The sequence below is a fragment of the Nerophis lumbriciformis genome, linkage group LG19 (assembly GCF_033978685.3).
Source record: "Nerophis lumbriciformis linkage group LG19, RoL_Nlum_v2.1, whole genome shotgun sequence".
Taxonomy (NCBI): domain Eukaryota; kingdom Metazoa; phylum Chordata; class Actinopteri; order Syngnathiformes; family Syngnathidae; genus Nerophis; species Nerophis lumbriciformis.
In genome coordinates this window covers 3,734,518-3,806,606 of record NC_084566.2, presented here as the reverse complement: position 1 = coordinate 3,806,606, position 72,089 = coordinate 3,734,518, and the positions used below count along the sequence as shown (strand labels likewise).

At 41.0% G+C, this 72,089-nt stretch overlaps 1 protein-coding gene across 1 annotated transcript; it reads left to right on the top strand.

Annotated features, from left to right (window-relative positions):
- The first annotated feature begins 20,884 nt into the window (after positions 1 to 20,884).
- LOC133618378 (uncharacterized) lies at positions 20,885 to 46,013 on the top strand. Its single transcript, XM_072915252.1, has 21 exons — positions 20,885 to 21,066; positions 21,154 to 21,206; positions 21,365 to 21,502; positions 21,583 to 21,839; positions 23,226 to 23,310; positions 23,386 to 23,445; positions 23,544 to 23,678; positions 23,778 to 24,034; positions 24,141 to 24,225; positions 25,836 to 26,051; positions 26,156 to 26,293; positions 31,309 to 31,565; positions 32,393 to 32,477; positions 36,025 to 36,584; positions 36,819 to 37,131; positions 37,619 to 37,978; positions 38,242 to 38,450; positions 42,618 to 42,774; positions 42,862 to 43,175; positions 43,259 to 43,388; positions 45,249 to 46,013. Exons 1-21 carry the CDS (start codon positions 20,990 to 20,992, stop codon positions 45,389 to 45,391), a joined length of 4,029 nt encoding a protein of 1,342 aa, XP_072771353.1. The 5' UTR covers positions 20,885 to 20,989; the 3' UTR covers positions 45,392 to 46,013.
- Positions 46,014 to 72,089: the final 26,076 nt, after the last annotated feature.

The window sequence follows — 72,089 nt, the reverse complement described above, 5'->3', positions numbered from 1 at the left end:
ACTCATTAATACCAATGTACTTTATTAATACCATTGTTAACTCATTAGTACCAAAGTACTTTATTAGTACCGTTTTTAACTCATTAGTACCAAAGTACTTTATTAGTACTGTTGGTAACTCATTAGTACCGAGGTACTTTATTGGTACCGTTGTTAACTCATTAGTACCAAAGTACTTTATTAGTACCAATGTTAACTCCTTCGTACCAAAGTACTTTATTATTACCGTTGTTAAATCCTTAGTACCAAAGTACTTTATTAGTACCGTTGTTAACTCCTTAGTACCAAAGTACTTTATTAGAACCATTGTTAACTCTAGAGTACCAAAGTACTTTATTAGGAACGTTGTTAACTCATTAGTACCAAAGTACTTTATTAGTACCGTTGTTAACTCATTATTACCAAAATACTTTATTAGTACCATTGTTAACGCATTAGTACCAAAGTAATTTATTAGCACTGTTGTTAAAGTACCAAAGTACTTTTTTGTACCGTTGTTAACTCCTTAGTACCAAAGTACTTTATTAGGACCGTTGTTAACTCATTAGTACCAAGATACTTTATTAGCACTGTTGTTAAAGTACCAAAGTACTTTATTTGTACCGTTGTTAACTCCTTAGTTACCAAAGTACTTTATTAGGACCATTGTTAACTCATTAGTACCGTTGTTAACTCATTAATACCAAAGTACTTTATTAGTACCGTTGTTAACTCATTAGTACCAAATTACTTTATTAGTACCGTTGTTAACTCATTAGTACCAAGGTACTTTATTAGTACCGTTAACTCATTAGTACCAAAGTACTTTATTAGGACCGTTGTTAACTCCTTAGTACCAAAGTGCTTTATTAGTACCGTTGCTACCTCCTTAGTACCAAAGTACTTTATTAGTACCGTTGTTAACTCATTAGTACCAAAGTACTTTATTAGTACCCTTGTTAACTCCTTTGTACCAAAGTACTTTATTAGTACCGTTGTTAACTCTAGAGTACCAAAGTACTTTATTAGGACCGTTGTTAACTCCTTAGTACCAAAGTACTTTATTAGAACCATTGTTAACTCTAGAGTACCAAAGTACTTTATTAGGAACGTTGTTAACTCATTAGTACCAAAGTACTTTATTAGTACCGTTGTTAACTCATTATTACCAAAATACTTTATTAGTACCATTGTTAACGCATTAGTACCAAAGTAATTTATTAGCACTGTTGTTAAAGTACCAAAGTACTTTTTTGTACCGTTGTTAACTCCTTAGTACCAAAGTACTTTATTAGGACCGTTGTTAACTCAATAGTACCAAGATACTTTATTAGCACTGTTGTTAAAGTACCAAAGTACTTTATTCGTACCGTTGTTAGCTCATTAGTACCAAAGTACTTTATTAGTACCGTTGGTAACTAATTAGTACCAAAGTACTTTATTAGTAACCGTTGTTAACTCCTTAGTAACAAAGTACTTTATTAGTACCGTTGTTAACTCTAGAGTACCAAAGTACTTTATTAGGACCGTTGTTAACTCCTTAGTACCAAAGTACTTTATTAGGATCATTGTAAACTCATTAGTACCAAAGTACGTTATTATTACGTTGTTAACTCATTAGTACTGTTGTTAACTCATTAATACCAATGTACTTTATTAATACCATTGTTAACTCATTAGTACCAAAGTACTTTATTAGTACCGTTTTTAACTCATTAGTACCAAAGTACTTTATTAGTACTGTTGGTAACTCATTAGTACCGAGGTACTTTATTGGTACCGTTGTTAACTCATTAGTACCAAAGTACTTTATTAGTACCAATGTTAACTCCTTCGTACCAAAGTACTTTATTATTACCGTTGTTAAATCCTTAGTACCAAAGTACTTTATTAGTACCGTTGTTAACTCCTTAGTACCAAAGTACTTTATTAGAACCATTGTTAACTCTAGAGTACCAAAGTACTTTATTAAGAACGTTGTTAACTCATTAGTACCTAAGTACTTTATTAGTACCGTTGTTAACTCATTATTACCAAAATACTTTATTAGTACCATTGTTAACGCATTAGTACCAAAGTAATTTATTAGCACTGTTGTTAAAGTACCAAAGTACTTTTTTGTACCGTTGTTAACTCCTTAGTACCAAAGTACTTTATTAGGACCGTTGTTAACTCAATAGTACCAAGATACTTTATTAGCACTGTTGTTAAAGTACCAAAGTACTTTATTCGTACTGTTGTTAGCTCATTAGTACCAAAGTACTTTATTAGTACCGTTGGTAACTAATTAGTACCAAAGTACTTTATTAGTAACCGTTGTTAACTCCTTAGTAACAAAGTACTTTATTAGTACCGTTGTTAACTCTAGAGTACCAAAGTACTTTATTAGGACCGTTGTTAACTCCTTAGTACCAAAGTACTTTATTAGGATCATTGTAAACTCATTAGTACCAAAGTACGTTATTATTACGTTGTTAACTCATTAGTACTGTTGTTAACTCATTAATACCAATGTACTTTATTAATACCATTGTTAACTCATTAGTACCAAAGTACTTTATTAGTACCGTTTTTAACTCATTAGTACCAAAGTACTTTATTAGTACTGTTGGTAACTCATTAGTACCGAGGTACTTTATTGGTACCGTTGTTAACTCATTAGTACCAAAGTACTTTATTAGTACCAATGTTAACTCCTTCGTACCAAAGTACTTTATTATTATCGTTGTTAAATCCTTAGTACCAAAGTACTTTATTAGTACCGTTGTTAACTCCTTAGTACCAAAGTACTTTATTAGAACCATTGTTAACTCTAGAGTACCAAAGTACTTTATTAAGAACGTTGTTAACTCATTAGTACCAAAGTACTTTATTAGTACCGTTGTTAACTCATTATTACCAAAATACTTTATTAGTACCATTGTTAACGCATTAGTACCAAAGTAATTTATTAGCACTGTTGTTAAAGTACCAAAGTACTTTTTTGTACCGTTGTTAACTCCTTAGTACCAAAGTACTTTATTAGGACCGTTGTTAACTCAATAGTACCAAGATACTTTATTAGCACTGTTGTTAAAGTACCAAAGTACTTTATTCGTACCGTTGTTAGCTCATTAGTACCAAAGTACTTTATTAGTACCGTTGGTAACTAATTAGTACCAAAGTACTTTATTAGTAACCGTTGTTAACTCCTTAGTAACAAAGTACTTTATTAGTACCGTTGTTAACTCTAGAGTACCAAAGTACTTTATTAGGACCGTTGTTAACTCCTTAGTACCAAAGTACTTTATTAGGATCATTGTAAATTCATTAGTACCAAAGTACGTTATTATTACGTTGTTAACTCATTAGTACTGTTGTTAACTCATTAATACCAATGTACTTTATTAATACCATTGTTAACTCATTAGTACCAAAGTACTTTATTAGTACCGTTTTTAACTCATTAGTACCAAAGTACTTTATTAGTACTGTTGGTAACTCATTAGTACCGAGGTACTTTATTGGTACCGTTGTTAACTCATTAGTACCAAAGTACTTTATTAGTACCAATGTTAACACCTTCGTACCAAAGTACTTTATTATTATCGTTGTTAAATCCTTAGTACCAAAGTACTTTATTAGTACCGTTGTTAACTCCTTAGTACCAAAGTACTTTATTAGAACCATTGTTAACTCTAGAGTACCAAAGTACTTTATTAAGAACGTTGTTAACTCATTAGTACCAAAGTACTTTATTAGTACCGTTGTTAACTCATTATTACCAAAATACTTTATTAGTACCATTGTTAACGCATTAGTACCAAAGTAATTTATTAGCACTGTTGTTAAAGTACCAAAGTACTTTTTTGTACCGTTGTTAACTCCTTAGTACCAAAGTACTTTATTAGGACCGTTGTTAACTCATTAGTACCAAGATACTTTATTAGCACTGTTGTTAAAGTACCAAAGTACTTTATTTGTACCGTTGTTAACTCCTTAGTACCAAAGTACTTTATTAGGACCATTGTTAACTCATTAGTACCGTTGTTAACTCATTAATACCAAAGTACTTTATTAGTACCGTTGTTAACTCATTAGTACCAAATTACTTTATTAGTACCGTTGTTAACTCATTAGTACCAAGGTACTTTATTAGTACCGTTAACTCATTAGTACCAAAGTACTTTATTAGGACCGTTGTTAACTCCTTAGTACCAAAGTACTTTATTAGTACCGTTGCTACCTCCTTAGTACCAAAGTACTTTATTAGTACCGTTGTTAACTCATTAGTACCAAGATACTTTATTAGCACTGTTGTTAAAGTACCAAAGTACTTGACTTCCGGTTCCGGTTCACCGTGCGTGACTGCTCGCTGACTGCTCGCTGTTTCGAAAAAGCTAAGTATCGTTCTATTTGTGTGCTTTTAAATTGTTTTGCAGCTTTCTTTATTACTTTCTCAACATATTTAGTAGTACTATTTAACTTGCAAATCACCCGATCTCTGTCTCTCCACCCCTCCCGCAGCTAGCTAGCAGCTAGCTGCTAAGCTAACGAAGCTAGCGCGGAGAAAGGCGTCGCCGGGCGCCGGTCAGAAGGAGTCTACTCCTGCACACCGTGACCAGGACTTCTCGGAAGACAGCAGGAACTTCACTCGGTGACAGAAAACACCGTGAGTATGGCTTCCTGCGCGTCTTGCACCTTACTCACGGAGAGGCTGGCTCTGCTAGAGGGCCGTGTCCGCCAGTTAGAGCAGAGTAATCTCGTAACTTTAGATGTTGCGGACACATCTGCTAGCGTTAGCTGTAGCGAGCTAACTAGCCCAGCCTGTAGCAGTCCTAAGCGGCCTACAAGCTACGGTGTACCGGTTGAGACGCATAATAGATTTAGCTCTTTAGCTAGTCCTACACCCCAGTCTACCGGGCACCACACCTTAGTCATAGGGGACTCCATCACCCGAAACATAAAGCTTAGCAAACCAGCCACAATTAAGTGCATCCCGGGGGCCCGAGCACCTGACATTGAGGCTAATCTTAGGGAGCTAACTCGCAACAGGCCTAGTAAACACGTACGACAGGCTAATCGCACCACTAGTTATGCGAATATAGTTGTACACGTTGGCTCCAATGACACTAGAATGAGACAGTCAGAGATTACAAAGAGAAACATAGCCAGGACTTGTGATCTCGCTAGAAAGATGTCCAGGCATCGAGTAATTGTCTCCGGCCCCCTGCCTGCGAGAGGCAATGATGAGAGATATAGCAGATTAGTCTCGCTTAACAAGTGGCTGGCTAGCTTCTGTAGACAACAGGGACTAACGTTTATTGATAATTGGCCCTCTTTCTGGGGCAAACCAGGCTTGCTGATGAGGGACGGCCTTCACCCTAACCAGGAAGGCGCCATCATCCTGTCTAAGAATATAGACTACTGTTTAAGTCACATTTGACTAACTACACTAGAGCAAGCCCGGTCACAGGCAATTACAGAGCCTGCTAGTCCGGGTGAGGAGTCAGTTAAGCTAGAACTAGCCAGCGCCAGGCTGGATAATTCCTGTACGCATAGCAATTCTTTTAGAATAAGACACAACTCACATAATGTGTTTTCTGTTGTGAATGTGTTAGAGGTCGATATGCATTCTACTGAGGTGGCAAATCATGATGCGTTCAGTCTATCGCAGCATCAAGCAAACAATCTGAAAATTCCCGTCGTATCAATTCCTAGATATGGTCGAAACTATTTAAAGTGCACTACGTATAATAAACGCAACATTATTAATATTTCTACTACGGATAATTTAAACAAAAACTCGTCAAAACAGCCCAATACTTATAATATGGGCTTTTTAAACATAAGATCATTGTCTCCCAAAACGTTATTAGTTAATGAGGTCATTAGAGACAACAATCTTAACGTCATTGGTCTTAGCGAAACCTGGCTCAAACCAGACGATTTTTTTGCGCTAAATGAGGCATCTCCTCCTAACTATACGAATGCGCATATTGCCCGTCCCCTTAAAAGGGGTGGGGGGGTCGCACTAATATACAATGAAAACTTTAACCTTACCCCTAACCTAAATAATAAATACAAATCGTTTGAGGTGCTTACTATGAGGTCTGTCGCACAGCTGCCTCTCGATATGGCTGTTATCTACCGCCCCCCAGGGCCCTACTCGGACTTTATTAATGAATTCTCAGAGTCCGTTGCTGATCTAGTGACGTACGCAGACAATATAATCATAATGGGGGACTTTAATATCCATATGAATACCCCATCGGACCCTCAGTGCGTGGCGCTCCAGACTATAATTGATAGCTGTGGTCTTACACAAATAATAAATGAACCTACGCATCGCAACGGCAATACGATTGATCTAGTGCTGGTCAGGGGTGTCACCACCTCCAAAGTTATGGTACTCCCGTATACTAAAGTAATGTCCGATCATTACCTTATAAAATTCGAAGTTCTGACTCATTGTCAACAAACTAATAATAATAATAACTGCTATAGCAGCCGCAACATTAATGCCGCCACAACGATGACTCTCGCTGACCTACTGCCTTCGGTAATGGCACCATTCCCAAATTATGTCGGCTCTATTGATAACCTCACTAACAACTTTGACAATGCCCTGCGCAAAACCATTGATAGTATAGCACCGCTAAAACAAAAAAGGGCCCCTAAAAGGCGCACCCCATGGTTTACAGAGGAAACCAGAGCTCATAAATTATCATGTAGAAAGTTGGAACGCAAATGGCGCGCGACCAAGCTTGAGGTTTTCCATCAAGCATGGAGTGATAGTTTAATATCGTATAAACGCATGCTTACCTTAGCTAAAGCTAAATATTACTCAAATCTCATCCGCCTCAACAAAAACGACCCTAAATTTTTGTTTAGTACAGTAGCATCGCTAACCCAACAAGGGACTCCTCCCAATAGCTCCACCCACTCGGAAGATGACTTTATGAATTTCTTTAATAAGAAAATTGAACTCATTAGAAAGGAGATTAAAGACAACGCATCCCAGCTACAACTGGGTTCTATGAACACAGCTACAACTGTATCTACGACGGACACTGCAATACAAAATAGTCTCTCTCTTTTTGATGAAATAACATTAGAGGAACTATAACAGCGTGTAAGTGGGATAAAACAAAAAACATGTTTACTTGACTCACTTCCTGGGAAACTTATCAAGGAGCTTTTTGTATTATTAGGTCCATCAGTGCTAAATATTATAAACTTATCACTTTCCTCTGGCACTGTTCCCCTAGCATTCAAGAAAGCGGTTATTCATCCTCTGCTCAAAAGACCTAACCTTGATCCTGACCTCATGGTAAACTACCGACCGGTGTCCCACCTTCCCTTTATTTCGAAAATCCTCGAAAAAATTGTCGCACAGCAGCTAAATGAACACTTAGTGTCTAACAATCTCTGTGAACCTTTTCAATCCGGTTTCAGGGCAAATCACTCTACGGAGACAGCCCTCGCAAAAATGACTAATGATCTACTGCTAACGATGGATTCTGATGCGTCATCTATGTTGCTGCTTCTTGATCTTAGCGCTGCTTTCGATACCGTCGATCATAATATTTTATTAGAGCGTATCAAAACACGTATTGGTATGTCAGACTTAGCTTTGTCGTGGTTTAACTCTTATCTTACTGACAGGATGCAATGCGTCTCCCATAATAATGTGACCTCGGACTATGTTAAGGTAACGTGCAGAGTTCCTCAGGGTTCGGTTCTTGGCCCTGCACTCTTTAGTATTTACATGCTGCCGCTAGGCGACATCATACGCAAATACGGTGTTAGCTTTCATTGTTATGCTGATGACACCCAACTCTACATGCCCCTAAAGCTGACCAACACGCCGGATTGTAGTCAGCTGGAGGCGTGTCTTAATGAAATTAAACAATGGATGTCCGCTAACTTCTTGCAACTCAACGCCAAGAAAACGGAAATGCTGATTATCGGTCCTGCTAAACACCGACATTTATTTAATAATACCACCTTAACATTTGACAACCAAACAATTACACAAGGCGAATCAGTAAAGAATCTGGGTATTATCTTCGACCCAACTCTCTCCTTTGAGTCACACATTAAGAGTGTTACTAAAACGGCCTTCTTTCATCTCCGTAATATCGCTAAAATTCGTTCTATTTTATCCACTAGCGACGCTGAGATCATTATTCATGCGTTCGTTACGTCTCGTCTCGATTACTGTAACGTATTATTTTCGGGTCTCCCTATGTCTAGCATTAAAAGATTACAGTTGGTACAAAATGCGGCTGCTAGACTTTTGACAAGAACAAGAAAGTTTGATCATATTACGCCTATACTGGCTCACCTGCACTGGCTTCCTGTGCACTTAAGATGTGACTTTAAGGTTTTACTACTTACGTATAAAATACTACACGGTCTAGCTCCGTCCTATCTTGTCGATTGCATTGTACCATATGTCCCGGCAAGAAATCTGCGTTCAAAGAACTCCGGCTTATTAGTGATTCCCAGAGCCCAAAAAAAGTCTGCGGGCTATAGAGCGTTTTCTATTCGGGCTCCAGTACTATGGAATGCCCTCCCGGTAACAATTAGAGATGCTACCTCAGTAGAAGCATTTAAGTCCCATCTTAAAACTCATTTGTATACTCTAGCCTTTAAATAGCCCCCCTGTTAGACCAGTTGATCTGCCGTTTCTTTTCTTTTCTCCTCTGCTCCCCTTTTCCTTGAGGGGGGGGGCACAGGTCCGGTGGCCATGGATGAAGTGCTGGCTGTCCAGAGTCGGGACCCGGGGTGGACCGCTCGCCTGTGCATCGGCAGGGAACATCTCTGCGCTGCTGACCCGTCTCCGCTCGGGATGGTGTCCTGCTGGCCCCACTATGGACTGGACTCTTACTATTATGTTGGATCCACTATGGACTGGACTCTCACAATATTATGTCAGACCCACTCGACATCCATTGCTTTCGGTCTCCCCTAGAGGGGGGGGGTTACCCACATATGCGGTCCTCTCCAAGGTTTCTCATAGTCATTCACATCGACGTCCCACTGGGGTGAGTTTTTCCTTGCCCGTATGTGGGCTTTGTACCGAGGATGTCGTTGTGGCTTGTGCAGCCCTTTGAGACACTTGTGATTTAGGGCTATATAAATAAAGATTGATTGATTGATTGATTGATTAGTACCAAAGTACTTTATTAGTACCCTTGTTAACTCCTTAGTACCAAAGTACTTTATTAGTACCGTTGTTAACTCTAGAGTACCAAAGTACTTTATTAGGACCGTTGTTAACTCCTTAGTACCAAAGTACTTTATTAAAGTTAAAGTTAAAGTTAAAGTACCAATGATTGTCACACACACTAGGTGTGGCGCAATTATTAGTACCGTTGTTAACTCCTTAGTACCAAAGTACTTTATTAGGACCGTTGTTAACTCCTTAATACCAATGTACTTTATTAATACCGTTGTTAACTCATTAGTACCAAAGTACTTTATTAGTACCGTTGTTAACTCATTAGTACCAAGGTACTTTATTAGTACCGTTAACTCATTAGTACCAAAGTACTTTATTAGGACCGTTGTTAACTCCTTAGTACCAAAGTACTTTATTAGTACCGTTGCTACCTCCTTAGTACCAAAGTACTTTATTAGTACCGTTGTTAACTCATTAGTACCAAATTACTTTATTAGTACCGTTGTTAACTCATTAGTACCAAGGTACTTTATTAGTACCGTTAACTCATTAGTACCAAAGTACTTTATTAGGACCGTTGTTAACTCCTTAGTACCAAAGTACTTTATTAGTACCGTTGCTACCTCCTTAGTACCAAAGTACTTTATTAGTACCGTTGTTAACTCATTAGTACCAAAGTACTTTATTAGTACCCTTGTTAACTCCTTAGTACCAAAGTACTTTATTAGTACCGTTGTTAACTCTAGAGTACCAAAGTACTTTATTAGGACCGTTGTTAACTCCTTAGTACCAAAGTACTTTATTAGTACCGTTGTTAACTTCTTAGTAACAAAGTACTTTATTAGTACCGTTGTTAACTCTAGAGTACCAAAGTACTTTATTAGGACCGTTGTTAACTCCTTAGTACCAAAGTACTTTATTAGTACCGTTGTTAACTTCTTAGTAACAAAGTACTTTATTAGTACCGTTGTTAACTCTAGAGTACCAAAGTACTTTATTAGGACCGTTGTTAACTCCTTAGTACCAAAGTACTTTATTAGTACCGTTGTTAATTCATTAGTGCCAAAGTACTTTATTAGTGCCGTTGTTAACTCATTAGTACCAAGATACTTTGATAGTACCAGTATATTGTACAACCGTATTGCATTGATATTTTACCCTTGTGAGCAAACAATAGAACACGGGGGGCCAAACTTGTGATTTACATGACTGAGGCGTTCCTCAAAGCACCCATTTAAGTTCTCCCCTTCATGGCAGTTACACATTTTTTTGGTAATTTCATTTTTTTCATAGTTTTCTCCCGATGCAGTCAGTAGTCATGTGTTCCATTTATTTAGTTATACCACTAGTCTTCCTCAAGGTTCCCATGTAGGTCCAGTTTCGTAACAGTTGAAAGTTTTCCCGAAGGTCCCTAAAATACTCCCGTAACTCAAATCAAATAGCCGTATTTTCCGCACTATAAGGCGCACCTAAAAACCACACATTTTCTCAAAAGCTGACAGTGCGCCTTATAACCCGGTGCGCTTTATTACGATTCATTTTCATAAAGTTTCGATCTCGCAACTTCGGTAAACAGCCGCCATCTTTTTTCCCGGTAGAACAGGAAGCGCTTCTTCTTCTACGCAAGCAACCGCCAAGGAAAGCACCCGCCCCCATAGAACAGGAAGCGCTTCTTCTTCTACTGTAAGCAACCACCCGCCCCCGGAAGAAGAAGAAAAAACGCGCGGATATCACCGTACGTTTCATTTCCTGTTTACATCTGTAAAGACCACAAAATGGCTCCTACTAAGCGACAAGGATCCGGTTCATAAAAAGACGCAATCTCTCCATCCGCACACGGATTACTACCGTATTTCACAGCAACTGATATTCCTGTGAACCGCACTGTGGAACGGGAGCACGTACGGTGAATATTCGCACCACAGGGAATGAGAAGTCATCCTTCACTGTGGTTCTAGCTTGCCATGCTAATGAAACTTCCACCCATGGTGATATTCAAAAGGAAGACCTTGCCAAAAGAGACCTTTCCAGCCGGCGTCATCATAAAAGCTAACTCGAAGGGATGGATGGATGAAGAAAAGATGAGCGAGTGGTTAAGGGAAGTTTACGCGAAGAGGCCGGGTGGCTTTTTTCACACAGCTCCGAAGGCGAACACACCTTCACTAAGACGGGCAGACAGCGCCGGACGACATACGCCAACATTTGCCAGTGGATCGTAAATGCCTGGGCAGATATTTCGGTCACAACTGTGGTCCGAGCTTTCCGGAAGGCAGGATTCACAGAACTGCTGGATAACAGTGACACTGACTCCGATGACTTCGACGAGACGGAACCGGCCATTTTGGATCTCACATTTGCCCAACTTTTCACTTCGGACACCGAAGACGAAGAATTCGAAGGATTTACGAATGAAGAATAACTTCAGAAGGTGAGCGCTATGTTTATTTTGTGTGTTGTGACATTAACGTTCGAGCAACATTATGTTACTATTGCTCTACACCATTTTGAATTTTACTATGTTTGTGATTGCACATTTGCGTACATTTTGGGAGTGAACAGAGTTGTTAGAACGCTGGTTTTCAATATATTATTAAAGTTTGACTGAACTATCTGACTGTTTTTTTGACATTCCCTTTAGCGCAGCGTAGGCGCGGCTTATAATCCGGGGCGGCTTATTGGTGGACAAAGTTATGAAATATGTAATTCATTGAAGGTGCGGCTAATAATCCGGTGCGCCTTATAGTGCGGAAAATACGGTAAACCAAAATCCAACGTCTACTGTAGAGAACGTTGGTTCTCCGGACATACAAAATAAATTGAATAGTGACAGGAGACGTCCACAGCTTTCTGGAAATGTTTGAGTGAATATCCCTGATACATTGTAGGTTGTGTTGGAAGTTACATTAAAATCTCAATTTTCTGTCTTTATACATAAAACGATTAAAACAGCTGAGAGAGATAAAACCTGCGTTATCTCTTGAGAAACTAGCCTGGGGTCTCTTGGTTATCTGAGGAGTTAAAAGAGTTGCGTCACTGCAATCTTGATATGTTTCTTATCATAACGTACACAATGAAATAATGGATACTTTACAGCTCCTGAACAAAGAGTCCCTTTGTTTGGAAAAGACTCATGTTTGTCATGTGGGACTCTCCTTGTATTGACACACACCGGCTGGGCTTGATGAATGTAAAAGTCTCTCTTATCTCTTTTACTGCCTGCTTGTATGCGGCGTCGTGCTCTCTCCTCGACGTACAGTCTACTAACTAGCACTTGAGTTGGCTTTTGTTACATTATCAGGTCAAACACATGACTCGTCAGGTACTTACACAAAACAAAGCGCTTTGAGTACCTTGAAGGTAGAAAAGCGCTATACAAGTATAACCCATTTATCATTTATAACATGGGTTGCATAATACACTATATTGCCAAAAGTATTTGGCCACCCATCCAAATGATCAGAATCAGGTGTCCTAATCACTTGGCCCGGCCACAGGTGTATAAAATCAAGCACTTAGGCATGGAGACTGTTTCTACAAACATTTGTTGAAATAATGGGCCGCTCTCAGTGATTTCCAGCGTGGAACTGTCATGCAACAAATCCAGTCGTGAAATTTCCTCGCTCCTAAATATTCCAAAGTCAACTGTCGGCTTTATTACAAGAAAATGGAAGAGTTTGGGAACAACAGCAACTCAGCCACCAAGTGGTAGGCCACGTGGACTGACAGAGAGGGGCCAAGCGCATAGTGCAAAGACTTTCCGCACAGTCAGTTGCTACAGAGCTCCAAACTTCATGTCGCCTTCCAATTAGCCCACGTACAGTACGCAGAGAGCGTCATGAAATGGGTTTCCATGGCCGGGCAGCTGCATCTAAGCCATACATCACCAAGTCCAATGCAAAGCGTGGGATGCAGTGGTGTAAAGCACGTCGCCACTGGACTCTAGAGCAGTGTTTTTCAACCTTTTTTGAGCCAAGGCACATTTTTTTCATAAAAAAAATATGGAGGCACACCACCAGTAGAAAAGGTTAAAAAATTAAACTCCACCAGGTTGTCGTGCCTTATTTTGAGTTTGTTGTTGTTTCATGTGTGTATTGCTTTAGTTCCTGTCTTGCGCTGTTATTTTGGTGACCCTTCCTGTTTTGTTGGTGTTCTCCTGTAGCAGCTTCACGCCTTCCTTTGAGCGCTATTGCCCGCCCCTGCTTTGTTTTCGCAATCAAGACTATTTAAGTTGTGCGTACGCTATCATTCTTTGAGGGGACATTGTTGATTGTCATGTCATGTACGGATGTGCTTTGTGGACGCCGTCTTTGCTCCACACGCTGTAAGTTTTTGCTGTCGTCCAGCATTCTGTTTTTGTTCACTTTGTAGCCAGTTCAGTTTTACTTTTGTTTTACATAGCCATCCCTATGCTTCAGTGCCTTTTCCTAGCGGGACTTGCCTTTTGTTGATTTTTGGTTTAAGCGTTACATACCTTTTTACCTGCGCGCTGTCTCCCGCTGTGCTCTGCCTATTGGGATCACGACAAACCATCCTCGACGCGTTCCGACTTCTACAAAGCAATGAACTACCTGCTGCCACCTACTGATATGGAGTATTACATGGTTACCCTGCCAAGCTCTACACAGCACAGGCACTAGACAACGGCGGTGGAGACGCCTTCTCTGGAGTGATGAATACCGCTTTTCTATCTGGCAATCTAATGGACGAGTCTGGGATTGCAGGTTGCCAGGAGAACTGTACATTTCGGACTTCATTGTGCCGAGTGTGAAATTTGGTGGAGGAGGAATTATGGTGTGGGGTTGTTTTTCAAAAGTTGGGCTTGACCCCTTAGTTTCAGTGAAAGGAACTTTGAATGTTCCAGGATACCAAAACATTTTGGACAATTCCATGCTCCCAACCTTGTGGGAACAGTTTGGAGCGGGCCCCTTCCTCTTCCAACATGACTGTGCACCAGTGCACAAAGCAAGGTCCAAAAGGGCATGGTTGACAGCGTCTGGTGTGGATTAACTTGACTGGCCTGCACAGAGTCCTGACCTGGACCCGATATAACACCTTTGGGATGAATTAGAACGGAGACTGAGAGCCAGGCCTTCTCGACCAACATCAGTGTGTGACCTCACCAATGCGCTTTTGGAAGAATGGTGGAAAATTCCTATAAACACATCTGAAAGCTACCATCAGTCCTGCAGCGTGTTTACTTGTGACAGCCAGTTAGCATCTAAATGTCCTCCAAAAAGCACACGATTGTCTTGTGTTTTAGTCAAGTCATTTACAAATGCAACATTGGTCAGGTAGAGGATCAAATGTCATATTACTTACAGACTCAAAGTCATAAAGGCGGAATCGTATTAGAAAGTATCCAGTAACAAACGTGTCTGCATCATTATATTTAAGGTGTTGTGATTGTGACTTAATGATTGTGGCAATTAAGGTGTCGCCAAAAACCATTACCATTCAAGTTTAACCTACAGACAGTACATGTCAATTCTCGAAAGTTCATGATAAATAAGTTTGTGTTTTTCATACACACCATTGTTTTATCACTCATATCCCTTGATCAAACCTTTTCTAACATAGCACATTACAAAATGATAAAAGCATGTTCTGTGATTCCTACTGATATTGCATCAGATCAATATTGGTATTGGCCAATACTCAAACAAAAATCACTGAAGTGAAAGCTTCAGGACACGTCTAATAAAAGGCACATTGCAAGATAAGAATAGATATTGATGAAAGGCAGAAAAAATACTTTACAATCGTAACGTTGGAAAAATAAGAGAAAGTGGAAATCTTCCAATAAAAAAAATTGCAGTTTTGGGGTGGAAATTGCAAAGTTACAAGAATACAATTCCAACAGTTACAAAGTTACAAGAATAAATAAATAAAGTTGAATTATTACAAAAATACATCCCTAATGTTCTGGAATAACGTTACAATCAATCAATCAATCAATCAATGTTTATTTATATAACCCTAAATCACAAGTGTCTCAAAGGGCTGCACAAGCCACAACGACATCCTCGGTACAGAGCCCACATAAGGGCAAGGAAAAACTCACCCCAGTGGGACGTCAATGTGAATGACTATGAGAAACCTTGGAGAGGACCGCATATGTGGGTAACCCCCCCTCTAGGGAGACCGAATGCAATGGATGTCGAGTGGGTCTAACATAATATTGTGAGAGTCTAGTCCATAGTGGATCCAGCATAACAGTAAGAGTCCAGTCCACACTGGGGTCAGCAGGAAACCATCCCGAGCGGAGACGGGTCAGCAGCGCAGAGATGTTCCCAACCGATACACAGGCGAGCGGTCCACCCCAGGTCCCGACCCCGGACAGCCAGCACCCCATCCATGGCCACCGGACCTGTGTGTCTCCCCCTCCACAAGGGATAGGGGGGAGCAGAGAAGAAAAGAAAAGAAACGGCAGATCAACTGGTCTAAAAAAAAAGGGGGCTATTCAAAGGCTAGAGTATACAAATGAGTTTTAAGATGGGACTTAAATGCTTCTACTGAGGTAGCATCTCTAACTGTTACCGGGAGGGCATTCCATAGTACTGGAGCCCGAATAGAAAACGCTCTATAGCCCGCAGACTTTTTTTGGGCTCTGGGAATCACTAATAAGCCGGAGTTCTTTGAACGCAGATTTCTTGCCGGGACATATGGCACAATACAATTGACAAGATAGGATGGAGCTAGACCGTGTAGTATTTTATACGTAAGTAGTAAAACCTTAAAGTCGCATCTTAAGTGCACAGGAAGCCAGTGCAGGTGAGCCAGTATAGGCGTAATATGATCAAACTTTCTTGTTCTTGTCAAAAGTCTAGCAGCCGCATTTTGTACCAACTGTAATCTTTTAATGCTAGACATAGGGAGACCCGAAAATAATACGTTACAGTAATCGAGACGAGACGTAACGAACGCATGAATAATGATCTCAGCGTCGCTAGTGGACAAAATGGAACGAATTTTAGCAATATTACGGAGATTAAAGAAGGCCGTTTTAGTAACACTCTTAATGTGTCACTCAAATGAGAGAGTTGTGTCGAAGATAATACCCAGAATCTTTACTGAGTCGCTTTGTGTAATTGTTTGGTTGTCAAATGTTAAGGTGGTATTATTAAATAAATGTCGGTGTTTAGCAGGACCGATAATCAGCATTTCCGTTTTCTTGGCGTTGAGTTGCAAGAAGTTAGCGGACATCCATTGTTTAATTTCATTAAGACACGCCTCCAGCTGACTACAATCCGGCGTGTTGGTCAGCTTTAGGGGCATGTAGAGTTGGGTGTCATCAGCATAGCAATGAAAGCTAACACCGTATTTGCGTATGATGTCGCCTAGCGGCAGCATGTAAATACTAAAGAGTGCAGGACCAAGAACCGAACCCTGGGGGACTCCGCACGTTACCTTAACATAGTCCGAGGTCACATTGTTATGGGAGACGCACTGCATCCTGTCAGTAAGATAAGAGTTAAACCACGACAAGGCTAAGTCTGACATACCAATACGTGTTTTGATACGCTCTAATAAAATTTTATGATCGACGGTATCGAAAGCAGCGCTAAGATCAAGAAGCAGCAACATAGATGACGCATCAGAATCCATCGTTAGCAGTAGATCATTAGTCATTTTTGCGAGGGCTGTCTCCGTAGAGTGATTTGCCCTGAAACCAGATTGAAAAGGTTCACAGAGATTGTTAGACACTAAGTGTTCATTTAGCTGCTGTGCAACAATTTTTTCGAGGATTTTCGAGATAAACGGAAGGTGGAACACCGGCCGGTAGTTTACCATGAGGTCAGGATCGAGGTTAGGTCTTTTGAGCAGAGGATGAATAACCGCTTTTTTGAATGCTAGTGGAACAGTGCCGGAGGAAAGTGATAAGTTTATAATATTTAGCACTGATGTGAGTGTGAATGTTGTCTGTCTATCTGTGTTGGCCCTGCGATGAGGTGGCGACTTGTCCAGGGTGTACCCCGCCTACCGCCCGATTGTAGCTGAGATAGGCTCCAGCGCCCCCCGCGACCCCAAAGGGAATAAGCGGTAGAAAATGGATGGGATGGATGGGACCTAATAATACAAAAAGCTCCTTGATAAGTTTCCCAGGAAATGGGTCAAGTAAACATGTTGTTTGTTTGTCCCATTAACACATCTTAACAATTCCTCTAATGTTATTTCATCAAAGAGAGAGAAACTATTTTGGAGGGCGGTATCCGTCGTAGATACAGTCGTATCTGTGTTAATAGAACCCAGTTGTAGCTGGGATGCATTGTCTTTATTCTCCTTTCTAATGAGTTCAATTTTCTTATTAAAGAAACTCATAAAATCATCTGCCGAGTGGGTGGAGCTACTGGGAGGAGTCCCTTGTTGGGTTAGCGATGCTACTGTACTAAACAACAATTTAGGATGGACTCATGCAAAGTGGAAAAGTGTTCTGTGGTCTGACGAGTCCACATTTCAAATTGTTTTTGGAAATATTGACATCGTGTCATCCGGACCAAAGGGGAAGCGAACCATCCAGACTGTTATTGACGCAAAGTTGAAAAGCGAGCATCTGTGATGGTATGGGGGTGCATTAGTGCCAAAGGCATGGGTAACTTACACATCTGGGAAGGCACCATTAATGCTGAAAGGTACATACAGGTTTTGGAACAACATATGCTGCCATCTAAGCGCCGTCTTTTTCATGGACACCCCTGCTTATTTCAGCAAAACAATGCCAAGCCACATTCAGCACGTGATACAACAGCGTGGCTTCGTAAAAAAAGAGTGCGGGTACTTTCATGGGCCGCCTGCAGTCCAGACCTGTCTCCCATCGAAAATGTGTGGCGCATTATGAAGCCTAAAATACGACAGCGGAGACCCCGGACTGTTGAACGACTGAAGCTCTACATAAAACAAGAATGGGAAATAATTCCACCTTCAAAGCTTCAACAATTAGTTTCCTCAGTTCCCAATCGTTTATTGAGTATTGTTAAAAGAAAAGGTGATGTAACACAGTGGTGGACATGCCCTTTCCCAACTATTTTGGCACGTGTTGCAGCCATGAAATTCTAAGTTAATTATTATTTGCAAAAAAAAAATTAAGTTCATGAGTTTGAACATCAAATAGCTTGTCTTTTTAGTGCGTTCAATTGAATATGGGTTGAAAAGGATTTGCAAATCATTGTATTCCGTTTATATTTACATCTAACACATTTTCCCAACTCATATGGAAACAGGGTTTGTACAAATATAAACTTGACATAATTCTTATCCATACTTACTTATTTCATACTCAAAATCAAATTGTTAAGACTTACTGATATTTTCATAATTATTTGACTTTAATGTATGTAGTACCATTTTGGCTTTTTTAATATAACAAGGAAAGCCCGAATATCATTTTATTGTTTTGCTGTTATAAGACTGACATTTTCATGGTTTTCAGTTCGGGCAAAATAAAGAAAAACGCATTGTTCAAATATTTTTTTCAAAGCAACATGAATAGACTTTCAGTTTATTCAGTGAGAAAACGCCACAAGAAAATCAGTTTTTCCTAAGAAGGAAAAACACATACATACATTGTGCCATACAAGAGTAGACAGTTGATTTGGCAATACAGAGTAGGGGTTCACATCATTTTTTAAAAAGTGCTGAAAAAAATAAATTCACACATCAGCAGTCAAGAAGAGCGTTTGTAACTTGCAACCTGTTTTGAAAAGGTGTTATTATTTCATACCAAATAACATAGTGGAGAATTGCTTTGCATTGAGAATGATGTCGAAACAAAAATTGATTCTGAATCGAATAGTCACCACGAGAATCAGGATTGAATCAAGAGGAATTGTAAGATTGCCATCCCTAGTAGAGAGTAGGGTTGTACGGTATACCAGTACTAGTATAGTACCACGATACTAATGAATCATAGTCAGTACTATACCGCCGCTAAAAAGTACTGGTCCCCCCGCCCCGCCCCCGCTATCGGCTAACATCCAGCCGCAGTGTTTTAGCTACTTCTAAATCACTAATCCTCGCCTCCATGGCGATAAATAAAGTATGTTTCTTACAAGTAACATTATCACTGCAGGACGAGGAATAGCTAAACATGCTTCATGTCAAGACGTGGACTATGGTGTGTTTGTTTTCCCGAGATGCAAGTAAAGCTGGACTGGTCATGGCGTGAAGGTAAATACATATTTATTTATAACACTCAAAGAAACGAAAAGCGCGCACAGTGGCGGAGAAACAACTTGGCTATGAAAACAAATACTTGCACAAAGGCAGAAACTATGAACAACAAAAAAACACTAACTGTGGCATTAATAAACAAAACTTACTTGGCATGGACAAAAGGAGCAGCGTGAACGATGGACATGAAAAAAGTGTCAGAAATGTGCAGAGCATAAATGTGGGATGTCACCAGAAAGACAAACTGAAAACAATGAACTTAAATACTACCGACATAATTAACGAAAACAGGTGCGTGACTCAAAACGTGAAACAGGTGCGTGACGTGACAGGTGAAAACTAATGGGTTGCTATGGTGACAAACAAGAGTGCACAATGAGTCCAAACGTGGAACAGGTGAAACTAATGGGTAATCATGGAAACAAGACAAGGGAGTGAAAAGCCAGAAACTAAAGAGTCCAATAACTAAACAAAACATGACTAAAACAAAACATGATTACACAGACATGACACTTCACTACACACCGTAGGAGGATACTATAGTTCACCGGCGTCACCGCTAAAAAAAGTTAGCGTGCCTGAATGTAAACAAACGCCGTGGGTGGGTCTATACCTGACATCCACTGTAATGAGTGTATCTAGTCGATACTACTATGATTACATTGATATTTTTTAGCATCACAACATTTATTTATTTATTTTTTTTTCATATTATGTTTATAAACTCAGTAAATACGTCCCTGGACACATGAGGACTTTGAATATGACCAATGTATGATCCTGTAACTACCGGTACTTGTTATCGGATCGATACCCAAATTTGTGGTATCATCCAAAACTAATGTAAAGTATCAAAGAAGAGAAGAATAAGTGATTATCACATGTTAACAGAAGTGTAGATAGAACATGTTAAAACAGAAAATAAGCAGATATTAACAGTAAATAAACAAGTAGATTAATAATAATTGTTTACAGCTCGTCCCTCATGATTTTGACAACATAATAGAATGATAAATGACACAATATGTTACTGCATACGTCAGCAGACTAATTATGACTCTTTGTTTGTTTACTTACTACTAAAAGACAAGTTGTCTAGTATGTTCACTATTTTATTTAAGGACTAAATTACAATAAAAAACATATGTTTAATCTACCCTAAGATTTTTTGTTCAAATAAAGACAATAATGCCATTTTTTTGTGGTCCACTTTATTTAGAAAAGTATCGGTACCAAAATATTGGCGCCAGGACAACCCTAGAAGAGAGCATTCAACAAGTAAAAAAAAAATGTTTCTGCCAAAGATTATCCATCAGGTAAAATATCTGCTGTGCTTAAAAAGAAACCTCCAGTGTATGTTTCTGATAATTGCACTGTATCTCCTAAGCATGTTTGTTTTATGACCTAACAACACTAAAACGTTGACCTTATCTACGACTGCTTCCTGTAAGTGTCGTCAGAGAAAAAGCTTCCTTTCACCTGGAGGCTCCGCCCCCTGCTGTGCTTACCTGGGTCAGCACTGGGCTATAAATGCCCCGCGCTTTGTTCCCAGAGTGACAAGGTCTTGCGCTGGCAGTTAAAAGGTCACATTTATGAAAGTGTGCTGTAAAAGTGGCTCATCAATAGTCATTGTGAAGCATTAGTAAGAGAATATCGGGCGTTGAGGGACCAGCCATGCTTGGACACTTCCACCGGGGATTGTTGGCCACGGCGACTCTACTCTTCCTAACTCAGACTGGCACTCGGTGCAGGTAAGAACTCACACTTGTCATTTTTATCTAAGATGACATGTTTTCTTGCAGGGGAGTACACTAATTCAATATTATTTCCCATTTCAGGGCAGAAGATGACATGTCACCTGTTGCATTACCAGCGTGGGAAAGAGATCCAGGTACAGTCGTGATCAAAAGTCCTCTTGTGTCCTGGGACTTGGTCTTGTTCTCCAGTTATGATACTTGAGATCACATCCCAAGTTGATAGCCACTCATACATTTTGTAATTGATCATTCGATGGTTGATTCATTACACAACACTTTTTCAAAACCATAGTGTGTCCCATAAACTGCGACTTTGAGAAGAATCTGTGTGGGTGGCAGCAGATCATACAGGACTCCTTTGATTGGACAAGATATTCAGGCGCCACTCCAACAAACGGAAGCGGGCCAAACCATGACCACACCACTGGGGGTAAAATCCAAATATCAACACCGTGGACCATGTGATTTGAAACTTACATTCTGAACACTCCTCTACAACTGTCCTTCTAGCGGGCTTCTATATGTACATTGAGGGTGACAGTGTGACCCATGGAGACTCAGCCCGTCTGTTGAGCTCTGAGTGCTATTACAACGGTCCAGTCTGCCTCAACTTCTGGTACCATATGCACGGTTCTGCCACAGCCATGGCCCTCAATATGTATGTGCTCCGAGGAAATTATGCTGCAAAGATTTGGTCTATGAGGAACAACCAGGGACAGGAATGGCAGCCAGGAAACATTGATATCAATGTCTCCAGCCCTTTTCAGGTAAGGCTTGAACAATGTTTTGGCATACAGGTTGCCAGGCAGTTACAGTCGCGATCAAAAGTTTACATACACTTGTAAAGAACATAATGTCATGGCTGTCTTGAGTTTCCAATAATTTCTACAACTCTTATTTTTTTGTGGTAGTGTGATTGGAGCACATACTTGTTGGTCACAAAAAACATTCATGAAGTTTGGTACTTTTATAAATTTATTATGGGTCTACTGAAAATGTGAGCAAATCTGCTGGGTCAAAAGTATACATACAGCAATGCTAATATTTGGTTACATGTCCCTTGGCAAGTTTCACTGCAATAAGGCGCTTCTGGTAGCCATCCACAAGCTTCTGGCAAGCTTCTGCTTGAATTTTTTACCACTCCTCTTGACAAAATTGGTGCAGTTCAGCTAAATGTGTTGGTTTTCTGACATGGACTTGTTTTTTCAGCATTGTCCACGCGTCCACAGTCAGGACATTAGGAAGGCCATTCTAAAACCTTATAATTATAACTTATAATTTTTGTTTCATCTGACATCACATGGACAAAGATAAGACCTTCTGGAGGAAAGTTCTGTGGTCAGATTAAACAAAAATTGAGCTGTTTGGCCACAATACCCAGCAATATGTTTGGAGGAGAAAAGGTGAGGCCTTTAATCCCAGGAACACCAAGCCTACAGTCAAGCATGGTGGTGGTAGTATTATGCTCTGGGCCTGTTTTTCTGCCAATGGAACTGGTGCTTTACAGAGAGTAAATGGGACAATGAAAAAGGAGGATTACCTCCAAATTATTCAGGACAACCTAAAATCATCAGCCCGGAGGTTGGGTCCTGGGCGCAGTTGGGTGTTCCAACAGGACAATGATGCCAAACACACGTCAAAAGTGGTAGGCTAAATCAGGCTAGAATTAAGGTTTCAGAATGGCCTTCCCAAAGTCCTGACTTAAACGTGTGGACAATACTGAAGAAACAAGTACATGTCAGAAAACCAACAAATTTAGCTGAACTGCACCAATTTTGTCAAGAGGAGTGTTCAAAAATTCAACCATAAGCTTGCCAGAAGCTTGTGGATGGCTACCAAAAGCGCTTTATTGCAGTGAAACTTGCCAAGGGACATGTAACAAAATATTAACATTGCTGTATGTATACTTTTGACCCAGCAGATTTGCTCACATTTCCAGTAGACCCATAATAAATTCATAAAAGAACCAAACTTCATGAATGTTTTTTGTGACTAACAAGTATGTGCTCCAATCACTCTATCACAAAAAATAAGAGATGGAGAAATTATTGGAAACTTAAGACAGCCATGACATTATGTTCTTTACAAGTGTATGTAAACTTTTGACCGCAACTGTAATTTCCTTTTGCTTATGTTCCTATTGACCGTGTCAGATCATTGTGGAGGGAATTCGAGGCTCTGATGCTCTGTCAGATGTGGCCATTGATGACATTTCTATCCACGTTGGTGCTTGCTCAAGTAATGTCCAGAACATTTCACATTAAATCGATGTTATGATGTTTGTGTGTAAAACAATGTCAATAAACTGTTTAGGTAGCCTGGGAAGAGAAAATGAACCTTCCTCGACTGCAGAAGTACTTCCCTCAGCTTCAGGTCCGCAGAAAGAAAGCTACTTTATCCGTCAGTTGGTTCCGCGTTTTAAAAAGTGGATGTTTCAATGTCAAATTGCATATGTTTTGTTTCTCTTGTAGCTTGCAGTTTGAACTGTAGCTTCGACAGCAATCTTTGCAGCTGGAACCAGATGAGGACGGATGCATTTGACTGGGCATGGCAAAGCGGCTCCACCCCTACCTTGATGACTGGGCCCTCCGCTGACCACACTGGTGGTATAACAAAACATTACATGAACGATAAAAAAAACATTTTAATTGCAGATAATGGCATAGAGAACCCAGGTTACAAGTGTGATTATTTCTCCCATCTAGATGGTCACTACATCTACATTGAGGCCAGCCGTGTATCACATGGAGACACGGCTCGTCTGATCAGTTCTGAATGTTTTGCCACCGGTCCTCAGTGTCTGCAGTTCTGGTACCATATGTACGGCTCTGCCGACACAATGGGCCTCCATGTGTATTTGCTGCAAGGGAACAAAGCTGATGCTATCTGGAGGAAGAGGAATGATCAAGGAAATATGTGGCACTTGGCTCAGGTGGACCTGACCGTCACAAGATCTTTCCAGGTAGTCATTTTCATCAAACATACGACATTCCCAGTCAGTAGGGTTACACATAAAGAAGTAAAACTCTTGCAGCTAAGAAGCAACCTGTCGTTTTGCCTTTCTTAAGATCATCTTTGAGGGGCGTAGGGGCTCCAATGACGAATCGGATGTCGCCATAGACGACGTAGCACTATACCCTGGCCAATGTTCAGGTGTGGCAGATGCATACATACTGAAATATACATACAGTTGTGATCAAAAGTTTATATACACTTGTAAAGAACAAAATGTCATGGCTGTCTTGAGTTTCCAATAATTATTTTTGTGATAGAGTGATTGGAGCACATACTTGTTGGTCACAAAAAACATTCATGAAGTTTTGTTCTTTTATGAATTTATTATGGGTCTACTAAAAATGTGACTAAATCTGCTGTGTCAAAAGTATACATACAGCAATGTTAATATTTGATTACATTTCCCTTGGCAAGTTTCACTGCAATAGTGCACTTTTGGTAGCCATCCATAAGCTTCTGGCAAGCTACACAGAACTTTCATCCAGAAGGTCTTATCTTTGTCCATGTGATGTCAGATGAAACAAAAATTGAGCTGTTTGGTCACAATACTCAGCAATACATTTGGAGGAGAAAAGGTGAGGCCTTTAATCCCAGAAACAACAAACCTACCATCAAGCATGGTGGTGGTAGTATTATGCTCTGGGCCTGTTTTGCTGCCAATGGAACTGGTGCCTTACAGAGAGTAAATTGGACAATAAAAAAGAGGATTACCTCCAAATTATTCAGGACAACCTAAAATCATCAGCCCGGAGGTTGGGTCTTGGGCGCAGTTGGGCGTTTCAACAGGACAATGACCCCAAACACACGTCAAAAGTGGTAAAGGAATGGCTAAATCAGGCTAGAATTAAGGTTTTAGAATGGCCTACCCAATATCCTGACGTAAACGTGTAGACAATGCTGAAGAAACAAGTCTATGTCAGAAAACAACACATTTAGCTGAACTGCACCAATTTTGTCAAGAGGAGTGGTCAAAAATTCAACCAGAAGCTTGCCAAAAGCTTGTGGATGGCTACCACAAGCACCTTATTGCAGTGAAACTTGCCAAGGGACATGTAACCAAATATTAACATTGCTGTATGTATACTTTTGACCCAGCAGATTTGCTCACATTTCCAGTAAACCCATAATAAATTCATAAAAGAACCCCATCCATTCATTTTCTACCGCTTATTCCCTTCGGGGTCGCGGGGGGCGCTGGAGCCTATCTCAGCTACAATCGGGTGGAAGGCGGGGTACACCCTGGACAAGTCGCCACCTCATCACAGGGTCAACACAGATAGACAGACAACATTCACACTCACATTCACACACTAGGGCCAATTTAGTGTTGCCAATCAACTTATCCCCAGGTGCATGTCTTTGGAGGTGGGAGGAAGCCGGAGTACTCGGAGGGAACCCACGCAGTCACGGGGAGAACATGCAAACTCCACACAGAAAGATCCCGAGCCTGGGATTGAACCCCAGACTACTCAGCACCTTCCCATTGTGAGGCAGACGCACTAACCCCTCTCCCACCGTGCTGCCCTCATAAAAGAACCAAACTTCATTAATGTTTTTTTTTTTTTACCAACAAGTATGTGCTCCAATCACTCTATCACAAAAAAATAAGAGTTGTAGAAATTATTGTACACTCAAGACAGCCATGACATTATGTTCTTTACAAGTGTATGTAAGCTTTTGATCGCGACTGTATCAAATACGCATCTGTTGTTTAGTCAAAAGCTTACAATTCAAATCTTTATTCTTAGAGCTGAGTGAAGTGAACACACACCAACCCGAACCGGATGTGAATGCCACGGTTCCTGCAGTTACAGAGCGTCCTGCAGTAAATGTGACTGATCAAACCGATGTGACAGCGAGACCACCCGAAACAAATATGACATTACCTCTGCTCATCAAAACAACTGATTTGACTATACACGAACATGTTATTGAAGCTGCACAAAACACACCTTCCAACTCAGGTAGAGTACTTGTGCAGTACGAAGAGCCTCTCTACCCTCCACACACTTTCTACATGTTTTTTGTTTGATAACTGTAACTGTAACTAGAATTTCTGACTTTCCAGTGTGTCAGCTGAACTGTAACTTTGAAGAAAATCTCTGCCAATGGAGTCAAATACTTGCTGATGTGTTTGACTGGACAAGGCACAGAGGCCCAACTTCTACAGTTATGACGGGGCCCTCTTCAGATCACACCACAGGATGTATGTCATGAGCCTTGTCACACACTCAAAAAGAATATATTTAGCCACGGCAATTATACAATTACAAAAGGACAGTAGTCTATGAGTGTGACTCAGACACACCTTTAAGTTCCTAACTTCCTTGTTTTCACGTGGTTTGCTTGTTGTATTCTATGAAGTCAGACTGTGAGGTGTAAAAGAGTTTGTTTCTTAAGCGGGGTTGCATGTTTCTGTTAAAATGCATCATGCCGCTTTTACTAAAAATGAAACCCGCCCCATATGGAGGGCTCTGCGGTGTGAGCATTTTATGCGCATTTGCGACGAAAGATGGGTTGTGTGAGTATTGAAAAAAAAAGAAGTAGCACATGTGCAAATACTGATGTTGACCGTGTGTTTGGCATTTTGCTCTTAAAATAAATCCCTCCAAATTTGATCAAAATAAAGTAAAAGGTTCGCCTATCTGTGTAGCATGTTTGAAATAAACTTAAACCATAATCCTAACCAATTGGACAAGTGATTGTTGCCGAAGCGTCGATATTATCGGCCGATAAATGCTTTAAAATGTAATATCGGAAAATATCGGTATCGTTTTTTTAATTATCGGTATCGTTTTTTATTTTATTTTTTTATTTATTTAAATCAATATAAAAAACACAAGATACACTTACAATTAGTGCACCAACCCAAAAAACCTCCCTCCCCCAATTACACTCATTCACACAAAAGGGTTGTTTCTTTCTATTATTAATATTCTGGTTCCTACATTATATATCAATATATATCAATACAGTCTGCAAGGGATACAGTCCGTAAGCACACATGATTGTGCGTGCTGCTGGTCCACTAATAGTATTAACCTTTAAGTTAATTTTACTCATTTTCATTAATTACTAGTTTCTATGTAACTGTTTTTATATTGTTTTACTTTCTTTTTTATTCAAGAAAATGTTTTTAATTAATTTATCTTATTTTATTTTATTAATTTTAAAAAAAGGACCTTATCTTCACCATACCTGGTTGTCCAAATTAGGCATAATAATGTGTTAATACCACGACTGTATATATCGTTATCGGTTGATATCGGTATCGTTTGATATCGGTATCTGTAATCAAAGAGTTGGACAAAATCGGAATATCGGATATCGGCAAAAAGCCATTATCGGACATCCCTAGTCATTGATCATGCTGTGCGCACTGATTGCTGTGTGTGTCCCTCCCTCCTGCGCCATGCACAAGAGGGATTGGGGTTGGAGCCCCTAGATCAGTGTTTTTCAACCACTGTGCCGCGGCACACTAGTGTGCCGAGAGATACAGTCTGGTGTGCCGTGGGAGATTAACTAATTTCACCTATTTGGGTTGAAAATATTTTTTGCAAACCAGTAATTATAATCCGCAAATAATGTGCCGTTTTTGAGTGTCTGTACTGTCTGGAGATCGGCAGACTTACCACGTTATACTCTTCCATATCAGTAGGTGGCAGCCGGTAGCTAATTGCTTTGTAGATGTCGGAAACAGCGGGAGGAAGCGTGCAGGTAAAAAGGTATCTAATGCTTAAACTAAAAATAAACAAAAGGTGAGTGTCCCTAAGAAAAGGCATTGAAGCTTAGGGAAGGCTATGCAGAACGAAACTAAAACTGAACTGGCTACAAAGTAAACAAAAACGGAATGCTGGACGACAGCAAAGACTTACTGCGGAGCAAAGACGGCGTCCACAAAGTACATCCGAACGTGACTTGACAATCAACAATGTCCCCACAAAGAAGGATAAAAACAACTGAAATAGTCTTGATTGCTAAAACAAAGCAGGTGTGGGGAATAGCGGTCAAGAAAGACATGAAACTGCTACAGGAAAAGACCAAAAAAAGAGAAAAAGCCACCAAAATAGGAGCGCATGACAAGAACTAAAACACTGCACACAGGAAAACGTCAAAAACCTCCAAATAAGTCAGGGTGTGATGTGACAGGTGGTGACAGTACACCTACTTTGAGACAAGAGCTGTATTGATGCATGCTTGGTTATGGTTTAAAGTCATATCCAACAATCGCGACAACGACTTTTTATTGTCAATATCGGCTGCTGAGTTTCATTTTTTAATGATTTCTGCTGGTGGTGTGCCTCTGCATTTTTTTAATTAAAAAAATGTGCCTTGGCTCAAAAAAGGTTGAACAACACTGCCCTAGATCACACACTCAGTCTTCCAACACGGAATAAAAAAGGTCTTAGTTGGAGGAACTGGTCAGTAAAAGACAACAAAGTTTACACCACCTTAAAACTTAACATAAACCGCACTGCGCGTTCGTAACTACAAGGGTCGGGAGGAATATTGAACAACATATAAATGATTGAAGTGAAAAACTTGCCATTAAAACAATACCATGTTTGTTGACAAGATCGTACAGCCATGGAAACACAATCTATTTATTAAGCAGAGGTAACACAAACCAGTGAAAGATTCAAAAGAGCTGCCGTCTGAGACGACAAACTGTCGCTGCTAGCCTGTTAAGCCAATAAAAATAGCTCAAGCTAAAATGCTTGTGAGACTCAGACTGAGCTGGACTCGCTGACGTCACATGTCACTAGGCAACAGGCTTTTAAAGGCACACACACACACACACACACACACACAGACGCACACACTGCTCTCACATGAAACTTATCATTATGCCAGATATTTTAAGTTTTTTTTTCAGTAACACATTCATTACAATATGCTACTTATTAATTACATTTATTAAATGGTATTTCTGTTAATAATTCAATTACTTTTTTGGTAAAGTAACAAGTAACTACAAACCCCGTTTCCATATGAGTTGGGAAATTGTGTTAGATGTAAATATAAACGGAATACAATGATTTGCAAATCCTTTTCAACCCATATTCAATTGAATGCACTACAAAGACAAGATATTTGATGTTCAAACTCATAAACTTTATTTCTTTTTAGCAAGAAATAATTAACTTAGAATTTCATGGCTGCAACACGTGCCAAAGTAGTTGGGAAAGGGCATGTTCACCACTGTGTTACATGGCCTTTCCTTTTAACAACACTCAGTAAACGTTTGGGAACTGAGGAAACACATTTTTTAAGCTTCTCAGGTGGAATTCTTTCCCATTCTTGCTTGATGTACAGCTTAAGTTGTTCAACAGTCCGGGGGTCTCCGTTGTGGTATTTTAGGCTTCATAATGCGCCACACATTTTCAATGGGAGACAGGTCTGGACTACAGGCAGGCCAGTCTAGTACCCGCACTCTTTTACTATGAAGCCACGTTGATGTAACACGTGGCTTGGCATTGTCTTGCTGAAATAAGCAGGGGCGTCCATGGTAACGTTGCTTGGATGGCATCATATGTTGCTCCAAAACCTGTATGTACCTTTCAGCATTAATGGCGCCTTCACAGATGTGTAAGTTACCCATGTCTTGGGCACTAATACACCCCTATACCATCACAGATGCTGGCTTTTCAACTTTGCACCTATAACAATCCAGATGGTTATTTTCCTCTTTGGTCCGGAGGACACAAGGACCACAGTTTCCAAAAACAATTTGAAATGTGGACTCATCACACCACAGAACACTTTTCCACTTTGTATCAGTCCATCTTAGATGAGCTCAGGCCCAGCGAAGCCGACGGCGTTTCTGAGTGTTGTTGATAAACGGTTTTCGCCTTTTATAGGAGAGTTTTAACTTGCACTTCCAGATGTAGCGACCAACTGTAGTTACTGACAGTGGGTTTCTGAAGTGTTCCTGAGCCCATGTTGTGATATCCTTTACACACTGATGTCGCTTGTTGATGCAGTACAGCCTGAGGGATCGAAGGTCACAGGCTTAGCTGCTTACGTGCAGTGATTTCTCCAGATTCTCTGAACCCTTTGATGATATTACGGACCGTAGATGGTGAAATACCTAAATCCCTTGCAATAGCTGGTTGAGAAAGGTTTTTCTTAAACTGTTCAACAATTTTCTCATGCATTTGTTGACAAAGTGGTGACCCTCGCCCCATCCTTGTTTGTGAATGACTGAGCATTTCATGGAATCTACTTTTATACCCAATCATGGCACCCACCTGTTCCCAATTTGCCTGTTCACCTGTGGGATTTTCCAAATAAGTGTTTGATGAGCATTCCTCAACTTTATCAGTATTTATTGCCACCTTTCCCAACTTCTTTGTCACGTGTTGCTGGCATCAAATTCTAAATTTGCAAATCATTGTATTCCGTTTATATTTACATCCAACACAATTTCCCAACTCATATGGAAACAGGGTTTGTATAATCAATGACTCTTTAACAGTAATGTACAGAACACAGCCTGTCACACTGCATCACAGAGCAGTTGGCAGGTTGGTGATCCTGGCTAAAATTGTTGTGTGTATGTCCTATAATAATGTTGACCTATAAAAACATTGTTAAAGGTCAATTATTTTTTCACAATTTGTTCTTTTATGTTTTCGTTAGCTGAAGAATTGAGCATAGCTACAAGTTTTTTAAAAGAAGATTGGAGATTATATTTGCCTTTTTTTTTATATTACTTGCAAGGCTTTTTCTTTTTTCTTATCTCAGAACACCTCTTAAGTTGAGATCCTATATTAAAAAAAACTACTGTTCTTACTTGTTGGTACCTGTTTGTATGTATTTGGGATCCCCACCAGTCCCAAAATGTAAAATCAAGGCAAGGTGGAGATATTTAGTTACGTCAAGAAATATTTCTATTCATGGGCCAAACTTTATTGGGATATAAGTTTAAATCCAATTTGCCCAGCGACAGTGCTAGCACAGTTTAGGGATGTTCTCTGTCTTTAATTGGGTGTTGCATCTTATGATGGCATTGTGTTTATATGTATGTGTGCACATGTGTACGTTCAGTGTCAATAATGAAATTGTGATATTTGAGACATTTCATATTGCTACTAAATGTTTTCTGTGCTACAAAAAATGTTCTGTGCTACTACTAATGTTTTTAATTTAGAAATGTTAATACTAATTTTAATACTGATCTGATGAGCTAACTATTTCAACTCTTCTACTATAACACAGATGGTCACTATCTTTACGTTGAGGCAAACAGCGCATCATATGGAGACACGGCTCGTCTGATCAGTTCTGAATGTTCTGCCACCGGTCCTCATTGTCTGCAGTTTTGGTACCATATGTACGGCTCAGCCCATACTATGGGCCTCCATGTGTATTTGCTGCAGGGGAACAAAGCTGATGCCATTCTGTGGATGAGGAACGATCAAGGAAATGTGTGGCATCTGGCCCAGGTTGACTTCACCACAGCCGGACCTTTTCAGGTAAGGAAAATCTCAGTCAAATGTTTAACCACATATTAGGCAAGGCAAGGCAAGGTAACTTTATTTGTATAGCACTTTTCATACACAAGGCAGACTCAAAGTGCTTCACACACAACAAAGTGAAATGAAAGAAAATAAAAGCAAAATTACAATGCAGACAATAAAAATAAAAACAGTGCGGACGTTAAAAGTTAAAAGATTAAAAGATTTAGCTGAGAGCTAAGGTGAACATAAAAGTTTTCAGTCTAGTTTAAAAGTAGTCAGAGTTTGGAAAAGTCTGACATCTTCAGGAAGTTTATTCCAGCTATTTGTTGCATAGTGACTGAATGATGCTCTCCCTTGATTTGAGTTTACTCTGGGAACCGCTAACAGTTTGGTCTCAGAAGATCGTAGTGATCTAGAGGGCTTATATAGTGGGAGCATATCAGTGATATACTTCGGCCCTAGACCATGTAGTGATTTATATGTGAGCAGGAGGATTTTGAAATCAATTCTCTGATGTACAAGAGCCAATGTAAGGATTTAAGAATTTGTGTAATGTGGTCACATTTTTTGGTCTTTGTTAGAACTCTAGCAGCAGCGTTCTGAACAAGCTGTAGCTGCCTGACAGTTTTTTTGGGAAGACCTGCAAGGAGACCATTACAATAGTCTAGCCTACTGGTAATAAAGGCGTGTACCAGTTTTTCTAAGTCTTGAGCTGACATGAGTCTTGTTACATTTTTGAGGGGATAGTAGGCCGATTTTGTTACTGATTTGATGTGACTGTCGAAATGTGAATCAGAATCTAAAATATTAGGAACACATTGTAATATCTCCTATTATAACAGATCATTTTCGAGGGACGACGAGGCTCCAATGATCAGTCAGATGTGGCCGTAGATGATGTATCACTTTATCGCGGACGCTGTGCAGGTAATCAAATACTTTAACTGACGTACTACTACTATAATAACCAGTGTTTCTAATTAGGACTGATGTATTTTGCAGACCTGACTAAGCCGACCCTCAACTGATTCGATTACAGAAATCATCTCAAACGTTACACAGCCACAAAATACAAACTCTACAACAACAACAGACCCAACTGGCGCCAATACACAGACTACTGTTGTGTATTAACAGTCCTAATTTTGTCCATGCTGAGTTACCGTCATGCCTCCTGCTCTTGATGTCACTTCCTGTATCATACAGAGTTGTTGTTGACCTGGAGAATAGTAAATGAGAAGCTACAGAGCAACCGACGTTTCCGTGTCCTTATTATTATTATTGGTGTAATGCCCAACCATATATATGGGTATATAACAATTGGCGACGAGGTGGTGCGTCCTCACATTGTGTGTTTATTGTTTACCTTTGCCGTCCGTGTGTTTTTTTTTTTTGACGAGCATTAACGAGCAACCGCAGGATACAGGCGGGGGTGCTGTCTACTTGCCGGAGAGTGGATGACCAGCATGTTACAGAGCACAGCTCTATTGCAAGAGAAAGGCACATTTCCGTGGTAAAGGACACTTAGAGAAGACAAGAAAAGACATTGACATACATCCAATTTCCGAAGCAGAGGAATATATTGGGGACATTTTTTTGAACATGGCTGCACTGATTGGACATATTGGACCTTTTGAGGAGGACACAGAACAGTGGAGTTCATACACTGAGAGGTTTGAGTATTTTGTACTGGCTAACAAAATTGAAGATGATGTTTTGGTGCCAACATTTTTGAGTGTTATAGGAGGTAAAACATTCACCCTATTGCGCAGTCTACTCCAGCCTGACAAGCCAGGAGACAAATCCTATAGGGAAATAGTGACAATATTGGGGGATCACTACTCTCCTAAGCCACTGCTAATTGCAGAGAGATTCAGATTCCATAAAAGGAACCAAGAGGAGGGTGAATCTGTCTCACAGTTCATAGCTGTATTGAAACGGTTGTCTGAACATTGTGAATTTGGACTTTCACTCAATGACACCATACGTGACAGACTGGTGTGTGGTCTACGCAGTGAGGCCATCCAGAAACGACTGCTTACGGAGGCTGATCTAACCCTGGAAAAGACTGTGCATATAAGTACATCAATGGAGATGGCTGCCCATGAAACACAGCAGTTAAGTGCCTCTGTTCAAGTTAATAAATTGTCTTTGGAGCCACAAAACAAGGCGACAGCTGGCAATCCATGCTACCGCTGTGGGAGGCCGGGACATCAGTCATCAGAGTGTTGGTGTAAGGACTTGGACTGTAGAAACTGCGGGAAGAAAGGACACATCGAACGTGCCTGTAAAGCGAAAAAGGCTCAGACGAGCAAACAGCACACTGAGACCATGAAAAGTGGTTTCCAACGGAACAAGAGAAAACAGGTGAATATGGTGGAACGTGACCAGGATGAGCCGAGTGACTGTGACTCTGATGATGAGATCACAGTGCATGTTTTATCTGTCAGGGACAGTGATGATGGATATTGGGTCACACCACTGTTGGAGAACCATCCTATACAAATGCAAGTAGACCACTGGTTCACGCGTATCGATGGTATCAGAAGCTGTTTACAGTGAGGAACTGCAGCACCTTGTGCTACAACCAACCCGGCTGAAGTTAAGGACCTACACAGGAGAACCGGTCCCAGTGCTGGGAGTTGGGGATGTGACAGTGGAACACAACGGACAGAAAAAGACTTTTCCACTGTACATCATTCAAGGCAAACGGCCAGCATTGCTTGGCCGCCGGTGGCTGGAAAAGCTCAGGCTGAATTGGCAGGAAGTGTTCCTAGTTAGGGATGGGGACACAGGGCCACTACAGGAGATTCTAAAGACACATTCCCCCGTTTTTGATGGAGAACTTGGCAGCATGAAAGACATTACAGTTAAGCTGACAGTGAAACCAGGAAGCGTGCCAAAAGCTTTCAAAGCGAGACCTGTTCCATATGCCATAAAACCGAAGGTGGAGGCAGAACTAGCCAGGTTAGTGAAGAGTGGAGTACTGGAACCAGTGAGCACAAGCGAATGGGCAACACCGATTGTTCCAGTCATGAAAAAGGATGGAACTCCACGGATCTGTGGTGACTTTAAAGTCACATTGAACCCTGTCCTACATGCTGAGAAGTATCCCTTGCCCTTATTGAGGAGCTTTTTGCAGGCCTAGCTGGAGGCCAGAAGTTTAGTAAGATAGATTTATGTCAGGCCTATCTACAAATGCATGTGGATTCAGAGTCACAAGAGTTGTTGACTATAGTGACACACAAAGGCCTGTATAAGTACTGCAGGGTCCCTTTTGGAATTACCTCTGCCCCAGCACTTTTCCAAAGAGCCATGGACCAGATTCTCAGTGGGATACCAGGGGTCCAGTGCTATCTCGATGATCTGCTCATCACGGGACCGGATGAGCAGTCACACTTGAGGAATCTGGACATCACACTGCAAAGATTGGAGGAATATGGCCTGAGAGTTCGGAAGGATAAGTGTGAGTTTTTCCAGCCTTCTGTTGAATACCTGGGGCATGTAATCGACAGCACAGGACTCCACAAGGCACCATCAAAAGTGAAGGCTGTTGTAGAGGCTCCATCTCCGAAGAATGTAAGTCAGCTAAGGTCGTTCCTGGGCCTCCTAACATACTATGCAAAGTTTGTGCCTAACCTTGCAAATGCATTGAAGCCTCTGCATGAACTTCTGAACAAAACTAAGAAATGGAAGTGGACGTATAAATGTGAGACAGTTTTCAAGGAAGTGAAGACAACGCTGTCACAATCTGAGGTACTCACTCATTTTGACCCCACATTGCCAATTCAGCTGGCATGTGACGCCTCACCTTATGGTGTGGGGGCAGTAGTGTCACACATCATGCCATCGGGCGATGAAAGGCCCATCGCTTTTGCATCAACGACATTGAGTAAAGCAGAAAGCAATTACGCCCAAATTGAGCGTGAGGCACTATCTATAGTGTTTGGTGTGAAAAGATTTCACCAGTACCTTTATGGCAGAAAATTCACGCTACTGACTGACCATCGGCCTCTCACCTCCATTTTTGGTTCCCATACTGGCATTCCATCGCTTGCTGCCAGCCGTATGCAAAGATGGGCTCTTTTACTGTCTGCCCACCAGTACGACATTAAATATAGGAAGGCAGATCAGCACGGAAATGCTGATGGGCTGTCAAGACTTCCACTGCCGGTCACACACATTGAGCCAAACCAGGCTGAGATATTCTACTTCAAGGAAGCGGCTGCTACCCCAGTGACCTCAGCTCATGTGAAGAGACACACTCGCAATGACCCAATCCTGTCTGAAGTTATGGACATCATTGCTTGCGGCAGAAAAGGAGATATGACCCAAAGCTTAAAGCCATATCTGATGAGGAGAAATTAGCTTTCAGTCCAGTCTGGATGCTTATTGTGGGGCTATCGTGTCATTATTCCTCCACCATTAAGAGCAAAAATGCTTGATGAGCTTCACTCGGGGCACTGTGGTGTAGTGCGAATGAAAGAAATGGCACGCAGCTATTTCTGGTGGCCAAGCCTGGATGCAGCTATAGAAGAAAAAGCCAAGTCATGCTCTGCCTGCCAGAAACTGAGAAACCTCCCACAGCTGGCTCCCTTGCATCCGTGGGACTGGCCTGAGGAACCATGGCAAAGAGTCCATGTTGATTTTGCTGGACCACTGGAGAACCACATGTTCTTAGTTGTAATTGATGCTCATAGCAAATGGCCTGAGGTCGCAGTCATGAAGAGCACCTCGTCAGAGAGAACCATTGAAGAGTTGAGATCCATTTTCAGTCGTAATGGTCTGCCACAGCAGTTGGTTAGCGACAATGGTCCACAACTGGTGTCAGAAGAATTTAAGGCGTTTATGGAGGAGAATGGTATTCAGCACATCAAGTCTGCGCCCTATCATACGGCTACAAATGGGCTTGCGGAAAAATTTGTACAGGCTCTGAAGAAAGCTCTGAAGTCCTCTCCAAGCACGCAAACCCTTAACAGGCGCCTCAATGCTTTCTTGTTGGCATATCGAAACGCCCCTCATGCTACCACGAAGGTGTCCCCTGCCTCAGCGATGTTCAAGAGATAACTCCGCACTCAACTAGATCTCCTGAAACCTCTAAAGACAAGAGAGGTTGTGCACCAGCAACAGAAGGCTCAAGACGGGCAAATGCAAAATTGCGGAGCTTCATGGTAGGAGACCAGGTTCTTGCTTGGAACTACACCAACGATATAAAGTGGGTGCCTGCGACCATTGTTTCCAAAACAGGTCCTGTCTCATATACTGTAGAAACCAGTGACCATCGCATCTGGAGAAGACACCTCGACCAACTGCTGCACACTTCTGGGTTTCATGATGACTCACGCCAGCCGACATCTTTTGTTCCGGAGCTGTGTCCTTCCCTGGAGCAGCCTCAAACCCCAGACACGGCTGCTGTTCAAAGTACACCTGGATCTGCTCCTGGCACACTGGAACCTGCACGAGTACCTGCCTCAGGTTTCACTTCACCCAGACCAGAACCCACACCATCTACAGTGTCCGAAGTGCCTAGAGGTCGTGTTTACCCTCAGCGAGAAAGACGACCCCCAGATAGACTGTCATTGTAGTCCAGGCGCTGACCCATGTCATTGGGGCAGAATAATCCCCAGGGTTCAGTTTGGGATTGAGGTAGTCCACCCTCATTCTCTAGTTCAGGCAAGTGTTGTATTTGTTTAAAGTTATCGTTGAACAGTTTATATTTCACAAAAGAGACTAACGTGTATTTTGAAGTTGGCTTTGATTGTGTTATTTTATTTTTGTTAAAGGAACCTTAAAAGTAAAAGGGGAGGGATGTTGTGTATTAACAGTCCTAGTTTTGTCCCTGCTGAGTTACCGTCATGCCTCCTGCTCTTGATGTCACTTCCTGTATCATACAGAGTTGTTGTCGACCTGGAGAATAGTAAATGTGAAGCTACAGAGCAACCGACGTTTCCGTGTCCTTATTATTATTATTGGTGTAATGCCCAACCATATATATGGGTATATAACAACTTCCATGAGACCAAAGACCTCAAACCCAAATGCCTCAACAACAACAACAACGCCTGCAGCTACTGTCACAATCGGACCTCAGAGCACGGTCAAAGCCACCCCATCATCAACTGACCACCAAGTCGATGAAGAAACAGAAGAACCAAGACCTCAACCAACAGCCGAAGAAATAACAACACCAATTACATACCCTAAAACCACAGCTACACCAGTATCTCCAACAACGGAAAGCAACCTACAAACATCAGTGAAACCAGAAACTCCACCAGGAACAGTTACACAATCTCCAACAACTAGTAATGCACCTCAACCTCCAACTGCAACAACCAATGAACCACAATACGCAAGTACCGTTAATCCACAACATCCAAATGAAACTCAAGCAGCAACGACTGTTAGACCACAGCCTCCAACCACAAGTAAGAAAGAAATTCCTGTTCAGATTCACAACAACGTATCCTACTCCTATCACCTAAGATGCTTTCATCAAACAAATGCTACATGAATAGGATTAAAAAAATAGCAGCAATAACGTCTAACAAACTATAACAATGCTCTGAAACATACGCCACATAAACTAAACAATGTAGTCCTCGAATAGAAAGGATCTATTGTGAAAGTTTTAGAACATTCTTAAGTTTTGTCCCTGTTGTTGCTGCTAATGTTGTGTTTTCCTCTCCAGCGCCCTCCTGTCTACAGAATAGTCATTACACGGCATGTATCTCTGCCTGCGGTCCAACCTGCAGATTTGTCACTGGCCCACCACACTGTAATGACACAGAGGATTGTGAGCCAGGATGTGTGTGTGACGACGGCTATGTGCTCAGACAGGGCGTTTGTGTACCGGTCCAACAATGCGGATGTGTGGACAGAGATGGCAATAAATACAGCGTACGTGACAATTCCAAATTACAAACCCCAAAACCAGTGAAGATGTCACGTTGAGTAAATGGTAAATAAAATCAGAATACAATAATTTGCAAATCCTTTTCAACGTATATTCAATTGAATAGACTGCAAAGACAAGATACTTAACGTTCAAACAGGAAAACTTTTGTATTTTTTGCAAATATTAGCTCATTTGGAATTCGATGCCTGCAACATGTTTCAAAAAATTGGCAAAAAAGACTGAGAAAGTTGAGGAATGCTCATCAAACACTTATTTGGAACATCCCACAGGTGAACAGGCTAATTGGGAACAGGTGGGTGCCTTGATTGGGTATAAAAGCAGCTTCCATGAAATGCTCAGTCATTCACAAACAAGGATGGGGCGAGGGTCACCACTTTGTGAACAAATGCATGAGCAAATTTTTGAACAGTTTAAGAACAACATTTTTCAATGAGTTATTGCAAGGAATTTAGGGATTTCACCATCTACGCTCCGTAAATATCATCAAAAGGTTCAGAGAATCTGGAGAAATCACTGCATGTAGCGATGATATTACGGACCTTCGATCCCTCAGGCGGTACGGCATCAAAAGCGACATCAGTGTGTAAAGGATATCACCACATGGGCTCAGGAACACTTCAGAAAACCACTGTCAGTAACTACAGTTGGTCGCTACATCTGTAAGTGCAAGTTAACACTCTACTACGCAAAGCCAAAGCCATTTATCAACAACACCCAGAAACGCCGCTGGCTTTGCGAGCTCATCTAAGATGGACTGATGCAAAGTGTAAATGTGTTCTGTGGTCTGACGAGTCCACATTTCAAATTGTTTTTGGAAACTGTGGACGTCGTGTCCTCCAAAACAAAGAAGAAAAGAACCATCCGGATTGTTATAGGCGCAAAGTTGAAAAGCCAGCATCTGTGATGGTATGGGGGTGTATTAGTGTCCAAGGCATGGGTAACTTACACATCTGTGTAGGCACCATTAATGCTGAAAGGTACATACAGGTTTTGGAGCAACATATGTTGCCATCCAAGCAACCTTATCATGGACGCCCCTGCTTATTCCTAAGCCACGTGTTACAACAGCGTGGCTTCATAGTAAAAGAGTGCGGGTACTAGACTGGCCTGCCTGTAGTCCAGACCTGTCTCCCATTGAAAATGTGCGGCGCAATATGAAGCCTAAAAAAACCACAAGGGAGACGCCGGACTTTTGAACAACTTAAGCTGTACATCATGGGTGTCAAACTCTGGCCCGCGGGCCAAAGTGGAATTTCACTTGGCCCTTGAGGCGATATCAAATTAACACAAAAGCTGGCCCGCCGATTATATATTGTGGCGGTGCCGCGGTAAAACTGCATTCACCACTAATTCTAATACTTGCCAACCCTCCCGGAAATCTTCCAAACTTCAGCACCCCTCCCGAAAATTGTCAAGTCTGCTTTTCAGCCAGTCCAACAAGTGCTGGCCCAGTCACATAACATGTGCGGCTTCTGCACGCACACACAATCGAATGCAACGCACAAGGTGTGTGTGTGTGGGGGGGGGAGGTTTGGTGGTAGCGGGGGTGTATTTTGTAGCGTCCCGGAAGAGTTAGTGCTGCAAAGGATTCTGGGTATTTGTTCTGTTGTGTTTATGTTGTGTTACGGTGCGGATGTTATCCCGAAATGTGTTTGTCATTTTTGTTTGGTGTGGATTCACAGTGTGGCGTATATTTCTAACAGTGTTAAAGTTTTTTATACTGGCACCCTCAGTGTAACCTGTATCGTTGTTGATGAAGTATGCGTTGCATTCACTCGTGTGTGTGTATACAGAAGCCGCACATTTCTTGTGACTGGGTCTGAACGATGTTAGAATGGATGAAAAGCGGACGTGACGATAGCTCGTAGAGTACGTTAAAGCAGTGCATTTAAGGCACGCCCCCAAGACTGTGGTCCGGCTGGACGAGATATAATGACTGATGAACATCTTCGTTCGATAATGAAGGTTGCCTCAGCTCAAAGCCTCAGCCCCGACATTAATGTACTAGCATCCAAGAAAAGATGGCAGGTATCTGGCTTGGGCACATCAGATTAGATCAGTGTGTTGCAAACTGAGCAGTTTAAAGTCCTGAATGGTTGTTTTATTCATTGTTATTTTATTTTCAAATTCATTAGCCTGTGGAAAAAGTTAATGTTGATATTCACCTCAGGAGGCTGCAAATAGAAAAGAGGCATTCAATTTGTATTTAAATTGTATTTGATATGCCATTGATATTTTTTTATTATTATTATTATTATTATTTGAAACTCGATTTTGCATGTCACTATAAAGTTATATAAGCCTTGCTTGTTCAATATTCAATGCAAAACTTGTTTGGGTCCCTATTAAAAAAGGTTAATGTGTTCAACCTTGGCCCGCGGCTTTGTTCAGTTTTAAATTTTGGCCCACTCTGTATTTGAGTTTGACACCCCTGCTGTACATCAAGCAAGAATGGGAAATAATTCCACCTGAAAAGCTTCAAATATTGATCTCCTCAGTTCCCAAACATTTACTGAGTGTTGTTAAAAGGAAAGGCCATGTAACACAGTGGTAAAAATGCCCCTATGACAACTTTTTTGCAATGTGTAGCTGACATTAAATTCTAAGTTAATGATTATTTGCAAAAAAAAAAAAAAAGGAAGTTTCTCAGTTGGAACATTAAATAGCTTGTCTTTGCAGTCTATTCAATTGAATATAAGTTGAAAAGGATTTGCAAATCATTGTATTCTCTTTTTATTTACCATTTACACAACGTGCCAACTTCCCTGGTTTTGGGTTTTGTACTTCGTACAACTTTGTTTACCGTATTTTCCGCACTATAAGGCGCACCGGATTATTAGCCGCACCTTCTATGAATTACATATTTCATAATTTTGTCCACCAATAAGCCGCCCCGGACTATAAGCCGCGCCTACGCTGCGCTAAAGTGAATGTCAAAAAAACGCTGCGCTAAAGTGAATGTCAAAAAAACAGTCAGATAGTTCAGTCAAACTTTAATAATATATTGAAAACCAGCGTTCTAACAACTCTGTCCCAAAATGTACGCAAATGTGCAATCACAAACATAGTAAAATTCAAAATGGTGTAGAGCAATAGTAACATAATGTTGCTCGAACGTTAATGTCACAACACACAAAATAAACATAGCGCTCACCTTCTGAAGTTATTCTTCATTCGTAAATCCTTCGAATTCTTCGTCTTCGGTGTCCGAATTGAAAAGTTGCGCAAGCGTGGTATCCAAAATGGCCGGTTCCGTCTCGTCGAAGTCATCGGGAGTCAGTGTCGCTGTTGTTCTGTGAATCCTGCCTTCCGGAAAGCTCGGACCACAGTTGTGACCGAAATATCTGCCCAGGCATTTACGATCCACTGGCAAATGTTGGCGTATGTCGTCCGGCGCTGTCTGCCCGTCTTAGTGAAGGTGTGTTCGCCTTCGGAGCTGTGTGAAAAAAGCCACCCGGCCTCTTCGCGTAAACTTCCCTTAACCACTCGCTCATCTTTTCTTCATCCATCCATCCCTTCGAGTTAGCTTTTATGATGACGCCGGCTGGAAAGGTCTCTTTTGGCAAGGTCTTCCTTTTGAATATCACCATGGGTGGAAGTTAGCATGGCAAGCTAGAACCACAGTGAAGGATGACTTCTCATTCCCTGTGGTGCGAATATTCACCGTACGTGCTCCCGTTCCACAGTGCGGTTCACAGGAATATCAGTTGCTGTGAAATACGGTAGTAATCCGTGTGCGGATGGAGAGATTGCGTCTTTTTATGAACCGGATCGCTTAGTAGGAGCCATTTTGTGGTCTTTACAGATGTAAACAGGAAATGAAACGTACGGTGATATCCGCGCGTTTTTTCTTCTTCTTCCGGGGGCGGGTAGAAGAAGAAGCGCTTCCTGTTCTATGGGGGCGGGTGCTTTCCTTGGCGGTTGCTTGCGTAGAAGAAGAAGCGCTTCCTGTTCTACCGGGAAAAAAGATGGCGGCTGTTTACCGAAGTTGCGAGATCGAAACTTTATGAAAATGAATCGTAATAAAGCGCACCGGGTTATAAGGCGCACTGTTAGCTTTTGAGAAAATTTGTGGTTTTTAGGTGCGCCTTATAGTGCGGAAAATACGGTACTATCACTGCTATTGTGACGTCTTTATCTTGTTTCAGTTTGGTCAAATGTGGTATACCAGCCACTGCAGCCACAAATGTCAATGTCAGAGGCAAGATGGCCTCGGGGAGATTGACTGCGATGAAGAAGACGAGTGTGATGGTAATGCCATTTGCCTCCAAAATGAACAGGGACATTACTTCTGCCAGAAAACAGGTATTATAGATGCGACTGTGTCTTAACTAGCTATACCTTTCGTATTTCCATCACCTCTTTAATAGTTCCATTTATATTGCACAACAGGCTTTGATAGGTGTTTGATCAATGGAGACCCAGAGTACAGAACTTTTGATAACATGAGGCATGACTTTGAGGGCGAGCACTCATACGTGCTTGTCCAAACCAAAAAGTTGCCCAGTAATCTCCCGGACATCTACATAGAGGGAAACTATACACCTACTGAACATGAGGACAGCAGTAGTGAGGAAGATGATGAAGATGATGGAAATGATGGTGACGATGACAGCAATGAGCATGATGAACGCCACAGATTACAGGGGCTCAAAGTGGAAATCTACAACCATACGGTGCAGTTCAAGAAGGGCCAGAAGTTATTAGTAAGTTTCACAGATATTAAAACTTGGGCATTTTATTGACTTTGTTGATTATCATTTCTTCAAATGGTTCTGCTTCCCTACAGGTGGATGGACGAAAAACTAAGACTCCTGTTTCGCCAACACTTGGTCTGAAGATTCAGAAGCATTCCTCACACATTTATATCAAAACTGACTTTGGTCTCACAGTAAAGTTTGATGGCCGTAATGACGCAGGTAATATTTCTCTTAGAGTCCGGTCACCTTTCAAACTTTATGAAAAATCCAAAGATATTCCCATTTCTCCAACACTTTGATGGGCTGTTGGTGCTACTAGAAAACTAAGCTAACGCGGATGGATAGTTTTCCATCTACCAGCAATTGTAGCACCTGATTCTTTCTTGGCCTGATCGCATGATGTGTGTAAATGTTTCATTTGGTTCTACAAACCCCGTTTCCATATGAGTTGGGAAATTGTGCTAGATGTAAATATAAACGGAATACAATGATTTGCAAATCCTTTTCAACCCATATTCAATTGAATGCACTACAAAGACAAGATATTTGATGTTCAAACTCATAAACTTTTTTTTTTTTTTTCAAATAATAATTAACTTAGAAGAACAAAGTAGTTGGGAAAGGGCATGTTCACCACTGTGTTCCATGGCCTTTCCTTTTAACAACACTCAGTAAACGTTTGGGAACTGAGGAGACACATTTTTTAAGCTTCTCAGGTGGAATTCTTTCCCATTCTTGCTTGATGTACAGCTTAAGTTGTTCAACAGTCCGGGGGTCTCCGTTGTGGTATTTTAGGCTTCATATTGTGCCACACATTTTCAATGGGAGACAGGTCTGGACTACAGGTAGGCCAGTCTAGTACCTGCACTCTTTTACTATGAAGCCACGTTGATGTAACACGTGGCTTGGCATTGTCTCGCTGAAATAAGCAGGGGCGTCCATGGTAACGTTGCTTGGATGGCAACATATGTTGCTCCAAAACCTTTATGTACCTTTCAGCATTAATGGCGCCTTCACAGATGTGTAAGTTACCCAAGTCTTGGGCACTAATACACCCCCATACCATCACAGATGCTGGCTTTTCAACTTTGCGCCTATAAAAATACGAATGGTTCTTTTCCTCTTTGGTCCGGAAGACACGACGTCCACAGTTTCCAAAAACAATTTGAAATGTGGACTCGTCAGACCACAGAACACTTTTCCACTTTGTATTAGTCTATCTTAGATGAGCTCAGGCCCAGCGAAGCCAACGGCGTTTCTGGAGTGTTCCTGAGCCCATGTGGTGATATCCTTTACACACTAATGTAGCTTGTTGATGCAGTACAGCCTGAGGGATCGAAGGTCACGGGCTTAGCTGCTTATGTGCAGTGATTTCTCCAGATTTTCTGAACCCTTTGATGATATTACGGACCGTAGATGGTGAAATCCCTAAATTCCTTGCAATAGCTGGGTGAGAAAGGTTTTTCTTAAACTGTTCAACAATTTTCTCACGCATTTGTTGACAAAGTGGTGACCCTCGCCCCATCCTTGTTTGTGAATGAGTGAGCATTTCGTGGAATCTACTTTTATACCCAATCATGGCACCCACCTGTTCCCAATTAGCCTGTTCACCTGTGGGATGTTCCAAATAAGTGTTTGATGAGCATCCCTCAACTTTATCAGTATTTATTGCCACCTTTCCCAACTTCTTTGTCACGTGTTGCTGGCATCAAATTCTAAAGTTAATGATTATTTGCAAAAAAAAAAAATGTTTATCAATTTGAACATTAAATATGTTGTCTTTGTAGCATATTCAACTGAATATGGGTTGAAAATGATTTGCACATCATTGTATTCCGTTTATATTTACATCTAACACAATTTCCCAACTCATATGGAAACGGGGTTTGTAGTTCTACCTAAAAAGTGATGGCGCGGTGGCCTAAAGAAAAATCATAAACACCAATCATTGCTTATTGCAGCTTGAGATAATAGAGTAGACATAAGTGTCAAGCCTTAGAATGTAATAGGAACAAAAGGACCTAGTTTTGAAACCAAGACTTGTTTTACAGAAAATGACACGATACTGTATTCCCACAGAAATAACACTACCATGTGTATACAAACGAAAGGTGGGCGGTCTCTGCGGAAACTTTGACGGCAGAAAGATGAACGACCGGACGAAGCCAGATGGAACTATGGCCAGGACTGTTGAAGAGTTTGGAGAGAGCTGGAGGGTGTGACTATAACCTGGATGAAACAAACAGCCACTAGTCACAAATAAGACACAACTTGACAATCATATCTATATTCTTAAGAATAATGTCTTCTTTAGCGCAAACACTATATCCAAACCTGAATACAGTAGTAAGTTGCTCTGTCCACAGCTAACATCCTTCTGTTTTATTAGGAACTGTTTGTACTTTGTTGGAATCCATGAAACTTGTCATGTCTGTGATCATGTTTTGTTTAGTTATGTTTTGCTTGGTTTTTGGACACTTTTCAGTTCTTGTCTTCACTCCCTTTGTCACCATAGTAACCATAAGTTTCACCTGGTTCACATCGTCATGTCACGCACCTGTCTCACGTTTTCACATTTTGAGTCACGCACCTGATTTCACTAATCATGTTATCACTATTTAAGCCTGTAGTTGCCAGGCAGTCAGCCTGGCGACATCACTGTTGACACACTCCTGACACTCTGTTTCATGTTCGTAGTCCATGCTGCCCTGTTCACGTCATCGCAAGTAAGTTTTGTTTATTTATGCCACAGTTAGTGTCTTTTGTTTTGCCATGTTCATAGTTATGCATAGTCCAAGTTTTTGTTCCCTGCATTAAGTATTGTGCCTCCACTGTGAGCACCTTTTGTCTGTTCTTTTTTTGAGTGTTAAAATTAAATATGTATGTACCTTTACGCCATGTCCTGTCCAAATCATTTGCACCATGGGAAAACAAACCACGCCAAAGCTCAAGTCCTGACAGAAACTAATTTCTTCATATACCTTAAAGATTAATACAATGAGCGGTCTTTAAATGGAATGTCATACCCGATCCCATAACCCAATATACACTATATTCAATCAATGTTTATTTATATAGCCCTAAATCACAAGTGTCTCAAAGGGCTGCACAAGCCACAACGACATCCTCGGTACAGAGCCCACATATTGCCAAAAGTATTTGGCCACACATCCAAATGATGAGAATCAGGTGTCCTAATCACTTGACCCAGCCACAGGTGTGTAAAATCAAGCACTTAGGCATGGAGATTGTTTCTACAAAAATGTGTGAAAGAATGGGCCGCTCTCAGGAGTACAGTGATTTCCAGCGCGGAACTGTCATAGGATGCCACTTGTGCAACAAATCCAGTCGGGAAATTTCCTCGCTCCTAAATATTCCAAAGTCAACTGTCGGCTGTATTATAAGAAAATGGAAGAGTTTGGGAACAACAGCAACACAGCCACAAAGTGGTAGGCCACGTAAACTGACGGAGAGGGGTCAGCGGATGCTGAAGTGTATAGTGCAAAGACTTTTTGCAGTCAGTTGCTACAGAGCTCCAAACTTCATGTGACCTTCCAATTAGCCCACGTACAGTACGCAGAGAGCTTCATGGAATGGGCCCTTCCTCTTCCAACATGACTGTGCGCCAGTGCACAAAGCAAGGTCCATAAAGACATGGATGACAGAGTCTGGCGTGGATGAAATTGACTGGCCTGCACAGAGTCCTGACCTGAACCCGATAGAACACCTTTGGGATGAAGTAAAACGGAGACTGAGAGCCAGGCCTTCTCGACCAACATCAGTGTGTGATCTCACCAATGCGCTTTTGGAAGAATGGTGGAAAATTCCTATAAACACACTCCGCAACCTTGTGGACAGCCTTCCCAGAAGAGTTGAAGCTGTAATAGCTGCAAAAGGTGGAACGACATCATATTTAACCCCATGGGTTAGGAATGGGATGGTACTTTAAGTTCATATGTGAGTCAAGGCAGGTGGCCAAATACTTTTGGCAGCATAGTATATATGGGGCCTGATCCACTGAGATTCAAATATCACCACACGCTAAACAGCGTGTGCAAACTGTAAAATGGTGTGTGCTATTAGTAGGTCTGTTTCATGTGATCTACTAAGACTGCATGCACAATTGATAACAAGTGCAAAAGTGGTGCAGACCACCTTATTTAAATGACAATTTTGCATGGACAAATGGCTGTGCTCATGGAGACACTCAATTTCCTCCACACTCATGACATAATAGGCGCCAACGGCCCAACCTGTGCTGTGTTGCTGTGTTGTGCAATAAGCAGCACGCACCACCTTTTCTGGGCAATATAAAAGTGCGATCTGGACAACAAAACCCAGGGTTTCCCCTACAATTGATTGTAGGGGACGGCGTGGCGAATTGCTGGTTCAATCCCCACCTTCTACCATCCTAGTCACGTCCGTTGTGTCCTTGAGCAAGACACTTCACCCTTGCTCCTGATGGGCCTGTTTAGTGCCGTGCATGGCAGGTACCGCCATCAGTGTGTGAATGTGTGTGTGTGAATGGGTGAATGTGGAAATCGTGTCAAAGCGCTTTGAGTTCCTTAACAAAAGGTAGAAAAGCGCTATACAAGTACAACCCATTTACCATTTATTTTACCATTAGCACAGCGCCACGGCAAAATAAAAGCTGCCACACCCTAAAATTTTGATTTTTTTTTTTCATGTGAAAACAAATTTAAGGATATATATTATTTACACCCGATAGACTAGTGATGCACCAAAAATGTGGCCACCGGAAAAACAATACTTTGTTCACCGAAACAGGATGTTGCAATGATGTCGGGCAATACACACACAATTTGTCTGGAGCAGAAGCAGCATGTCAGCAATGTGGACGTATTCTAATTTAGCCGAGATATACCCACGGACAGCAATCTACAAAATGTGCAATGTGTCAATCAATCAATCAATCAATCTTTATTTATATAGCCCTAAATCACAAGTGTCTCAAAGGGCTGCACAAGCCACAACGACATCCTCGGTACAAAGCCCACATACGGGCAAGGAAAAACTCACCCCAGTGGGACGTCGATGTGAATGACTATGAGAAACCTTGGAGAGGACCGCATATGTGGGTAACCCCCCCCCCTCTAGGGGAGACCGAAAGCAATGGATGTCGAGTGGGTCTGACATAATATTGTGAGAGTCCAGTCCATAGTGGATCCAACATAATAGTAAGAGTCCAGTCCATAGTGGGGCCAGCAGGACACCATCCCGAGCGGAGACGGGTCAGCAGCGTAGAGATGTTCCCAGCCGATGCACAGGCGAGCGGTCCACCCCGGGTCCCGACTCTGGACAGCCAGCACTTCATCCATGGCCACCGGACCTGTGCCCCCCCCCCCTCAAGGAAAAGGGGAGCAGAGGAGAAAAGAAAAGAAACGGCAGATCAACTGGTCCAACAGGGGGGCTATTTAAAGGCTAGAGCATACAAATGAGTTTTAAGATGGGACTTAAATGCTTCTACTGAGGTAGCATCTCTAATTGTTACCGGGAGGGCATTCCATAGTACTGGAGCCCGAATAGAAAACGCTCTATAGCCCGCAGACTTTTTTTGGGCTCTGGGAATCACTAATAAGCCGGAGTTCTTTGAACGCAGATTTCTTGCCGGGACATATGGTACAATACAATCGACAAGATAGGACGGAGCTAGACCGTGTAGTATTTTATACGTAAGTAGTAAAACCTTAAAGTCACTTCTTAAGTGCACAGGAAGCCAGTGCAGGTGAGCCAGTATAGGCGTAATATGATCAAACTTTCTTGTTCTTGTCAAAAGTCTAGCAGCCGCATTTTGTACCAACTGTAATTTTCTAATGCTAGACATAGGGAGACCCGAAAATAATACGTTACAGTAGTCGAGACGAGACGTAACGAACGCATGAATAATGATCTCAGCGTCGCTAGTGGATAAAATAGAACGAATTTTAGCGATATTACGGAGATGAAAGAAGGCCGTTTTAGTAACACTCTTAATGTGTGATTCAAACGAGAGAGTTGGGTCGAAGATAATACCCAGATTCTTTACTGATTCGCCTTGTGTAATTGTTTGGTTGTCAAACGTTAAGGTGGTATTATTAAATAAATGTCGGTGTTTAGCAGGACCGATAATCAGCATTTCCGTTTTCTTGGCGTTGAGTTGCAAGAAGTTAGCGGACATCCAATGTTTAATTTCATTAAGACACGCCTCCAGCTGACTACAATCCGGCGTGTTGGTCAGCCTTAGGGGCATGTAGAGTTGGGTGTCATCAGCATAGCAATGAAAGCTAACACCGTATTTGCGTATGATGTCGCCTAGCGGCAGCATGTAAATACTAAAGAGTGCAGGGCCAAGAACCGAACCCTGAGGAACTCCGCACGTTACCTTAACATAGTCAGAGGTCACATTATTATGGGAGACGCATTGCATCCTGTCAGTAAGTGTAAATATTAAGAGGACAGCGGCGCTCTTTTTTACAGAGATAAAATGTACAGCCGGCCGCACCGTGGCTCCGGCGGCTGGCAGGGTCAGGCAGCCTAGTCCTTGGAGTCAACCCTTGTCCTGGAGTTACAAATCTGACTTGCTGACCTTCTTTACCCATGACAGATGCTGTTTACCTTGGAGACCTGCTGCGGATATGTGTACGGTCTGTGTTACATTGTACAATAAGCGACAGCAACTGAAAACAAAAGCAAAACAATACAAAAAATATATATATGTCGACGCTAATTACTATTTGTCACATATTTGCATCATCAGTGTGTGAATGTGTGTGTGAATGGGTGAATGTGGAAATAGTGTCAAAGCGCTTTGAGTACCTTGAAGGTAGAAAAGTGCTATACAAGTATAACCCATTTATCATTACCATTTATCATCAGTGATGCAAATGAAAAGATGACATCACAATTACAATTATAATTTGAGAGGCGCCGATGTTGTGAATGTGGGTCTGGAATAATGCAAAAATTGACAATGAATGATGCAAGAAGTTTTTTCCATATATAGTCATGGTCAAAAGTATATGTACACTTGTAAAGAACATAATGTCATGACTGTCTTGAGTTTCCAATAATTTCTACAACTCTTATTTTTTTGTGATAGACCATGCTTGACAGTAGGAATTGGTGTTCCTGGGATTAAAGGCCTGACCTTTTCTCCTCCAAACATATTGCTGGGTGTTGTGGCCAAACAGCTAAATTTTTGTTTCATCTGACCACAGAACTTTCCTCCAGAAGGTCTTATCTTTGTCCATGTGATGTCAGATGATACAAAAATATAGCTGTTTGGCCATAACACCCAGCAATATGTTTGGAGGAGAAAAGGTGAGGCCTTTAATCCCAGGAACACCAATTCCCACCGTCAAGCATGGTGGTGGTAGTATTACGCTCTCGGCCTGTTTTGCTGCCAATGAAACTGATGCTTTACAGAGAATAAATAGGACAATGAAAAAGGAGGATTACCTCCAAATTCTTCAGGACAACCTAAAATCATCAGCCCCGAGGTTGGGTCTTGGGCGCAGTTGGATGTTCCAACAGGACAATGACCCCAAACACAAGTCAAAAGTGGTAGGCTAAATCAGGCTAGAATTAAGGTTTTAGAATGGCCTTCCCAAAGTCCTGACTTAAACGTGTGGACAATGCTGAAGAAACAAGTACATGTCAGAAAACCAACAAATTTAGCTGAACTGCACCAAGTTTGTCAAGAGGAGTGGTCAAAAATTCAACCATAAGCTTGCCGGAAGCTTGTGGATGGTGTTGCGTTTGGACCAGATGTTCCTCCAAGGGAATTTAAGTTACTGGTCAATCCCAAGTTCTTTTGATGACATATAAGCTGAGTTTAAATTATCACCACAACAGAATAGGAATTTTGTAATTTATTTTCAAAGCTTTGAAGAGACCTGCCTAGGACAACACATTCAATTGCGTAGCCAAGTTGATCTGAAAACATTACCGAAGTGCTGTGTTCTTCAATATGTCCCTCGCCCCTACACTCCAGAAGTAATACACAAGTCAATTGTTCTACTCTGAGAAGAGACAGGATAAGTTAAAGAAAAAGGAGTACTTCCACTTCCCACATTCCAAGCCCAAGGTAATTCAAAGTGTACCACCGGTCATGAGATGGAGAAAACAAATAAAAAAGAGCACAAAGAGAAAACACTAGTTATTTCAATCATGACCATAGAGAGAAATAACTCTTAAATATGGATATATGTAGATATCTATCTCCGCCAATCCCCCTTCAGATCTTCTACAAAAGATCTCTATCACAATTACAACACTTCTAAAGCATGCCCCACATTAAAGTAGGTGCTGTTTTTTTTTTGTTTTTTTTTTTTATTACTTTACATGGCTACCAAAAGCACCTTATTGCAGTGACACTTGCCAAGGGACATGTAACCAAATATTAACATTGCTGTATGTATTCTTTTGACCCAGTAGATTTGGTCACATTTTCAATAGACCCATAATAATTCATAAAATAACCAAACTTCATTAATGTTTTTTGTGACCAAGAAGTATGTGCTCCAATCACTCTATCACAAGTTGTAGAAATGTTTGGAAACTCAAGACAGCCATGACATTATGTTCTTTACAAGTGTATGTAAACTTTTTACCATGACTGTGGGAGATTTGTCTCCAATATGCTCTGTGTTGGCCCTGTGATGAGGTGGCGACTTGTCCATGGTGTAGACTGCCTTCCGCCCAAGTGCAGCTGACCCCAAGAGGGACGAGCTGTAAAAATGGATGGATGGATGAAAAGGGGGCTACAGACACAATGTATGCCATTCAAATTTTAGCCAAATTAATCAATCAAATAATCAAATAATTTCTATGGACATTTCAGAGTAGAATCACAGTAATTTAGTAAGTTAGCATAACTTAAATGGAGTACTTTTTTTTACACAATTTAAATGAAGTTGTTTAAACTTCATGAAGGATTTAGATGACAAATAAATCAATGTGTTTGTACTAAAGTAATGGGGTTTGTCTAACTAGAGAGGTCTTATGGCAGGGGTGTCAAACTCATGTTAGCTCAGGGGCCACATAGACGAAAATCTATTCCTAAGTGGGCCGGACTGGTAAAATCATGTCATGATAACTTAAAAATAAAGACAACTTAAGATTGTTTTCTTTGTTTAAAAATAGAACGAGCACAATCTTAAACCATACAAATCATAATGTTTTGTTTTTTTTTAAATTACACTTACATGTTCATAGTAGTCTATCTTTATATGTCGTGATTAATCATTTCTAAATAAATTATGTGATAATAATATTCATCAGTCAAATATGTGTGAGTCTGGCAAAGTTTTAAAATGCTCTCATTAGTGTAAAACTTTAATCTATCAGAAGATGTAATAAATAGTCATATCAAAATCAAATTACAGGATGTTATTAATGTAATTTACTCATTTTCCTCAACTAACATGGTGTTTATTCTGTACGTACATAGCATCATCTACATCATGGGTCACACATGAAGTTAGAAGGGGATACATGTTTGTGAAACTCTCCTCGTGATGGGTTCTTCTTTGGACCGACAGAATGCTGCAAAGGAAAGATTGTTTTATAAATGTCAGTGCTATGCTTCCATGGTTTGATTTGAAATGTTATAGACTTATGGGGATCTAAAATACACAACAACAAGTAACAACAGGTAAGAAATCGAACCCTTAACCATCCATCCATTTTCTACCACTTGTCCCGTTCGGGGTTGTGGGGGGTGCTGGAGCCTATCCCAGCTGCATTTGGGCGGTAGGCGGGGTACACTCTGGACAAGTCGCCACCTCATCACATGGCCAACACAGATAGACAGACAACATTCACACTGACATTCACACACTAGGGACCATTTAGTGTTGATTTACACTCTTGGCATTCTCTCGATGAGCTTCAAGAGGTCGTCACCTGAAAGGGTTTTCACTACACAGGTGTGCTTGAAGCTCATCGAGAGAATGCCAAGAGTGTGCAAAGCAGTAATCAGAGCAGAGGGTGACTATTATGAAAGAAACTAGAATATAAAACATTGTTTTCAGTTAATTCACCTTTTGTTAAGTACATAACTCCACATGTGTTGATTCATAGTTGTGATGCCTTCAGTGACAATCTACATAATAGTCATGAAAATAAAGAAAACACATTGAATGAGAAGAAGGTGTGTCCAAACTTTTGGCCTGTACTGTACTGTATGTATATATATATATATATATATATATATATATATATATATATATATATATATATATATATATATATATATATACCGGTATATATATATATATATATATATATATATATATATATATATATATATATATATATATATATATATATATATATATATATATATAGATGTATATATATATATATACCAGTGGCGAGCCATGTGTTTCCCACCTAGGCCTTCAGTGATGTCCGACTTCAATGATTACCTCTCAAAATACCATCATTGATGTCACCACATGACCATTGCTGGAGAAATACTATACAGAAACACCTTTACTGTGTATTGAATCACACCAACAGTGTACAAAACGGGTTATTTTCTGGCGCATTTAAAAATCAATAAACCCGCATCAGCAATTAAAATATATCTTATGTGGTACTGTTAAAATTTAAATTGCAAAAAAACATATCAAATGTGAAAAAATTAAGAAATAAAATATTTGAACTCACAATTTGTCGCACCCATTCGACGCCGTATAAGCCAGTGGTACCGCTCATAGTCGCTTGATTCGAGTGGAATTGGCGGGCATTTCCCCATTTCATCGCCGACATCGTCTCACAAGATGTAGTTTGTCTTTAAAAATCCTTTTTGAAAATTGCCTTGCAAATATGTGTTGTCTTGTGTAATCATAAAAGATGCAGACGAGGCGTGTTGGCTGAGTTCTTAAAGTTTACTCCACAGCGTGCTCATCAATAGCATCCAGCTGCCGGCATGGCGACAATCAACAACCTAAACGGTGCGACTGCACATGCGCTTAACTACTATGGCATGCTGGGTAATGGAGTTTTTATGTTACCTAGCTCATAACATCACAATATATATCTGCCACCTAATCAACTTTTTGTTTGTGGCTCAACACTTCCTGCTTCCTGCTAAATTGCAACTTGTGATTGGATACTCACTTTGGAGTGGCAAGTGAGTATCCAATCACAGTCTCGTTCACATCAGGCTACTTAGAGATGCTACTGTCAACAACTTGTGATCTGATTGGCTATCGCAACTGTCTATCAATTATATGTGTTCTCAAATGTATCCGCTAACGGTCCCGGTGAGTATCCAATCACAGAAGGCTTAAATGTCACGTTCAACGTGAAGCCAGCTAGAAGGCTTTACTGACAACAACTGGTGATCTTATTGGCTATGGCAATTATCTATCAACTGTATGTGCCTGCTCACATACAGTGCACAGACATTGTTGATTCTGACGGCAGATTTGGTACAGCATGGCAACATAAGCTAGCTGAATTCTGATTGGATAAAAACTCTAACCTAAATTTCCATTTCAATTTCCTTTATTTCACCAGGTAAAGACTCATTGTGAATAAAATCTCTTTTTCAAGAGCGACCTGACAAAGAGGGCGGCACAAACAAAGTCACAATAATAATTACAACCAGACAATACAACAGAATAACAGCAGTCATACATACCACAACAGGTCAAAAATAATTTTAAACGATTACGTAATAATTCAATTTAAAAGCAAGTACATTTCCCAAGAGAACTGGTTTCTCGATCTTTTAAAATGGACTTAAACTCCCCGAAAGTGATCACCTCTGGTAGCCTCAGATCTTTCTGGATGTCATTCCATGACCAGGGAGCAGCATAACTGAAGGCTTTTTTTTTACCAAGTTCTGTGTTGGCTCTAGGAACCAACATGTGGAGGACGTCCTGTGAGCCTAGGCTGTAATGACTGGAGTCTCTACACACAAAGGAACACAAATAGGTGCATGGGGACAAGTCCAAGAAGACATTTATATATAAAAACTATCCATCGAGAAAGTCTTCGGGCAATTAAAGATGGACAGTTGCCTTTGCATACAAAGTACAGTGGTAGACAATATTTCCACAAGCAGTAATAAAAGGTAAGGCACAGATATATACAGTGTCTAGTTTTTTCAATTAAGTGCCAGGTGCATTGATAAAAAGCAAGTCTCCATAATCAAGTAAAGGAATAAAGGTGGATGAGATCAGATGTTTCCTAACTTTTAGTGAAAAGGAAGGCTTATTTCTGAAAAAGAAACCCAAATTAATTTTAAGCTTAGAGACAAGCTTTTCTATGTGTGCTTTAAAAGACTATCTCTCATCAATAATAAAAATTCCTAAGTACTTATATGTTGTGACCAACTCAAGCGCGACCCCATGAGTAGTCAATATTTTAGGGATGTTCAACGGCAGCCGTTTGCCATTTGAGAATAACATCACCTTAGACTTGTCTGCATTTAACACTAGCCTAAGTTGGGTCAGCTGGGACTGAACAACATCAAAAGCAGACTGCAAGAGTTCAAAGGTTTGCACTGCAGAGGGGGATGAACAATATTTGACCGCATCATCTGCATAGAAATGAATAGCAGCATCAGATATTTTATCACAAAGATTGTTCACGTAAATGGAGAACAGCGGTCCTAATATTGAACGCTGTGGTACGCCCTTTAACACAGGGAGGAAAGATGAAGAAGACCCAGCAAACTGGACAAATAGTGTTCTATCAAAAAGGTAATTAGAAAACCAGTTTACTGCATGCCGACATACGCATAATGTTAAAAACAAAAACAACAGCGCTGGAAGGAGCATAATATGACATGAAGAGATAATAAATACTTTTAGATATTTAAGGAAAGTCAATTAAAAATGACTTTTATCTTTAACTATGATCATGATTTCTGGTTATGTTAGGCCAGCAGAGAAGGCCTTGCTGGCCCTGACAGCACACCACTGGTATATACACAGCATATATATATATATATATATATTGAGGCATTGTATTACATCATTCTCACTCAAACATTTCGCCTTGATATGACTCGCTATTGCCAGGACATGGTGGGGATGCATGTATTTTTCTGAAACCAAAAGGTTCCTGTGGGGACATGCCCTAAGTAAGTACTGGTATATTTAAAATGAAAGTTCCGACTCCTCCCTTTGCAGGTAGCCAAACAACATTCTTTCCAATCCGCACCGCAGGGTGCGTTAAGACACCACTGAAATGAATAAATAATATTCAGTGCAAGTTCTAGTTTTATATGACAGCATCCATCGTCAGCTGGCACACAACAATGGATCGTTTTTGTGGCTTTTTATTTCTATTGGTTTTCATACCTTTAGTTTATGGTGAGTCCTTTCCACTTATCTACTTGTCATTGATTCTCCGTTACAGGTTGATTTTTTACTAAAGCCTACATTTCTTACACATGAAAAGCATTATATGCCTCTCGTTGCCTCTCAATAAATAGCATTATTATTACTAGAAGTAATATAGTCGGATAGTCGAACCTCGGATTCAGGAGGAACAGTGTGGTTTTCGTCCTGGTCGTGGAACTGTGGACCAGCTCTATACTCTCGGCAGGGTCCTTGAGGGTGCATGGGAGTTTGCCCAACCAGTCTACATGTGTTTTGTGGACTTGGATAAGGCATTCGACCGTGTCCCTCGGGAAGTCCTGTGGGGAGTGCTCAGGGAGTATGGGGTATCGGACTGTCTGATTGTGGCAGTCCGCTCCCTGTATGCTCAGTGCCAGAGCTTGGTCCGCATTGCCGGCAGTAAGTTGGACACGTTTCCAGTGAGGGTTGGACTCCGCCAAGGCTGCCCTTTGTCACCGATTCTGTTCATAACTTTTATGGACAGAATTTCTAGGTGCAGTCAAGGCGTTGAGGGGATCTGGTTTGGTGGCTGCAGGATTAGGTCTCTGCTTTTTGCAGATGATGTGGTCCTGATGGCTTCATCTGGCCAGGATCTTCAGCTCTTGCTGGATCGGTTCGCAGCCGAGTGTGAAGCGACTGGGATGAGAATCAGCACCTCCAAGTCCGAGTCCATGGTTCTCGCCCAGAAAAGGGTGGAGTGCCATCTCCGGGTTGGGGAGGAGATCCTGCCCCAAGTGGAGGAGTTCAAGTACCTCGGAGTCTTGTTCACGAGTGAGGGAAGAGTGGATCGTGAGATCGACAGGCGGATCGGTGTGGCGTCTTCAGTAATGCGGACGCTGTATCGATCCGTTGTGGTGAAGAAGGAGCTGAGCCGGAAGGCAAAGCTCTCAATTTACCGGTCGATCTACGTTCCCATCCTCACCTATGGTCATGAGCTTTGGGTTATGACCGAAAGGACAAGATCACGGGTACAAGCGGCCGAAATGAGTTTCCTCCGCCGGGTGGCGGGGCTCTTCCTTAGAGATAGGGTGAGAAGCTCTGCCATCCGGGGGGAGCTCAAAGTAAAGCCGCTGCTCCTCCACATCAAGAGGAGCCAGATGAGGTGGTTCGGGCATCTGGTCAGGATGCCACCCGAACGCCTCCCTAGGGAGGTGTTTAGGGCACGTCCGACCGGTAGGAGGCCGCGGGGAAGACCCGTTGGGAAGAGTATGTCTCCCGGCTGGCCTGGGAACGCCTCGGGGTCCCACATGAAGAGCTGGACGAAGTGGCTGGGGAGAGGGAAGTCTGGGCTTCCCTGCTTAGGCTGCTGCCCCTGCGACCCGACCTCGGATAAGCGGAAGAAGATGGATGGATGGATGGATGGATTACTAGAAGTATTATTTATGAAATATTACATTAAACATACCATCCACAAGAAGTAGGATTGTCTGTTTGATCAAACGTCATTAAAGTAAGTAAAAAGGGAATGGCAATAACATACACGAGATCTCTGCCGAGTCGCGATTCGGCATTCGCTCCCCTGCATATTTATATATTCCTTGGGCTAAGGATTTGATGGTGCTGTCTTCAAGGCTTTCTCAGAAGTCAATTCACTCAACATTTTCCAGCGCGGAGATGCGTTGATCAGACGTCATGAAATGTAACTGCTAGTTTTGTACAGTAAGTACAGTATGTTGTACTGTATGTCTGTGATTGTCTTCAAGTGGACACACAAACACCATGAACACTTTGAGTTATGACCCATTTCACTGAAAATAAAATCATTTGATTTCAAGAAGGGGACTAATAATTGTGTCCTCCAGTATATGCACACATATAGACCCATGATTATTTTCTTCTACTACTACAAGATTAGTCATTCCTATTCACTGCTCCCAGAGGTTGGGGGTTTTGGGCTTTGGGTGGAATTCGGGAGGGGTGAGGGACGCGCTGTGGCCTTTGCGGGTGGGCTTAGCATGGCCTTCTTTGAGATTTAAGGTGCGCACGTCCGACTATTTGGTGTTTTGGTGCTTTTTCGTGCTATTCTCTAGCAGGGGTTGGACTGCAAAGACCAAACAGCCCGCTGGTGGCAATCTGTGGCTCTGGTCTTGGTGACCTCGGCTTAGAACAGAGCTGGGCGAATATTTTAACTTGGGGGGCCACATTGAGAGAAAAATGTGTCTCTGGGGCAAATGTGTAAGTGTGTATATGTCATGTCTGTTGATTATGTTTTTGTTTTAGTCATGTTTGGTTTTATTTTTGGAGTCTTTGTGCACTCTTGTTTGTTTTGTCACCATAGCAACCCATTAGTTTTCACCTGTAATGTCACGCACCTGTCTCACGCTTTTGCACTCGCACACCTGTCACTAATCATGTCACTGCTATTTAAGCCTGTCTGTTTCTGCTGATCGTCCTGGTGACATTATCCTATCATACCATGCTATTTCTGACACCCCTGCTACCTCTGTTTGTCTTCATGCTACCATAGTTCCATGCCAAGTAAGTTTTTGTTTATTGTTCAAAATGTATTGCCTTTGTGCAAGTTTTGTTTCATTAGTCAAGTTTGTTCTCCGCCATTGTGCGCACCTTTTGTTTGCTTCCTTTTTTGTAGTCTGTTAGTGTTAAAATAAAATGTGTACTTACAAACCCCGTTTCCATATGAGTTGGGAAATTGTGTTAGATGTAAATATAAAGGGAATACAATGATTTGCAAATCATTTTAACCCATATTCAGTTGAATATGCTACAAAGACAACATATTTGATGTTCAAACTGATAAACATTTTTTTTTTTGCAAATAATCATTAACTTTAGAATTTGATGCCAGCAACACATGACAAAGAAGTTGGGAAAGGTGGCAATGAATACTGATATAGTTGAGGAATGCTCATCAAACACTTATTTGGAACATCCCACAGGTGAACAGGCAAATTGGGAACAGGTGGGTGCCATGATTGGGTATAAAAGTAGATTCCATGAAATGCTCAGTCATTCACAAACAAGGATGGGGTGAGGGTCACCACTTTGTCAACAAATGCGTGAGCAAATTGTTGAACAGTTTAAGAAAAACCTTTCTCAACCAGCTATTGCAAGGAATCTAAGGTCCGTAATATCATCAAAGGGTTCAGAGAATCTGGAGAAATCACTGCACGTAAGCAGCTAAGCCCGTGACCTTCGATCCCTCAGGCTGTACTGCATCAACAAGCGACATCAGTGTGTAAATGATATCACCACATGGGCTCAGGAACACTTCAGAAACCCACTGTCAGTAACTACAGTTGGTCGCTACATCTGTAAGTGCAAATTAAAACTCTCCTATGCAAGGCGAAAATCGTTTATCAACAACACCCAGAAACGCCGTTGGCTTCGCTGGGCCTGAGCTCATCTAAGATGGACTGATTCAAAGTGGAAAAGTGTTCTGTGGTCTGACGAGTCTACATTTCAAATTGTTTTTGGAAACTGTGGACGTCGTGTCCTCCGGACCAAAGAGGAAAAGAACCATCCGGATTGTTACAGGCGCAAAGTGTAAAAGCCAGCATCTGTGATGGTATGGGGGTGTTTTAGTGTCCAAGACATGGGTAACTTACACATCTGTGAAGGCGCCATTAATGCTGAAAGGTACATACAGGTTTTGGAGCAACATATGTTGCCATCCAAGCAACGTTACCATGGACTCCCCTGCTTAATTCAGCAAGACAATGCCAAGCCACGTGTTACATCAACGTGGCTTCATAGTAAAAGAGTGCGGGTACTAGACTGGCCTGCCTGTAGTCCAGACCTGTCTCCCATTGAAAATGTGTGGCGCATTATGAAGCCTAAAATACCACAACGGAGACCCTCGGACTGTTGAACAACTTAAGCTGTACATCAAGCAAGAATGGGAAAGAATTCCACCTGAGAAGCTTAGAAAATGTGTCTCCTCAGTTCCCAAATGTTTACTGAGTGTTGTTAAAATGAAAGGCCATGTAACACAGTGGTGAACATGCCCTTTCCCAACTACTTTGGCACATGTTGCAGCCATGAAATTCTAAGTTAATTATTATTTGCAAAAAAAAAAAAAAAAAAAAGTTTATGAGTTTGAACATCAAATGTCTTGTCTTTGTAGTGCATTCAATTGAATATGGGTTGAAAAGGATTTGCAAATCATTGTATTCCGTTTATAATTTCCCAACTTATATGGAAACAGGGTTTGTACATTCACGTCTTGCCCGCGCCAACTTTCCTTTGCATTCCGGGAAAACAAAACAACCCACAGTCCAAGTTTTGACAATATAAATGATACATACACATTTAGCTGTAAAAATCTACTGTACAGTATGTGTGTTTGGGTCCCTTTTTTTCAGGAACACTAATACCAAAAGTCACAACGTCCGATAGAATTCTAAAAACGTTATGACAGACCACCTCAAAAAAAAACGGAATTTAATATTACAGTTTTTTACTGAATGGGACACCCAACATGTACATTCAAATGAAGACAGTGGGATTTACAATAATAACTATGAACAATAAAAGACTGAATATTAACAAAATATGAACCTGGTTCCTCCATAGACATCTTTTACAATCAAGCAAAACACAACAAAAATGTAACAGCAAAATATGAATGCAAAGTGTAATAAACATCTACAATATGATATATTATCACTTTAATGCAGAAACTTGTTGTAAAAATGTGCTTCCGCATTTGTTCCTGACACACGCATTTGTGGCTGGCTGCTCTTAAAACAAACCCCGCCCACTCTGCTTTGTTCCTGGTCTGAGCTGCTGTGACGTAGATTACCATAATAACTCCTATAACACCCAAAAGTGCAGATTTCAACCATTTAAATACTTTCTATAGTTCAAGGCGTACGGTCATTTAAAAACAGCACTGCACATCATAATGGCGGCGACAGTTTTGATGTTAAAGGTCTAAAAAAATTATGTAGAACGTCCGGTGGGCCGGATTAAAAATACTTATTTTTTATTTTTTTTTGTCCTGTCTAGCTTCTCAGGCAAATCATATAGTTGATGTAGATGCCCATATTGGCTGTTCCGATTTACTTTACAAAAGAGAAGTGTAGGATACTTCTCTTGTTGCCTTATTTGTATTTGACTTTATTAAATGTATTTATATTATCATTTGGTGCAGCCGCGCCAAAGCAGGAGGGGATAGAAAGACAAAAAAAGAAGACAGAGGGGGAAATTGTGGGGACAAGAGGGGGATAAGACAGAGAGACAAAACAACAACAGCGAACACAACAATAACAACAACAACAACAACAATAGAGCAACATCAGCAAATACGACATGTACAAATATGATGGTAAAAGTGATAGCAAAAGCAGTTAGCGAAAATAAAAAACAATACAGAAATTACAATGAGCATTATTACACTACAAATAGAGCAATACAGATACCAATAGAAATAGCACTATTGATAATGAACAATACCAATAATTTACCTTTATTATCAACAATACAGTTGTTCAAATGCAACAATACCGTATTTTCCGCACTATAAGGCGCACCGGATTATTAGCCGCACCTTCTATGAATTACATATTTCATAATTTTGTCCACCAATAAGCCGCCCCGGACTATAAGCCGCGCCTACGCTGCGCTAAAGTGAATGTCAAAAAAACGCTGCGCTAAAGTGAATGTCAAAAAAACAGTCAGATAGTTCAGTCAAACTTTAATAATATATTGAAAACCAGCGTTCTAACAACTCTGTCCCAAAATGTACGCAAATGTGCAATCACAAACATAGTAAAATTCAAAATGGTGTAGAGCAATAGTAACATAATGTTGCTCGAACGTTAATGTCACAACACACAAAATAAACATAGCGCTCACCTTCTGAAGTTATTCTTCATTCGTAAATCCTTCGAATTCTTCGTCTTCGGTGTCCGAATTGAAAAGTTGCGCAAGCGTGGTATCCAAAATGGCCGGTTCCGTCTCGTCGAAGTCATCGGGAGTCAGTGTCGCTGTTGTTCTGTGAATCCTGCCTTCCGGAAAGCTCGGACCACAGTTGTGACCGAAATATCTGCCCAGGCATTTACGATCCACTGGCAAATGTTGGCGTATGTCGTCCGGAGCTGTCTGCCCGTCTTAGTGAAGGTGTGTTCGCCTTCGGAGCTGTGTGAAAAAAGCCACCCGGCCTCTTCGCGTAAACTTCCCTTAACCACTCGCTCATCTTTTCTTCATCCATCCATCCCTTCGAGTTAGCTTTTATGATGACGCCGGCTGGAAAGGTCTCTTTTGGCAAGGTCTTCCTTTTGAATATCACCATGGGTGGAAGTTAGCATGGCAAGCTAGAACCACAGTGAAGGATGACTTCTCATTCCCTGTGGTGCGAATATTCACCGTACGTGCTCCCGTTCCACAGTGCGGTTCACAGGAATATCAGTTGCTGTGAAATACGGTAGTAATCCGTGTGCGGATGGAGAGATTGCGTCTTTTTATGAACCGGATCCTTGTCCTTTGTAGGAGCCATTTTGTGGTCTTTACAGATGTAAACAGGAAATGAAACGTACGGTGATGTCCGCGCGTTTTTTCTTCTTCTTCCGGGGGCGGGTGGTTGCTTAAAGCGCTTCCTGTTCTATGGGGGCGGGTGCTTTCCTTGGCGGTTGCTTGCGTAGAAGAAGAAGCGCTTCCTGTTCTACCGGGAAAAAAGATGGCGGCTGTTTACCGAAGTTGCGAGATCGAAACTTTATGAAAATTAATCGTAATAAAGCGCACCGGGTTATAAGGCGCACTGTTAGCTTTTGAGAAAATTTGTGGTTTTTAGGTGCGCCTTATAGTGCGGAAAATACGGTACATATACGTAATGATAACTAGAGATACAAAAGAATGCAGAAAAATGGAGGTGAAGAAAGAGAAACAACCTATATTAACCTTGTAGATTGTTATAGTAACAATAGGTTAAGCTTTGTCAGTGTGCCATGTGTTACCCAGTTTACCCTAGGGCAACAACGTTAATATATGTAAATATATATTTCAATATTAAAAATCCTAATGGGCCGCATGTGGCCCACGGGCCGTATTTTGCCCAGGTCTGGTTTAGAGTCTTGTAAAGGCGAAGAAGTACTGATGGTCAGTTGCTAAGTGTCGTCTTGGTCTCCTGATGTCAAAATATGGACAACATGATGAAAAGTAATATTAGGTGCTAATACTGATTAAATATCAGATTCAAACTCACACACCCTTGTGAGTTTTGCCATTCAGGGCCTTGTTATGGGAGGGCGTGTTGTGTGGGCAAGGACTGTTTGGGTGTGTGTATTTGGGAGTGCGGGGTTCACCTGCCAAAGTTCTTTTTCCTCATTCTGGGGTTTTATTTGGGCGCCTGACACTCCTAGCTCATGTGAATAGTGAATACAGGAAGTGAACACGTATTAGTAATTGATGTGATACAGGGAAGGGCTAGGATTCAATAAACTCTGCTTCCTGCTACTCCTTTTCGGACATATTGAGTTGTGTAACAGTGAACATGAAATTCGATCCAATGTAGCCTTATGTGCAATTTCGAAATGAACTCAAAAATACAATAACTCAAAGCTGGCCTGCAGGTGAAGGTCACGAATGGTAGATGACGTATGGGCCGCTATCAACTGCAACAGACCATGGAATGTTCTCAACTAACAAACTGAATCAAATGTCTTTGGCCAATATACTTTTAAACAGACATTTTCATTACATTATGTGTGGTCAGAGGTAGTAATTTGGATCATTGGACTTTTTGAAAATATATTTTTTTAATATTCCCCTGGCATTTTTTCTACATACTGTAATTTTCAGACTGGAAGGCACACTTAAAATCATTTTTTTTTCTCAAAACTCGACAGTGCGCCTTATAACCCGGTGCGTCTAATGTACGGAATAATTCTGGTTTTGCTTACCGATCTCAATGCTATTTTATTTGGTACATGGTGTAATGATAAGTGTGACCAGTAGATGGCAGTCAAACATAAGAGATGCATGTAAACTGCAATATGATAGCAATATAACTCAAATAAACAACACCAACATTTTATATGTTCCATTGAAAACATAGAACATCACACACGGCGCTCAAAAATCTTTCAAAATTTTTTAGTACGACTTTGGTAAGCTTTAGTATTAGTATAGTGTGTGTATAAGGTAAGACATATTATCTGGGCGTTTTGTTTCACAATATTATGCAAAATCAACTTTTCTTACCTTCTGGTACCTGTTGATCTGTATTTGGGATCTGCATAAGTCCTGAAAAATTGCGCAAGTCCGCCTTTGTAGTTTGTGTCAATAAGCTTCTTCTTTTTCTCTATCTTCTTGTTATGGGACATTCATCCTCCACTGTTGCCATTTCTAATATAAAGTAGTGTAAAGTTCTTACTTGTATCTGTCAGTAAACTCGCCATGAAAGAGCTAAAACATACCGGTATAGTGAGTACCGTATTTTTCGGACTATAAGTCGCTCCGGAGTATACGTCGCACCGGCCGAAAATTCACAATAAAGAAGAAAAAAAACATATATACGTCGCACTGGAGTATAAATTGCATTTTTGGGGGAAATTTATTTGATAAAATCCAACACCAAGAATAGACATTAGAAAGGCAATTTAAAATAAATAAAGAATAGTGAACAACAGGCTGAATAAGTGTACGTTATATGAGGCATACATAACCAACTGAGAATGTGCCTGGTATGTTAACGCAACACATCATGGCAAGAGTCATTCAAATAACTATAACATATAGAACATGCTAAACGTTTACCAAACAATCTGTCACTCCCGATCGCTAAATCCGATGAAATCTTCCTCCACGGTGTCGCTCCTGGTATGCGGCGCTAACGTCCATTCTTTCTGCTGCTCGGTCGCCGTTTTCTGGTGCATATTTCACTACGTCCAGCTTGTAATCTGCAGTATATGATTTCCTTTTCGGCGCCATTTTAGTTCAGTCCTTCTCAGTTTTTATAAGTTACCGCCAATGTTGCTGTGATCTATTTTAATAGCTCCGGCAGTAGCGTGTAGCATATAGCAGTTAGCATTCCAAAACCCACAATGCACTTCTGCCATGACCCGCCCCTGCCGAATTCTTATTGGTTGGCGTGTGAGTGACGATTGCTGACGTGTGTGTGACGATTGCGGACATTTGCTTCGTCGCTCACGCAAATGAGATAAACAATATTATTTGATATTTTACGGTAATATGTTAATAATTTCACACATAAGTCGCTCCGGAGTATACGTCGCACCCCCGGCCAAACTATGAAAAATAAAAATACGGTATACATTATTCACCCAAGGAACTTTAGTTATTAGAGAGTTCCGGTTGGACGTTTTTTCACGGGACACATTTGTTGTTGTTTCCGGATGAGAAGATGCTGTGCAGTTATTCATTGAAGTAAAGTCTGAATGTCATTAAAACATGTCATTTTGACACTTCTTCTACTCCCGTCCTTGCACGCTACACCGCTACAACAAAGATGACGGGGAGAAGACGCTGTTGAAGTGGAGGAACGTAAATAAGACCGCCCACAAAACGGCGCATCCTGAAGCGACTGTCAGAAAGCGACTTGAAGATGATCTGTAAAACATCATCTATGCAACATTTTGACCAAAGAACCACCATTACATGTTATGTAGACCACAAGGTAGTCTTTTCCATTAAGAAAAAAATATATAATAATATGACTCTTTTAATGCGCCCTATAATTCTGTGCGCCCTATGGTCCGGAAAATACGGTATTTAATGTCTTCAAACACGAGCAGTGTGACAAATAACCGATGAATCGGAAATCAGTTAAAGTTTTAAAAAATGTGGCTGCGTCAGTGCTCAGGCCCCCCGGAATGTTCCAAATATAAGTTTAACAGCATAATGGCTCAATTACAAAGTTATAAATAGGTTTATCTATTTGCTGGAAGCCCTGTCTGCTAAGTGTCGTGCTCTCTGTTTCACTTACTGTCTTTGTGTGTGCATATACCACTTTCTTGTTTCCCGTGAAACTAACAAAGATTTGATAAAAACAAACAAGAATAAGGAAAGGCAAAATGTGTGGCAACAATAAGTTTAAAGTTTAGAAGAGATTTGATGTTATGATCCCGGATTGCCCGGATCATGTTTTGTTCTGTTAGTTTTGACTACCTCAGTTCTGTTTTCGGCACCCCTGGGTTTGTGTTTCAGTTGCCATGACTGCAGATTAGTTTCACCTGACGGGACGCTCACCTGCTCCTGGGCACTAATCAGAGAGCTATTTATTCCCGTTCCTCTCCTCAATCAGTCTGGCTTCCTTGTTTGCGTCACGCAACAGTTAACGACGGCTATAGTTTTTTTATTCTTGATTCCTGTTTGTATGCTAGCTCCCGCGCTAGCCTCCTCCTTAGCTTTGCCTCAGCTGTGCTATCGGCACACTTTGTTTTTCTGCATTTCCTGCATGATTTATGCAAATAAATCATTTCCTACCTGCACGCTGTCTCCGGAGTTTCCGTCTGCATCTTGGGAGAACGCCCTTCGAATAACCATGCGATCAAGTCGTTACATTTGGACTTTTTTTAGAATTTTAAACTTGATACAACAGTTGCAATATGTCAAAATTGTAACAGCAGCACTAAAGTACAGGACAAAGACCCAGATATCGAAGGTTGCTTTCAAGACAAACTTTGCCATAACTCAGCTCGAGCCGAGGTGATTATGTCTTTAATAGCCTGTTTCATTGTTAAAGACTTGAGACCGTACAGTGTTGTGGAAAATGAGGGACATGATCAACACATCGGAGCCTCGGTACACAGTTAATAGTATCCTATCAATGCATACGTGCCAGAGCTGTATAGTAAAGTATGGAGGAAAATTGTTTTAACAGTGAAAATTATATATTAAGTCTGTTTTCATTCTGAGAGGGGCTTTCCAAAGTTCTTTAAATGTAAGTTGTTACACTAATAAACACAATGACATGGTAAACTATATCGCCAAAACTATTTGGCCACCTGCCTTGACTCACATGAACTTGAAGTGCCATCCCATTACTAACCCATAGGGTTCAATATGATGTCGGTCCACCCTTTGCAGCTATTACAGCTCCAACTCTTCGGGGAAGGCTGTCCACAAGGTTGCGTAGTGTGTTTATAGGGGTTTTCCACCATTCTTACAAAAGTGCATTGGTGAGGTCACACACTGATGTTGGTGGAGAAGGCCTGGCTCTCAGTCTCCGTTCTAATTCATTCCAAAGGTGTTCTATCTGGTTCAGGTCCGGAGTCTGTGCAGGCCAGTCAAGTTCATCCACACCAGACTCTGTCGTCCATGTCTTTATGGACCTTGCTTTGTGCACTGGTGCAGAGTCATGTTGGAAGAGGAAGGGGCCCGCTCCAAACTGTTCCCACAAGGTTGGGAGCATGGAATTGTCCAAAATGTTTTGGTATCCTGGAGCATTCAAAGTTACTTTCACTGGAACTAAGGGGCCAAGCCCAACTCCTGAAAAACAACTCCACACCATAATTCCTCCTCCACCAAATTTCACACTCGGCACAGTGCAGTCCATCCATCCATCCATTTGCTACCGCTTATTCCCTTTGTGGTCGTTGGGGTCGCTGGAGCCTATTTCAGCTACAATCGGGCGTCCGAAATGTACTATTCCACTGGCAACCTCCAAACCCAGACTCGTCTATCAGATTGCCAGATGGAAAAGCATGATTCATCACTCCAGAGAACGCATCTCCCCTGCTCTAGAGTCCAGTGGCGACGTGCATACTTTATTTAAGAAACAATAACATTGAATAATAGTGTCAGGTTCAAACACTGATGACATCTAGGCAGCTGTGGCTATGAAAGTAGCTTACCACCACCAGGTGTGAATGTTTGATGGGTTCTACATGTAAAGCGACTTTGGGTACTTAGAAAAGCGCTATATAAATCCCAGTTATTATTATCATTATTATTATTATTATTATCTATTAAACAAGACAACAAGCAAAGAATTAAACAGAGACAGAATTCAATTTGGACTCAATATTGAGGAGAGTCGTCTGTACACTGTACCCTTGCACAGTATCTCAGCATGCTCTGCCAAAAGATTACACGCCTCCTTCTTTTATTTTGGACCCTTCCCGACCACATGGCCACCGCTGTTTCCAAAGGACAAAGGTCGCAAAAAGTTCACAGAAAAGGTCATAAACAATTCACAGAAAAGGTCAGTTCAAAAAGAGTTCGTAAAATAGTTCCAAAAGAGGTCCATAAAATAGTTCAAAAAGACGTTCGTAAACCAGTTCAAAAAGGAGGTTCAAGAAGAGGTCGCTTGGAGGGGAGTCTGGTCCTGCTTCCTCTCCGCTTTGAAGTCCTTGGGTTAGAAAAATATCTTTCTGTTGATTACCATACATGAGAGAAAACCGGAACACCTTCATCTTGCTTTCCCCCCCTACACAGTGGAGTTTTACGAACCTTAGTCTTGGTCGGTTTCAAAGACAGCTTTTGTCTTCTCATCAGACCCTCAATGTAACACAAAGTTTTTGTGATAATTTAGAAGCAATTTGTCATGTCTGTGTGACCATATTTTGTATTAGTCATGTTTTGTTTTGTTTAGTTATTAGACTCTTTAGTTTCTGGCTTTTCACTCCCTTGTCTTGTTTCCATGGTTACCCATTAGTTTCACCTGTTTCACATTTGGACTCATTGTGCACTCTTGTTTGTCACCATAGCAACCCATTAGTTTTCAACTGTCACGTCACGCACCTGTTTCACGTTTTGAGTCACGCACCTGTTTTCGTTAATCATGTCTGTAGTATTTAAGTTCATTGTTTGTCTTTCTGGTGACATCCCACATTTCTGCTTCTGCACACTCTCCACACACCCTTAAGACCCTTGCTGCTCTTTTTTCATGCCGGTTTCTCGTCCAAGTAAGTTTTCTTTATTCATGCCATAGTTTGCAAGTTTTGTTTAATTGTTCATAGTTTCTGCCTTTGTGCAAGTTTTGTGTTTATAGTCAAGTTTTGTACTTCCGCCCCTGTGCGCGCCTTTTGTTTGATCCTTTTTTTTTTTTTTAGTTATAGTGTTTAAATAAATCATGTACTCCCCTTCACGCGACGTATGGTCCAAATCTTTTGCACCTCGGGAGAACAAACCACGTCACAGTCCTAGTCGTGACACAATTATTCTAACAAATTGCAATACAATAACATTTTGTCATTTTTGTGACTCTTTCAGGCCAGATGACAGGGCAAGCAGGTAATCTCCAAAACATCTACTTCACACTTACTATACCTTTTGTAACAAGAGTTTACAACAGAGGATCACATGTGAAGTAACCAACTGCATTCACTTAATCGTTGGCCAATTTGCTTTAAAATGTCTAAACCCAGTGAATTTACTTCGATGTATTATTGCATATTGCCGCACAGTTTGATGAACCATGTATGTCAGTCTTTTTCTTGAATTAACAAAATAAACTTTATTGTGTTTACATCATTTATTTAAGAAACACTAACATTGATTTCGCTCCCCTTGTAGGTTTTTCAAGTAGCGGCAGCACACAAGGTAATCCCCAACACATTAATTGCATACCTTATGAACCTTTATAAGAAGAGTTTACAACGGAGTATCAAATGTTCCCGAGTAACCAACTAATTCCACCTAACAATTTTCAGCCAATATGTTTTAAAATGTCTAAAACTAGTGACTTTATTGGTATATTGTTGCATTTTACCACTCAGTTAGATGAGGCATGTACAGGTGAAACTAAAAAAAAAGAATATCGTGTAAAAGTTCATTTCAATATTTCAACTTCGAACATGAAAATAATGTGATATAAATTCATTACATACAAAGTAAAATATGCCAAGCTTTTATTTGTTATAATTTTGATGATCACGATTTACAGTTATTATACACCCAAAATTATCTAAAATTTTCAATTCGAGGTTTTCAGAAGCTCTCTGCCATAATCTTCAAAATTATATCAAAATGTCTTGAAATATATTAAGTTGCATATTATGAACCCAAGTCATATCAGTTTCACCTTGTAATTGTTGGTATAAAATAACTTTTGCATAGCATTCTAATTTTTTTTAGTTTCCCCTGTATGTCATCATTTCTTAAATAAACTAAATAAATGTCAACAGTATGTTTACATGATGTGTTTAAGAAACAATAACAAAGATTCCTCTTCTTTTTTCTGAATTTTCAGGCAGGACCGATTCGACAGGTAATATCCAAACCCTCTACTTAACACCTTTTATACCTTTTGTAACAAAAGTTTATATCAGAGGATAGGGATGATACTCAAAACAGATTTTCCCGGTTGTTCGATAAGAAAAGAACCGAGTCGTCGGACTCGAATCCCTTTTTGAGAACCGGTACCCGTTATCGAGACCACTATAGTACCGTATTTTCCGCACTATAAGGCGCACCGGATTATTAGCCGCACCTTCAATGAATTACATATTTCATAACTTTGTCCACCAATAAGCCGCCCCGGATTATAAGCCGCGCCTACGCTGCGCTAAAGGGAATGTCAAAAAAACAGTCAGATAGTTCAGTCAAACTTTAATAATATATTGAAAACCAGCGTTCTAACAACTCTGTCCCAAAATGTACGCAAATGTGCAATCACAAACATAGTAAAATTCAAAATGGTGTAGAGCAATAGCAACATAATGTTGCTCGAACGTTAATGTCACAACACACAAAATAAACATAGCGCTCACCTTCTGAAGTTATTCTTCATTCGTAAATCCTTCGAATTCTTCGTCTTCGGTGTCCGAATTGAAAAGTTGCGCAAGCGTGGTATCCAAAATGGCCGGTTCCGTCTCGTCGAAGTCATCGGAGTCAGTGTCGCTGTTGTTCTGTGAATCCTGCCTTCCGGAAAGCTCGGACCACAGTTGTGACCGAAATATCTGCCCAGGCATTTACGATCCACTGGCAAATGTTGGCGTATGTCGTCCGGCGCTGTCTGCCCGTCTTAGTGAAGGTGTGTTCGCCTTCGGAGCTGTGTGAAAAAAGCCACCCGGCCTCTTCGCGTAAACTTCCCTTAACCACTCGCTCATCTTTTCTTCATCCATCCATCCCTTCGAGTTAGCTTTTATGATGACGCCGGCTGGAAAGGTCTCTTTTGGCAAGGTCTTCCTTTTGAATATCACCATGGGTGGAAGTTAGCATGGCAAGCTAGAACCACAGTGAAGGATGACTTCTCATTCCCTGTGGTGCGAATATTCACCGTACGTGCTCCCGTTCCACAGTGCGGTTCACAGGAATATCAGTTGCTGTGAAATACGGTAGTAATCCGTGTGCGGATGGAGAGATTGCGTCTTTTTATGAACCGGATCCTTGTCGCTAAGTAGGAGCCATTTTGTGGTCTTTACAGATGTAAACAGGAAATGAAACGTACGGTGATATCCGCGCGTTTTTTCTTCTTCTTCCGGGGGCGGGTGGTTGCTTACAGTAGAAGAAGAAGCGCTTCCTGTTCTATGGGGGCGGGTGCTTTCCTTGGCGGTTGCTTGCGTAGAAGAAGAAGCGCTTCCTGTTCTACCGGGAAAAAAGATGGCGGCTGTTTACCGAAGTTGCGAGATCGAAACTTTATGAAAATGAATCGTAATAAAGCGCACCGGGTTATAAGGCGCACTGTCAGCTTTTG

Bases quoted from the DNA above. Each gene is read 5' to 3' on its own strand.
- LOC133618378 (XM_072915252.1), top strand. From the start codon at position 20,990: ATGCTTGGACACTTCCACCGGGGATTGTTGGCCACGGCGACTCTACTC. The intron at 23,446-23,543 runs GTCCGCAGAAAG...TTTCTCTTGTAG, and splicing joins AGTACTTCCCTCAGCTTCAG to CTTGCAGTTTGAACTGTAGC. The intron at 43,389-45,248 runs GTAATATTTCTC...GTATTCCCACAG, and splicing joins TGATGGCCGTAATGACGCAG to AAATAACACTACCATGTGTA.